We start from the raw sequence: 69,640 nt of genomic DNA, 5'->3' as shown, positions 1-69,640 counted from the left end.
AAATAATTCTATTCTTTTTATTAATAGATTTGTATTACAAGACATTGTATTCAATTAGTATTTACAGTACACATTTGTGGAAAATTTCCTTGCTATACAAAAACCTACATAATAGCCTCAATTTTGTCTCATAGTTTGTAAATCCTAAAATATTTGCTACATGGCATTTTATAGAAATTGTTTGTTGTCCTGGGTATTAGAGCCTACAAGTATATCCATCATCACATTTTAAATTCTCTGTACTATCATCATAGGTCTGAAATTCATGTCCTGGTTGAGTCCGGTTTTTGCTTTGCTGGTGTTGTTTACTTTTGTCTTGCTGTGTGTCTGGTCATTTTTGACTGAAAGCTATTCATCCTCTGAGAGAGAAGTGGACATGCCTTTTCTCTAGGCAGAGGAATCGAGAGGATCAAGTCAGGTTTTGTTGTTGCTATGGTTACCCTCAAGCTTCAGATCCTTCTAGCACTGTGTTTTGCTTAGAGTGAGGGTTGGAGAGTGTTTGCCTGTGTCTGCTCCACTCTCAGCTGTTGGTCTTCCAGTTAGGAAGAGGAAAAGATGGAGAGGATCCCTGGAGAGGATGTCTGTCCACGCTTTGCCTCTCTTCCCAGCTATTTCTTGTTCCTGGAAACCTGCTAACTTCTAGAGAGTGGAGAAGTTGGGGTTTTTTTTTTGTTGTTGTTGTTGTTCTGGTTCAAACTCACCCTTATGTAGGTGTAGGCTTTCAAGGTGGGGCTTTCTTGGTGGGTGACCTTCCCTCTCTCCCAGCACAGAGGATCTGTAATGGTCTGCTCCAGGACAGTTTCCTGGTCTTTCCCTAAGGGTTGAGGTTACTTTATGTTCTCTTCATTCAGCTATAATAAGCTTTGACCTGACCTTAAAGTGACAATTTTCTGCCCCAGCCTGTTGAGGGTTTCTTTTTTTGGGGGGTGGGGGAGGTGAGAAGGTGGAAAACAGAGTAGAGGGGTCCAGGCCAGACTTTCCCGAAGACTGCAGGCTAACAAAGGCTTTATTTGGTCTCTTGCTCTGCCTTGATCCTTTCTTATGGTCAGCTGAGGAAAGTTTGGGAGAAGGGCCTGCAGATTTGCTTTGAGTTTGCAGCTCCTGAAAGTTCTAGAGTCTTCCATTAGGCCCCTTTCACATGAGGAAGGTCAGCTGACTGCCACCATTGATGTCACCGAGGAAATGAAGACTCCAAGCACCATTGAGGGGCTTGGGTGTTTATTAATCAATGGAAGAAGTTTTTAAAAGAAAATTTTAGTTTAGTGTTTAGATTAAGTTTAGTTTTTGGATTAAGAGCTTCTGTAATTTTCCGGCAATGGTTTCAAGTTTATTTGAAAAATGAGGGGTGAAGGTGGAAGGGAAGAGTTAGCTCTCGACCAACTTGGGTAGGACAAAAAAAGGATAAAAGCAAAAATAAAAGGACACTTCTGTCCAGAAGACGCAGAGTGGGCTGCCGTGAGGAGTGACAATAGCAGGCTCCTCGTGGCATCTGGCCCTCTGTCACGCCATTCACTTCCACATCTCCTGGGAGTCCCTGAGAACACCTGAGAGTCATCTGCAGACCCTGGGATCTTGCAACTGACAGGTCCTGCCCTTTTCACAGCCAGCTTTGCCACACCCTACTTCCCATGTCAGCTGCACAACCTGAGTCTGCAGATTGAGGCACACTGTGCTTGTATAGCTTGTATTAAACTTGTTTCTCTCATAGGCGCTCATGGATACAACACACAGGAAGGTACATACGAAACACAGCTGCTTTTAATCTAACTTACTAGAAAGGGCAGTGAACTGTTTATTAGGAATGTCTCTGAAGTGCTTCCAGTCTTTAAAATAACAAAGCTTCTGAATAATTTCCCCAAACTAACTTTCTATTTTGGTATATAGCTGCACGAACACAGCACAGCTGAGCTGTCTTTTAACAATTTATTCCAACAACTACATTTCACCCTCAATAAGGATTAGAGTTATACACTCAGACAATTACCATAAACAAAGCACCTTTTAAGAAGTTTCCTTTTCACTGAACTAAACACTTTTCTCACTTGTGTGCCCATGGAAATTAATCTGAGCATTTGAGCTTGCATGCATACACTGGCACACATAGGTGTGCTCCTACAAGTTACATCTACCAGGAGGATAAAATCACACACTACCAGGACACCCTGAGGAGCAGAGGTCTCCCTTAGCAACCGTCCTCTCCCTGCAGGAAGGCAGGGATCATTGCTGGGAGAGGGGACATGGGGAGTGTTGTCCTCATCTGTAGACCTCACAGCACTGATTGTGTCAAAACTTATGCCTCGTAGAAAGCCCAAACAGTTTTTATGCCTCTACCCTTCCGAAAAACATACACTTTCATGCAAGTTCTCTTTCCTTCCTGACTACAGAACTACATAAAGAACTCTGCTTCAAGGGCCCAGTTGTGAAAGCCATTTGCATGCACAAGCAGCCCTGCTGTGATCATGTGCCACTTCTGGGGATACCCGCTAGCCCTCTTTATCTGCCACGGTTCGAATCACCTACTATAAGTCACTTACTCCATTTCCAGATGCCTCAAGGATCAGTGCAGTCCTGTCCAGGTGGGGTCTTCTGCAGCCTCCCTGGAGGCTGACCTCTTAGTGAGCCTTCCTCTGATGTGTTTCCAGATGTGCATTCAGGCTTTCTTTGATGTGAGGAAATAACATATCCTCATGAAAACAGTTGGAGCCAGGGTGCTCTTATGGGCAGCTCAGTCAGATAGAAATATTACAGGCAGTCAGACAGAGCTGGGTCCTTGAGGAGTCAGTACAGAAGCGAAGAACACATTACAGCTGCGACTGGAGGCGCATTTGATGAAGGCCAGGCCTTAAGATAACAATGGAACAGCCAGGCCTGCATACCTCCCTAAGGAACAGCCAATAAACTGTAATCTACAATTGATCTCACCTGGTCCAATAAGGTGCAACTAGGCATCAGTCACCGGAGAGGCAATCAGGACCTCCTGACTCATCTCCTCCTAAAGTGTTTCTGCTCTTCCCACATACACTTGCTATGGGACCGGCTTCTCCACTAGGCCAGTATGACCTAAACGGCTGTCCTTGTAATCTTATTGGTTGAACATCGCTTTGTCCGTGTTGTATCCACCTCATGATTTTGCTTTGTAAAACTTCCTTTGAGAAGTGGTTTTGCTGGCAAGCTGTTTTCAGGGTCCCATCCTGTCTTGTAGGAGAGGAACTACCTCTCCCAGTAAAGTCTCCTCCTCTCAACCTCCATTGTTCCTTAGAATTATTTGATTTTGGGGAGCACAAACTTGGGGTATCAGACATCTAGTGGGTTGGGAGTTGTAATATTTTCTTATATCATACCTCTGGTATCTAACATGATCACAGGAACTTCATTAGTTGTGGAAAACACCACCATCTGCCTACCAGATGCTACAACGTGAGTCTGTCCGCTGTAGAAAGCCTAGACGGTGGCAACAGCTTTTTCCCTGGGCTGTCTTGGGCTGACCAGAACCCCAAAACAATCTCCAAGCTGGTGACAGTGTGCAGCTCCAAGCACCTCCATGGACCCGTATGTGGAGAAGACCCTGGGTTCAGTTTGCTGGCTCAGGTAGGTAGGCGTGATTGTACATGGTGTGATTAAAAAATGTATGGTGGCTGTTAAAAAAAATTTAAAAATACAGTAAAAGGTACAATGCCATGGATTCCCTTCACCCCCACTTGCTTTAAGCACCCTCCTCCTACTGTTCTTGCTACTTCTTGGAGCAGCTCTGGATGTCCCCTTTCCTAAGGGTTTTCAGTTGTACTATTATGATGCTATAGGATCACCAAAGAATCCAAGCAGTATAAGGGAAATATGCCCATATAGTCGCTAAAATCACAGAATAAATTCTAGGAACAATAGAGGTTAAATATAGAAAATATTTATTAGGGAAAGAAAGCTAAAGACAGATGGGGTCCTGAGTGGGTTGCTGAAGACCCTACTTTTCAAGGGAGTTTTACAGAGTAAAACCATGAGGTGGGAAAAACTATAATCAACCAATAAGAATATGAATACAATAGCTTAAGTAGCAATGATCCAATGGGAAATCACAAGGTGAAGATGAGGTGGGACAAAACTACGGTGAACCAATAAGATTACAAGTATAAATGTTTAGGCAATATTGATTAAATGGGGATCAAATGGGGAAGCAAGTCACATAGCAAATGTGCATGTACCAAACAGGAACTTTTGAAAGGGAGATTTCAGTCCCCACCCAAGGTGATCTATACCTATTTTGAGTATTAATCGCAGCCGTACATCCCAAGGGGAAGTCATAGTCCTTCAGTCTTTTGTTTTGAGATCTGGCCTTTAATGACTACACCTCAATTTATCTGTACTGGCTTCTTTTGAGGGCTCAGCCCTGTCTGACTGCCTATAACATTTCTAACTAACTTAGCTGTCTATAACATTCTCCTCTCTGAGCAAGTACCCCTAACTGCCTTGAGGGGATGAGAGGTGATGATTAGTTTAACCACCTCAGGCTGAAAGAGGTCACAGTTGTGACTGGTAGTCCTCAGAGGGTCTACCTAGATGCCCTCCTTAGACACCAGGCATTCTCTTTGGGTAGGCCCACAGCTTTAAGTGTGGAGGAGACAAAGCCAAAGAAACAGTTACATAGGCAAATACAAAGATCAAATACAAAGATTAACAAGTCTATTATGAATACAGTCAACGAAGTCTCCACCAGGAAGACCTAGTAATAGCCTCCACAAAGAGGCGAAGGAGAAGATTCAGAAAAGTCAGAACCCAACATGACATTGACCTGTGGTTTAATGTCTTGAATAGCTGTTGAGACATTAGCACAAGGATCAAGAATGCATGCACAACATTCAGATTTTACAGTGGCACAGGTATCCCCTGTGCTGCTGTTAGAATGTTTAATGCCATTCTATTTTGGAGGACGGCTTGCTTCATTAATTTTACTTCTTCATTCAGGAGACAGAAAGACCGGTCATAGTGTCATTTAAAGTCTGCTGAGTATAGTTAATTAAGGGTTTGATGACCATATGACATCCACAAAGCCTAGGGAAGGCATCAAGATAGAAGCTAAATGATTATAACAGTTCTAGACCATCAGTGTCATAGATAAGTTCGCAGGTTTATCAATACTTCTCACTCCTGCCTTGTAACCACACATGTCCCAGCATGCATCTCCCTATCCATCCAGGGGGCAGCCAGGGCCACAGATTGGTTCCACAGGGCCCTTGAGTACCATTGGGAGCACCCCATCTAACTCTAGGGTGGTTAAATCAGTCTGTCCCAAACCTATCTTTGACCTGTAAAGTTATGGTGGATGTGCACTGCTCGGAGCATGGCCCCACCATGTGTTTAGCAGAGTTAGGCCAATGAGAATAGGAAGGATTTTTCTGTTGCCAACATGAGAGGTCCTATCTGCTCACTGAGCCATTCTGTGAAGATGTCTCTTTAGGGTCTCCTTGATTTTCTCTGCCTTTCTCAATGACTGTGGCCTCCATGCATGGCAAAGGTGATAGAGGATGCCCAGCACCTGAGACACCCTGTGTGACCGTTGCTTTAAAAGAAGGCCCATTATCACTCTGTAAGCTCTTGGAAAGTTGAAATCTGGGAATGATTTTTAAGGCCAAAACCTTTACTATCGCTTGTGCCTTTTGTGTTCTGCAAGGAGAATCCTCAGCAGACTAATAGGTGTTGGAGTCTCTTATTCTTTGTATATGAGTGCAATCGAGCTGCTAGTCTTCTCCAGGATCTTTACCACATCTGTGTACCTGGAGAGGCTACAGTCCAGGTAAGAGGACTGTTATTTTGGCAGGGCTCACACGTCCTAACTATCTCTTGTGCTGTCTGAGAAAGTCCCTTTTCCATGAATAACTCTGAGGCTGTCTGCTGGGTCTCATCTCTTCCCAAGTGAAAGGTGAGCTGTAAAGACTTAATAATTTTCTATTGGCTGGCACCATGAAGGGACAATTTATCATCATCTGACTGTGATCATCCTAACGGCAGGGACTGACCCCCTTGGGAGAGAGCCCAGTAGATTTCTGACTGAGAATATTTGGGTCGAGTATGATCAAGGGACCCTTCTAGATCACAGGGACCTAAAAGGAGGGGCTTCGGGAGGCTTCTGCTGCTGCATCAGCCAGTTGATTACCTTGAGATACGCCATCAACGCTTTTGTGTCCTTTACAGTGAATTACTGCCACCTAAGAGGGCGTAGAGACAGATAATAAAAGTCGCTTCTCTCTCTCTCTGATACTTTATCAGAGACCCATTAGCTGTCAAATAATTTCTTTCCATATGGCTGCAAGGGTGTGTAAGAATAGGAAAGCATACTTTATTTTTATTTATATATTTATATATATATATATATATATTTTGTTTTTTGAGACAGAACTCGCTATATAGTTCTGGCTAGCCTTGAGCTCTCTGTGTAGCCCAGGCTGGCCTCAAACTCATGGCGATCCTCTTGCCTCTGCCTCCTGAGGCATGGGCTACCACGCTCAGAAAGCACACTTTACATCTATGTAAATACTGCCTTTCTGTCCTTCAGTGAGTTGTAAAGCCCTGGTCAGAGCTACAAGTTCTGTTAGCTGGGCACTGGTCCCAGAGACAAGTGAGGACCTTGTAAGCATCTGACATTGAGTCACAGCTGCATAGATTGTCTTTCTTGTTCCCTCTGCCATGTAGAAGTCAGTCAGCGGGGTGTGTCTAACACGTCTTCCCTGGCTGCATCCATATGGAGAACTACCTGTCTGCCTTTCAGCCTCAGTTTCCTCCTTTCCTCATAGAAAGGTGGTGGGGTTCTAGGAGGAACATGCCTATCTGAATGATAGGTCCTTGTAGAAGTAGAGCCTGGCATTTAAGAATTTTTTTTTTTTTTTGTCTTTTTCATTTTTATCGGTACCGGGGATCGAACTCACGACCGCCTGCTTGCAAGGCAGGTGCTTATGCCGCTGAGCTAAACCCCCAGCCCCGGCATTTAAGAATTTAGTCATTTGATAGCCATAGGCTCCCTTTGGAAGAAAGAAGTCCTGCCACAATGTGAGGTGTATGTACACTGAGATCTTGGCCTAAAGCCAGGTTGGGTGCCTCCGGCACCAGGAGTGCCACTGTAGTTCAAAGGCATGCAAACCACCCCTTTGTTACAACATCTAGCTTATGACTTGGACACCCTACAGGTTGGTGAGCAGGTGCCTTATCCTGCACAAGCACTCCCAAAGCTATGTCCTGCTTTTCATCGACATAAGATGGAAAAGGTGCCTATGGGTATGCTCGGTGCCAAGCCATTTAGAATCGTTTGTTTAGCTTCTGGAGTGTGTTTGGGAATCAGGTTCCTGGGCTAAAATATTGGCACCTGTCCTTTGGGCTTCCTTTATCAGCTGGCAGACAGGTTGTATACTCTCTCTATAGCTAGGTATCCAAGGTCATTCTTAGGAGTCCCTGTTTTAGAGTCTTGGGCTGTGGGAAGGAAATAATTGGCTTAATTCTTTCTTCCCTCAGCTTTGGATTCCCTTGGATGATAAGGCCTAAATATTTTACCTCATGGTTGCAAAGTTGTGTCCTAGATCTAGAAACCTTATAGCTCCTTTCTGCTAGAAAATTCAACAGAGCAGAACACGGTTGCCTTGGTTCGGGAGCTCCGCTGATGGTACACACAGCAGCGCATCACCTACATATTGTAAGACTGTGACCTGGGAAGGTTCAAAACACAGCAAGCTGTGGAAAAGCACTTGTCCCAAAATGGGAAGGCTGTCTCTATGTCCTTGAGGAAACACAATCCAAGTCCATGGAGAGGCCTGGTCATTTAACCGTGAGCAAAGAGGAAGCTAGCCCAGGATTTTCAACGGCAAAAAGAAACTGGGGATCTGCATGGAAAGGAATACAAAAGAAGGCATTTTTTTCCATTTAACAATGAAAGCCAACTGGCAGCTTCTGGGCTCTGAGAGGGGAGACTGCACGGGTCCGGTACCACTGGGTGGATTGGCACTACCACTACATTTATCAGTGTGAGGGCCAGAGCCAACCTCCATTCCTCATTGGGTTTTTGAACTTCCAGGACTGGATATTGCATGGACTGTTACAGGGTTCAGGTAAACCTTGTGCCCTTAAGTTACCGATTATAGGCAATAATTTGCTCTTAACTTCAGGCTCCAGAGGGTAGTGTCTCTGGTAAGGAAAAATAGGAGGATCTTTGAGATGTATCAGCACCAGAGCACCTCTCGTTGCCCTACCCATTTTGCCTTTAGTTGCCTGTACTTTAGGATTTATTTCTGTCCCCACGAGAGGGAGAAGGCATACCAGATCTGGGTGCATATATTTCACAGAATTTAAATACAATAAGCTATCTCTCTCCAGGACAGGAATCAGCTTCCAGGCATCATTAAAAAGGAATGAGCGAAGAGGAAGCTAGCCTAGCTGTAGCCTAAGGGCTGTGAGAAATAACAAGTCACCTCTTTTCCAGTGGGGAGAAATGCCTTTTCCTGAGTTATGGCTGGAAGGAAGGCCAGGACTGAAAAAGAAAAACGAGACACACATGAGTGTCCAGCAACAGGTTGATTTCTTGTCCCTCTGTAGCCGCGACTACCTGCAGCTCCTCCATGGAAATGGCAGTCTGGCCAGAGGGAGAAGGCAGGGAGTGCCAGGGCCTTTCAGTCTTTCTGGGCCAGCTGGTAAGGTGGGTCTGATTCCTGGGGCCCTCCCCTAGGGGGCAGTCTAACTTCCAGCAGTCACCTTTGCAGTTAGAGCATTGCCCAGGGGGCTTCTCACTGCAGTCGTTTTTAAGGTGTCCTGGCTTTGGGCAGTGGGGACAGACGATTCAGTCATCGAGCTCTCCTTGGAGCTCTGAGATCAGACTTAGGGTCTATACCTTTTAAGGCAGTGGCTCTCTCTTGGTTTCTTTGTTTTCTCCCTGTGGCCTTCTGGTCTTGATTATAAAAGACTAAGAAGCCAGTTCTCACTAAAATTATCAAGAGAGCTAGCTGGAGCAAAAGCCACCTTTGTCTACTCTCTGAGGCTTCTGGGTAATAAACTTGTCTTGAAGAATGATCTGTCCTGTCAAACCAGGAGTGGGAGGAAGCAGTGCCTCCTGTAAATGATCTAAGGAGGCAAAACGATTCACATTTTCCTCCTGGTGATTGGTGGATACTTTAAGATAATTGAAGGGTTTAGTTCCTGTCCTCCTCAGACCTTCAAGAATATATGTCGGAAGATGCCTCCTACTCTAATTTCTGGCCTGGTTTTTAGGCTGGTGGGGGTCTTGTGTAGGGCTCCTTGGGCCTCTGGCTGCCTGTCTTCTGGTCTTTTAAAATTAGCAATATGCTATTCATTTCCAAATGCAATAGCAGCTGGCAATGCTGCTTGCCTCTATTAGAAGTCAACGTCTGATTGAAGAGGAACATTACATCTTTCCAGTCGAGTTCGTAGGTCTGAGTGAGTCCGCTCTGAGTGAGACTCTGTACTTACCTGGGTCATCTGAAAAATTTCCTGGCTCTGGCTTGATCCGAGTTAGATCACTGACAGAAAATACGATTAGTTCCAGATTCCCCATTTACTTCCTGGAAGGGATTCTGTTTTTGAGGGGCCTGGACAGAGTCAGCTGAGGATGGGTACAACTCCACAGGCTTCAATTACAGCTCCCCTGGAAGCTCCACCTTAGGACCTGAATGCCAAGGAAGGGAGCCTCACACTCAGTCCTAGTGCACCGGTGAGGCTTTGATTAAAGTTGTCCTGGAAACCCAGACTCAGCACAGCGGATGCCTTAAGGACTAGAGCTGTCCAATCTTCATAAGGCTTATATTTACATTTTGAATGCAAATAAGGTTTGTTCCTTAATGCAAAGAAAGTCTGAACATAAGCCAATTCCGAAGATTTTCCTGCTTTCTTACAGGACAAGTCTAGTTGTGAAATAGTGTCATAATCAGTACCGCCTGTGTATTACATTTGGCTCTAGGGGATAGGAAGCCCATCCCCCACCCCATGGAGAAAAATATTAAAGTATTCTTTTTCTATATGTGGGGACTGAACATCTTCCAGTGCTTAAGAATACATTCCAAAGGTGGAGAAGTTGTGACATTGAGCCCTTCATTCTGTAACGCAAAAACACAAGGATCAGCATCTCTCTAATTTCTATTTGACTTCTATACCCTCAAGGAATCCCCCAACTTGATTCCACCCCATGGCAGGTGGCTGCCATCTGGAGAGAGACGAGAAGATAAAATTGGGCCGGGGTATCCACCCTAACATGGACACATGGTCCTGTCTTTCCAAGGAACTTGTGCTTTCACTCCTGAAGATGTTTTCAAAAGCACAAGTTACACGTGATTTTGGCCATGACAATCAGTTTAAAGAAGCAAGCACTAGGAGGAAGCCAATAACCAAAAGATCTAAACCATGGCTTTCCATTCCTTGAAAGAATGAGGGCAGATTGGAAGTGACTGCAGCACCTCCAGGCCCGTGGGAGAGATCATCTCTAGAGCCACCCAGACAGTCTTTCCTAGCAGCAGGACAGGAATACATATTTCCAAGTCCATACTAAAATTTCTATGTCTCTGGGAGCTCATGGGTACAATTTATACCCATCACCTAGCAACCACAACTCACATGTTAGTAAAGATACATTTATCAGTCCTTCGTGTACATGAGAGAAAGGCTGACCAAAATCCCTGTCTCACTCTTAGTTCGTACACATCAGGAACAAATGTAAGTTGTCCCTGTGATAGCTGCTTTTCTCCTCAGGCCTCAGCCTGATTTCTGGAGGGCGGACTAGTCTACAAGGGGGTCTAAAATTAACTCTCAGCAAGTGAGAGAAAAACTGGGGTTTCTAACTTACTAGCAGAGAGAGAAGAGTCCAAACTTGAGCCCCTGTCTCAGGGGAGGCTTTGAGAAGGGTCTCTCGCAGTGCTCTCACTGGTCAGTCTGGGACAGAGGGTACCAGAAGGTTGCTGACGGTGCCCCGTCTCACCCCACTGAGGCAGGCAGGTAAGGACGACAGATAAGTGGAGATTGTTCTGCTGGTTACCTTATCCAGTTGGGCTGTTGGCACTCAGCTTTCATGGAGGAAACTTTGGGTATCTGCCAGAGAGAACCCTGCCGTGACGCCTCAGCATCCATTGGGCCAGGCAACCAGAGGTCGGTTTTGGGGAGCAATCCAGCTGCTGGGATGGTCCGCATTCCCCTGGCCACTGGCTTCAGTGGGGATTCACCAGGAGGTGCTGGAGAAACTTGTCCTCTGCTTTAAGAGTGGCAGCAGCTCTAAAAGTATTTAAGCAGCTGGTAGAATAACCACTGTTTGTCAAAGTTCTGTAAGAGATAGATAAGAGCCTGAACTAAATATAGATTAGGTTTCATAAAAAGGCCCATTTTACAGAATTTTATGTCAAGCGCCCCTAGAGGGTGGTCTAATATTACTTTTCCCTAGTGTTGTTGCCTGAGATAACAAACCGCAACAGTCAGGTCAAGGTATACTAGTAAATTCAGCAACTAAGTCTAAAACAGGAATAAAATATTCTATTAAAGAAACACGATAATCTTCCCACGTTCTCAACTTAAGTTTATCGTCATTTTAACACAACATATGAGACAAGGCATAAGCAATTATAAGCAATGGACAAAGACATAACAAAAATTTAAAGCATAAAAGAATTTGTTACTTAAATGAATCACAACTCAGAAGCTATGAGACAAAAGCAAACTCTTACCTGCATCCAATTAGCCCGATGGAAGACCGCCAAATGGTAGAGGATGATATACAGCTGCTAAATAATCCAAATAATATAAGGGAAATAGGTGCCAAGTTTGTGCTCTGAAAAGCAAAATGTGAATTCTAAGAACAACAGATGTTAAGAGTAGAAAATCTTTATTGGGGAAAGCAAGCTTCTGTCTGAAAGAACAGATGGGGTCCTGAGTGGGTTGCCAAAGACCCCGCTTCTCAAGGGAGTTTTATAGAGAAAAACCATGAGGTTGGGAAAACTATAAATCAGCTAATGAGATTATGAGTATGGTTGCTTAGATAGCAATCGTCCAATGGGAAATCACAGGGTGAAGATGAGGTGGGACAAAACTACGGTGAACCATAAGATTACGAGTATAAATCTTAGGCAGTATTGATTAAACGGGGATCAAATGGGGAAGCAAGTCACATAGCAAGTGGATATGGACCTAGCAGGGACTTCTGGAAAGGAGTTTCAGTCCCCACCCAAGGCGATACCTATTTAGAATATCAGCCGCTACTGTACATTTCCAGGGGAAGTAGGAAGGTGTAGTCATTCTGCCTTTTGTCTTGAGATCTGGCTTTAAGGGTAGTGGTGAGGTACCAGGGCCCTGCCCTGGCTGGCTGCCTATCATATTTCCAACTAACTTAGCTGTCTATAATAATAGCTGCCTGGATGTCCTGAATTGATCCAAGATGATGACATTTTGTCATCATCTTGTCTTTGGAAAAGCCAAGAATCACCTGGTGCTGTGTCTGAAGCTATGGGCAGCTATTTTGAGGACCACAAGAGGCATTATGGGAGTCATTATTGATTTCCTATTATCTTGTTTTGAAGTCCTATATCACTTACACTGTTCTGTTTTGATTGGCTTTATTCTGTTTTTCTTTTTCTTTTTTTTTTTTTTTTGGCTTGGTTTTATTCCCTTTAAAAAAAAAAAAGAAAGATCAGGGCAGGCCAGGACTCAGAGTAGGGCAAGGGCCCTGGCAGGTGAGCCTGAGGATCAGGGGTAGGTGTGTCTACAGAGGGTCCTTCCTGGCTTTGCAGTGGAGACTGACCAAGCCCATTGCATCTTCAAATGAGGAGCCGCAGAGTCCTGGGGTTCTCAGACTCCCCCAGCTCCTACTGGGTAGCAGGTTTGACCCTGCAAAGGGTCAAAAACCGGGCCTGACATGGTGCCAAGTGGAGAGGCTCTGCAGGGGTGGTCTCCTTGCTAGAAGAACCACTTTGGGAGAGATCACGGCCAGGAGAGTGTCTGGTGATGGAGGCGATGGCAGAGCTGGTGGCAAGGTAGGGCCAGCCACACTAAGCATTGTGTCCCTGCAATGGGAAAGTGGCCAGGACAGTCAGGCAGTGTCCCAAAGGTGCCAGATTCATCTTGGCCCATGCTTAGGAGGCCTGAAGGGCAGGGGGCACAGGGATGCTGTCCAGGCTGCTCTCTCCTCCAGCCAGTTCTGGCACAGTGTCAGGATGGGGGAGCGTGGTGCCCACCAAATAAACACGGGGTGGTGCTCCCCATCCAGAAGATCATCACCCACTTCGAGTCCTCAGCAGTGGCCATCATGGAGGATGACCTTGCTTCCCTCCAGCTCCTCTACCCTGTGAGTTTCACTCCTCCGTCCACCTCCTCTGTGTCCCTTGCCAGATCTTTCAGGTGAAAGGAGGACCAGGTGCTGGGTGACCAGAGGGAGCAAAACCAAGGAAGGCAGTAAGACATGGAGACCAGGGGTGAGCTTGGGGCACAGGGAAGCAGCTGCGTGCCTGGGGTGGGAGGGAGGCAGAAGGGAGAGAGCTGGACCGCCTGGCGGGTGGGCAGAGAGAAGAAGTTTGCAGCACTTGGGGTAATGGCTCCTGGCTGGCTGGGAAGACCCCAGAAACTATGGAGGAATTCATTGTGACAGTCATATTTGATGACAGTCATTTAGGAAAGTCACCTCTCCTAGGCGCTGGAGTTACTCAGCCCAGAGAAGTATAGCATCCAAGTCTCCTTTGGCAGATTTCTAGGCACTGTGCTGGGTTGCTTTGGGATATTTTTAGGTTCCCAGGAGATAACGAGGTACTACAGGGTTCCCTCTAGGTGGATTTATCCTCAGGGGTAAAGAGCTTTCTGCTAATCAACTGCTTCTCTCCAGAAGCGCCTGCCATGGTGGGTGGCAGATCTCTGATCTTAGACATATGGGCAGAGACAGAAGACGTCTGATGACCTCCTCTCATGGGAAGAGGCTGGATCTGGTACCAGATCCCAGAGACTGTCTGTATTAGTCATTTTCCTGTCACTGAGACAATATCCAGCACCCCAAATCTAAAGGAAGATAGGGTTATTCCTTTCAGTTTCCAGAGGGTTCAGTCCATGGTTAGCTGGCTCCGTGGTAGAAATGGCACAGTAAAAGGGCATGGGGGAGGACAGCTGGTCATAGTATGGCAGCTGGGAAGCAGAGAGAGAAGGGAGGAGCCAGGGACAAGGATATGCCCTTCCAGGTCCCCCTCCAAGTGGTCCACTTCCAAGAAGGCTTCACCTTCTGATAGAAGATTTAGCCATGAACTCATCAATGGATGGACCTGCTGATAGGTACGGTGCCCCATGATCCAATTGCCTTCTGCCCAAGACTTTGGGACAATTTAGCTATAATCCAGAGCGCTGTCCAAGAGCCTGTGGCCCTGCTCGAGATGTAAAGATGCTTTACTGACGTCCAGGAAGCCCTGGCACGATTCTTCCTGCTGCACAGAATGCCACATGGTTGGTGGTTGTTTCTTGAGCAGCCTTGCTGCTCCCTCTTCTGAACTATTCTTCCTTCTCCCATTGTGGTCTTGCCTTTTACCCCACTTTCTCTCATGTTGGGTTTGGGGTGCAGTCTCCTCCTGGGTCCAATGGGGACAATACTCACCATCTTGCCTTCGCTAGAGGGGTGCTGGGTGCTCAGGGGCTGCTCACTGCAGTGCACACTCACGCTCCTAGTCTTGTCCAGCATAAGGGCTGGGACCTGGGCTTCTACCACGAATGGCTGAGCACACGGTGGACCAGGCAGCTTCTTTGTATCTAGAGTCATTGCTCATTCCACACCTGTATCTGCTGCTGCCCCTGGCATCCTGGCGACCTTGCAGTCACCTGCTGCCTGCTCCCCCACCAGTGCCAAGTCTCCCCTTTAGGCCTCGCCTCTGACCCCCTTCACTTCCAGTGCCCTGTGTCCAAGCTCCACTTTGATTCATAAACCTTGGGAGCCCACAGTGCAGAAGAACAGGGCCTCAAAGGGTCCTGACCTCGAGTACAGGTCACCTGTTTCTGCCACCAGTGTGCACCTGCTGTGCTGTGTCTGAGGGGAAGCAGGAGGCCTGGCCAGAGAACAAGCAGCCTTCCAGGGGGAGCCTGGTGACACCTGGACATTGTAGAGAACATCTGTAAGTGAGGTAGCCTCAGTGATCAATTCTTCAGGTCATATAGACATTCAAACCTCTGTACCCCAGGTGTGATTTTTGCTGTGCTCACGGAGGTCACTCACATCTACTCGTCAGCCTTCACCATACCACTCAGAACTGGCCCCGAATACTCTGAGAAAGTGCCTGCCCTTGCTTTTAGAGCTGGGCAGACCCCTCCCTGCCTCCCTCAGCTCCAGGCCAACAACCCTGTTTCTCTGGCCTCTGATTCTTGGCATCTGTGCTGATGACAGGGTCTTTGAAGGCTGTGCTGACTTTTTACCCTCTTGTTTCCTATGTTAATTTTATACACTAAAGGTTGATTGCTCGAAGCTCGGTTTGCTTTTTCTTTTCTTTCTCCTTCTAAGACTGGGGATTGAACCCAGAGCTTTGCACTGAACTATATCCCCAGCACCAGCTTAAAAATATTTTTTTGTTGAACAAGGTCTCCTTAAATCCCTAAATTGCCCGGGGCTGGGCATGACTTAGCATTCTCCTGCCTCAACTTCCCAGAGTGCTGATTAGAGGCTTAGGCCACAGGGCTGACTGACTGGTTGTCCCTGTGCCTGCGTCAGTGCCATGAGACCAGGGCTGACAGGACAGCTCCACAGGAGAGGAAGCTTTTGAGAAAGGTCTGTGCCGATCAGAGCCAGGGATCTCCTGGGGGGCGGCAGGTGTCGGGGTCATCTCTGGCAGGACACAGGCAGGACACAGGGGCTGCCCGGGATGCTCCCCACAAATGAGGCTGGGGCTGGAGACCTCAGGGCTGGGAGCACAATCGCGCCCCGGGCTCCTCCCCTAGGGGGCGCAGCCGCCTCCGGGCAGAGCCCGCTTTCCGCCTCCAGCGAACCCCGGGGTGCACGGGCCGCCAGGAGGGGGCGACACTGGGGCCACACAGAGGCGACTCGAGGCCTGGAGGTGCCATGGCGTCCCGCGTCGCTGGCTGCCTGCGCCTGCTCGTCTGGCTGCTGCTTCTGCGGCCCCAGCTCAGTGCGCACCCCGGGAACGGGGACGGCACGACACCCCTCTCCCCTTGGAGGCCCCTTTCCCCCAAGTCCAGGAGGCCCACGCCCATGACTACTGGGAAACCACAAGTCCTTCCCGAAGGTGAGGTCCCTGTCCCTTTTTCTGTGGGAGCAGGGGTAGAGCAGGAGCTCAGGGAGGATGGGCCGTGGGGCGAGGCTGAGGTTGGGGTTGGGGTCTCGGGGTCACCGAGGCGCCCTGGACCTTTGAGGAGAGTGGACATGGCCTCAGCCCCTGAGCCTTGTCCCTTTACTGACCTGCCGCAGCCTGTGGCCAGAGGAGGATAGTCGGGGGACAGCCAGCAGCAGAGCGGAAGTGGCCCTGGCAGGTCAGCCTGCAGATCAAAGGCTCACATTTCTGCGGGGGCTCCCTCATAAGCAACCGCTGGGTTCTGACCGCAGCCCACTGCATATTGGGGTGAGTGTGTGAGAGACCTGGCTTGGACCCTACATCACAGGGGCTGGTCCCAGAGGTTCCTCTTCCTCATCTACTCAAGAGGGTGACAGTCCCAGCTGGGTTGAGCCTTGAGGGTTTGCATTTCTAAGGTGTTCCCAGGAAAACCACCAGCCACAGTGTGGGGGTCCAGGAGAGGAGGAGGCTGGGAAAGCAGGAAAGGTGGGCCCAGGCTGGTAGCACCTGCAGGGGTTGCAGGGGAGGTGTGTCGACCTCCACAGCCATCTAAACTACGTGGTGAAGCTTGGAGACACAAACCTGCAGCATGATGCCCCAAAGGTTGTCACGGTCCCTGTCCAAGACATTGTCATCCACCAAGAGTACTCAGCCACTACTACAGCCTTTGGGACAATCTCCAATGACATCGCCCTGGTGCTGCTGTCCTTCCCTGTGAATTACTCCACACACATCCAGCCTGTGTGTCTCCCTACCAAGTCCCTCAAGTTACGAATTGGTACACAGTGCTGGGTGACCGGATGGGGCAGAACAAATGACGGTGAGTAGGAAAGCCAGGAGATAGAGATCCCAGGGCTGGGAGGAGGCTTCCCAGAGGCCTGGGCGTGTGGCTTGAGTTAGGGGGAGGCAGGCTTTCTAGCAGGGTGTAGAGAACAACAGCAGAACTCTAGGTGAATTTGTGTTGGTGTCTCAGGCCTGGGGATCCGAGTCCCCAGCTTAGTGGGCCCTCTGAGGGTGATGAGCTGTCACCCAGTTGAAGCTGTGCCTCCCTGGAAGCACCTGCCTTGGTACACAGGGCACTTCCTGTTTGTCAGAAGAGGCCAGGCAGCTCCTAGTGGGACTCTAGGGGTCCCCTTTTCATTTGGTAGCTTCAGGGCACCAGGTGGCTATGGGTGTGTGACCCTGCTCTGGAAAGGAAAGATGCTACCCCGAATCTCAGGGCACCCTGTCACCTGTCCTTGCAGTACTTGGGTGACACGTGCTTGCTTGGTTATTGTTTCCCAGAAGGCAAACTTGCTTCCCTGCTCTGGGCTGCTCTCATTTCTGCTGTTGGTTTGGAGCTTATTACCCCCTACACTCAGGGACTCACTTCCTCCAGGGTCCGATGGGGACTGGAGACCATAGGGAGAGGACACCCCTGCGGGCAGACTCCATATTGAGACCTAGAGCAGGTGGCAGCTCCTCTCGCCCTGTGGAAGTCACACAGACCTGCTCATCCTTAAGTTCTCTTTCCATATCCCCAGCCAGGTAGCCTCTCGACTCGACTGCATGAGGCTGAGGTGAACATCGTTGGCCTTGAGAGCTGTAATAAGAACTTACAGGAAGTGCTGCACATGTTGACTGACCCAGTCAGCGAAGGGGGCCTCTGTGCTTATGGGGGAGAAAAGGATGCCTGCCAGGTGAGTCCAGGGGCCCCCTGGCTTAAGTGCACTGCAGTTGTCACCCTGCAGGTGCCCAGTCGGCAGGGCTGGCTTATCCTTTACCCCTTCACTTACCCATAGTCATGCGAAGGGACAAGGAAAAGTGGCCACATCTTGCACTGGCCCCGGGTGGTGCCTGCTGCACTGGTTCAACAGATTCCATGTGTGAGGGAGGCGGTGGGAGACAGTGGGGGAGTCGGGCTCCTGTTTAGCCCCCTGCTTCGGCATACAAGGTACACTTGGGTGAGCAGTTTGGTGCTTGCCTTCCCCTTATATTGGCTCTGCTACCCTGGTTTATGTTCAGTGCTTGGGACAACAGAACTTTTGAACAGGGAGACCATTTTGACTTGTTAACAAGGTTGCATTGGAACATCGCATCATAGTGACGGGACCCCACTTTGGCAGGAATCTGGGGATGCCCCAGTGTGCCCGATGCCATGCACTGGAGCAGGCCACTCAGGATGTTCTGCCACCAGTTCTGTTCCAAGCATTTGTTCTCTTCCCTTTTCGCAGGGAGACTCTGGGGGCCCTCTGGTCTGTGAATTTAAGGATACGTTTGTGCAGGTGGGCATTGTGAGCTGGGGCATTGGTTGTGGCCGCATAGGACTTCCTGGAGTCTACACTGATGTCAGTTTCTACAAGGACTGGATTGTGAGACATCTCAGTCGGTCCCCATGCTGGAATGCGGCAGGCCTCCTCATTCCACACCTGTGTCTGCTGCTGCACCTGGCATCCTGGTGACCTTGTGGTCACCCTCCCATCCCCCCACCCCCACACCAAGTTTCCACCTTGGCCTCTCCTCTGACCCCGTTTCTTTACAGGCACTATGTTCAAGTTCTGCTTTAACTCATCACCCCTGGGGAACCCAGTGTCACAGTGCAAGGAGACAGGGCCTGCTAAGGGTCCTGGCCTCGGGTACTGGTCACCTGCTTCTGCCACCAGTGTGTACCTGGCTGTGCTGTGCCTGAGGAAAGAGGGCCAGGCCCAGCCAGAGAGCCCAGGCCCAGTGTCCTTCCAGGGGGAGCTTGGTGGCACCTGAACATCTTGGAGAACATCTGGGAGTGGAGACATCCCCAGCCATGGAGCCAGCCCTAGACCTGGCCCTGGGGTCAGGCTGTGCCCCAGCCTGTGTGAGTTAAGCCAGCTGGATGACTGGTGAGAGTGGGAGGCTGGTATCACCAGGTCCCTATGCATATACCAGGCTGGGACTTGCATGCGGGACTCTATTTCTGGTCCCCTGTACCCTAACATGTGCCCTGTCCATCTGTCAGGACCTGTGGGCACACTAGCTCCCCCTTGCTCACGGTCCCTGTAGCTCCATTCGCGGGCACCCCGAGTTGTGCTGAGGTGGTGTTGGAGTGTGGAGATTCATAGTGAACTGAATAAATGTTTTAACAGTGCCCGTGTGTCTGCATCTCTACTTGCCCGGGTGTTGAGATGTGGAATGCATTCTCCCCAGGGCTGCTTTCCCAGTAAGCTAGGGAAGTTACTCATTGTGCATTAAACCCAGGGGAGACAGAGGAGGCAGCCATCTGTCCATTTTTAGGTTGGCTGTGTGTCTGCTCCTGTGATCTTGCTGTAGGCAGCAGCATGTGTAGCCTGCAGCTGCCTCACTGGTTAGCGGCCTCTGCAGTCAGAAGCAGGGGGCACAGGGACAGTGGCCAGGGTGAGAATGCACCGAGCCCTGTAGGCTGCTTTTGCTGCCTGGTTTGAGGGGTCCATGTGGCCTGGGGTTCCATAGTGAGCTACAAGCTGGGCACATGGAGAAGTTCAGGTAGAAGTGCTCACTGGTGTGTGTGTGTGTGTACACGTGTGGATCCCTTCTTCCCACTTTCAGACAAGAGTCTCGTGGCCCCCTGGTGTGGCTCCTGCATCCCGCAGCCCTTGTGTTCTGCGTGCCCCATTTTTGGGCCAGTACTGTATTTTCCACAAACCAGAGCACCTCCACTAGCTGCTGCCTGAGTCAGGCAGGGGCTGGGATGCTGCCTTCCAAGTGCCAGCTGCTCACAGCAAAACTCTGTGAGGCCTAGGGTACTTTGGGAAGCAGCTAGCTGAGCTCTGTCACGTTCCTGGTGCTGGGCATGGCTGGGTGGCATCTCATTTCCCGTTTTGTGCCTGGTGGGCAAAGTCCATACTTGGGGAGAGGCTGTCCTACTCCACAGGTTCCTCTGGTCCTGAAGTACTGCCCTAAAGGACTTTTCCAGTGTTGAGGAACAGGGTTCAGCCAAAGCAACTTAGTTACTGAAGAAAAGAAGTGTGTGGCCCCCGGATAGCAGTTCTGAAGGGCCAAGTCCATGTTAGCATTCTCCTCTTCCTGTTCAACACGGTGAGTGATCTGATAGGAATCAGGCAGTGGTGTGGAGCATGGAGGACCATCCTGAGGATCCTTGGGTGAGGGGCTAAATGACCGGGTAGAACAGTGGTCTGCACCAATAGTGTAAAGAAGACCCACAAATTGGGAAAAATTTCTAGGCAACTGTCCCTCAGATAAAGGACCTTCTATCTGGGACATATAAAAATTTTTAAAAAATCAGCTCCCCCCCCAATCAAAGATCCAATCCAAAAATGGGCATCTGATATGAACACACGCTTCTCAGATGAATAATACAAATGGCAAATAAATATATGAAAAAGTGATCAATATCATTGGTCCTTCAGGAAATGCGAATTAAGGGACTGGAGATTTAGCTCAGTGGCATAAGTGCCTGCCTTGCAAGTGTGCTGTCATAAGTTCCATGCCAGGTACCCATAAAGAAAAGTCAAGAAATGCAAATTAAAATCACACTAAGATTCCATCTTATTCCTGAAAGAATGGCTGTCATCAAGAAATCCAGCAATAACAAGTGCTGCAGGGGCTGTTGGGGAAAAAAGAGACTTCAGCACTGTTGGTGGGAATGTACGCTGGTACAGGTGATAAAGGGGAACCAAACTCCCCACCTATCATGTCCGCAAGTTCGAGTTCTCTAAAACCGAAGAATGAATTTTAGGAACAACGGAGGTGAAGAGTACAATATGTTTATTGAGAGAAAGAAGCTTCTGTCTGTGAGAGAGACAGAAGGGGTCCCAAGCGGGTTGCCAAGGACTCTGTCTTTTCCAGGGACTTTCAGAGAGTAAAACCATGGGCTCAAGGTGGGGGAAGATTGGGAACTCACAAGGCGGATGGGCATAAGGTGAGCCATAACTATAGTTTGCCAATAAGGTCAACAGTTCAGATAAAATTGATCACATTAGGGACAAATAGGAAAGGGAGTCACGTAGAAAGCAGGCATTGTTACAGAGCAGTGACTCTTCTTTAGGGGAATGGGAACTACCTAGGGAATCAATCCCAGGACATTGGTGCATTTGTATGGTCTTTTGTCTTGAGGCCTGGCCCAATGCAGGAGGCATCAGCTTCCCAGGCAGCTGCCAGGTGTTTGCACTGGCTCCATTGAGGACCTAGCCCTGTCTCACTGCCTATAAGATTTCTAACTAGCTCAGCTGTCTGCAACACAACCACTGCGGAAATCAGTGTGGAGAGTCCTCAAAAAGCCAGGATTTAGAGCTCCCATTCAATGCAGCTATTCCCCTTCTGGGTATCTTCTCAGGAGAATTAACAACATTATACACAGTGATATATGTGCATCCCTGTTTATAGCAACACAGTTTGTAATCACTAAATCTTGAAAACAACCCAAATGCCCATCGACCGAGGAATGGGTAAAAGAAGACATATATTTATACAATGCAGTACCACTCAGCTGTAAAGAAAGGTAAACTCGAGGTTTCTATAGGTAAATGGAGACCATACTTGTAAGTGAAATAAACCAGACTGGCATATAGAGACATCATATTATCGCCCTAGTATAAGAAACAAAAAGAGTAAATAAGATCCAAAAGGTACAATGGCTATTGTGAAAGAGAAAGCACTCGAACAGCAAGAACAATTGGGATGGGCAAAAGGAGAAAAGAAGAAGGGTGTATTACACACACACACACACACACACACACACACACACACTGTAGCTAACATAATTATACTAATTCTATTAGTTCATTGAAAGGTACATTAGTGCTTCTGTTTGATCAATCTTGCATGCCTGTATCTGGTGATCTGAGCAGCTATCTTGAAGAGAACAATATGCAATAGAATAATCATTGTTAATTTCCTATCGTGTTTTGGAAAATCTATAACATTTTTATTGTGTTTTTAAAAAATTCTCTTGAAAAGAACTGGGGTGCTACTCCAGGAGGAGGGGACCGAGTGACTGGCAGTGGATTCTGAGAACACCAGGCCTAGAGATTTAAGAAGAGGAAACAGAACATTGAACCAGCAAATTACCCCAACCTCAGCTAGTCCTGATGGGCTGGTGACACAGAGCAGGGTGCCCTCCACGCTCTTCAAATTCCACTGCCTTCCTAAGGAAACCCGGAGACATGACTCAGAAGTGTCCCGGTGAGGAGCAGAACTAGAAACAGGAGCCTGATGCTTCAGTCACCCAGACAGCCAGAGAGCTGCGGGAGACCAGTGACTTTCCATCCAGAGCACTCTGGAATCAGAGAAAGGGCGCCCTGTAGTGGCGGGAAGTAGGTTGTGACCTGCTAGAGGTCACGGGTGTGGAGGTCACACCTGTCTCCCAGCTGCAGGGCAGGGACAACTGGAGCTTTGGGGCGGGTCTCAGTGTGACAGATCCTGTGTCATCAGTGGGCAGAACCAGGTGCCCTCCTGCAGTCCTTACTCAAGGATGCGCCTTTTCCAATTGCACTGACTGGCTGACATTTTCCTTTTAACATTTAGTTTTGGTGTCCCGGGGATTGAACTCAGGGCTTTTGCACAGAGCCACATCCCTCCCTGGTTGTGTTTTATGTTAAATTTTGGCTGAGGGTGTTGCTGTGCGGCCCAGGCTGAGGTTCAGTGTGGGATCCTTGTGCCTCAGCCTCCACAATGCTGGGTTCAAAGGGTGTGTGCCACTGCACCCTGCTCTTAATAGTTTTTCAATGCCCAAGGTAGTTCATATAGTATTTTGGGGGTCATTGCCGAAGCACCCAGGGCTGTAGAAACGTGGGAGTTGCCAGTGCATTCCTGGCTTGTCATGGTCCAAGCATCTGGTGCTTGGCCTGCCTCCTTTAGCTCACCTATTGTCATCTGGTGTCCTTGCCACCTGGTTGCCATTACCAGCTTTGCAGTTTTTGTGTTTTGCCTGCAATCTGCAGTTTCAAAATGTCCTGAGAGTGTTGCTGAAATGCCTCCTCCTGTACCCAGGTGTAAGAAGACTGTGTGTGCCCCCAGGAGAAGGCAGGTGTGTCACAGCGGCTTCATGCAGGCATGAGTTTCCGTGCTGTTCCTGTAAGTTCAGCTAGCTGGCACTACAGGAGCACCAAGGTGTCTTTCCAGAGGCACACGTAAGATGTGGTGACGGGCTGGCTCGGTGGTGGGAACCTTCTGAACACAGCCCTGAAGAACCTGGCTGGTATTTCCGCGGGGAGCAGGGCTGCTCTGTGTGCTGATCGGTGCTGGTGAGGATTTCATCAGATGGAACTGCTGGGTATGACAGTTCAGCTGCGTCCTGCAGGTGTAGTCTCGGCTCCTTCCTGCTGGTCCATGCATGTGGCTCCCCTGTGAGGGTCTGATTGACCCAGATGGCCTTGCTCACCTGCTGATCGGGTTTCTAGGGCTCTAGGCAGAGGAGGTTTTTCCTTGCAGAGACCTCAGCTTCTGATAGGCTACAGCAGGTGGACTCACACTTTGCCAGCACCTCAACGCCAAGGTTCGGAAGTGGCCCAATTCCCTTCTGCCTCTTCTGTGTGTCCAGGCAGGGCCCAAGGGCAGCTCAGGTTCAGTGACATGAGAAATGAATTTCATCCCTTGAGGAGTGGAGATGCAAATCGTGGGTGTGTGTTTGTTAGTCTCCGCAGTCAGGTTGATACTGCAATTCCTGAGAACCTCGCCCATGTGTTAACAGGTAAACTGTTGATAAAAGTTTTCCAGCTCATGGCCGAAAGAGGGACAACATAGTGGATTGTGAGATCTTGGTTTGCAATGCACGGTCAGTCGATTGACCCTGGGCAGGTGAGGCCCAAAGGAAGCCATTTAGACCTTGCCTGTGCCTTGTTGACACCAGGCTGGAGCCTGAGCAGGGATGAGGGCTGTGAGTGACGACAGGTGGGACAACCTAGAGTGCCCCAGAGGGATGGCAAAGGGTGGAGGGGTCAAGCAGTCCTGCAGAAGCCAGGTCCGGGGTCCCTGGCATGGTGGCAGCTGTGGGGCTCCGTAAATTCGGCCATGGTCCAGGGCTCCTAAGGTGCTGCTTCGCCTCTGCTGGGGAATGCAGCACAGCCTGGGAAACCTGGAGCAGAGACCCTCTAGTCCCAGCCACCCCCACCTCCGCCCCACGTCTCACCCTACATCCCGTCCCAGTCATGCCCCACGTCCTGCTCTGTGTACCCTCGCCGCACCCAGCTGCCACGTGGGGGCGCCAGGTCACAACCCAGACACTGACAATGGCATTCCCAGGCTGCCTCCTGGGCCTCCCGGTCTGTGTCCTGCTCCTTCTGCCTGCACTCAGTGAGGCCTGGAGACCAGGGGAGGGATGGGGGCTCTTACTTGGGAAGGGGGAGAACTGAGGAGAAAGAGAGGAAAAAAGAGGAGAGGCAGAGTGGGCCTGGGAGGGCAGGGAGGAGGAGGGGAGCCAGGTTTCAAAGGGGAGGGTAACACCACCTCTTGCTTTCCCTGCTCTCCAGGTGCAAGTGACGCCACAAGGGCTGACAGGGGAGAGATCACGGCAAACCCAGAGACCCTGCGGTCCCCAGAGATTCCAGATTTGGCGGTGACCCCTGGGCCTCCAGCACTCAAAAGGCCCTCAGGACCTGAGGCTACTTTGATATCCAGGATGGAAGAAGACTTGAAGCCTAAGAAGGCCTCTTCCAAGAAAAAGAAAGAGCTGTTTCCTCGAGGTACATCTTTAGGCCCCGGATATGCTGCATGTCTGGGACCTTGGTGGGGTCAGGGACACAGGTGGGCATGCCAGGATCTCCCTGAGCATCACCTCCTCTGTCCTGGGGGGGCCTGGGGTGGGGCAGTGATCAGGTGGGAGGTCAGTGGGGCACTTATAGGCTCTGTTTTTCTGGAGCCCTGCAGCATGTGGCAACAGGAGCTCGAGGGTAGTGGGCGGAAAGCCAGCCCCCAAGAGGAAGTGGCCCTGGCATGTCAGCCTGCAGATGGGCTACATGCACGTGTGCGGGGGCTCCCTCATTAGCAGCCGCTGGGTGATGACTGCAGCCCACTGCATACGAGGGTGAAGTGTTGGGTGGCTCCAGGATGGACCCTGTGTTCAGGCTGTTCGATATTTCTTCCCCTTCTGCAGGAACGGGTGGCCCTTTCTATTTCTAGGACAGCCATTGGCTACACTGGTCTCAGAGTCCAGCCAGGCAGGCAGGAGGGACTGGTGGCTAGGGGTAAAGGTGGAGCCAACCTGGGCAACACCCAGGAGGTGTGGAAAGGGACAAGTGGAGACCTCAGGCTCTCCTACAGTCAACAGGAGTACACTGTGAATCTGGGAGACACGGATGTGTATCACCAGTCACACATGGCTGTCCAGGTCCCCGCCAGAGATATAGTGATCCACAAGGATTTCTCTGTGGCCTGCATGGTCTACCATGACATTGCCCTGGTGCTGCTCTCTTTCCCTGTGACTTTTAGTGAGTACATCCAGCTTGTGTGCCTCCCTCCAAAGTCTTTTCGGGTGGAGAATGGGACACTGTGCTGGGTGACTGGTTGGGGCCGAGTGTTGGTGGACGGTGAGCCTGTCCCCAGAATGACCTGATGGGGGCATCTGGTGACCCAGGGTGGTCCTGAGCTACAGAGGGCTGACCAGGGGAAATTGTGAGAGACAGGGGAGGGGACAGAGAGAAGAATGTGCTTCCACAAGGGCTACCAATATGTCAGGAATACAGGGGTGTAGGTGATACATCCAGTGAGTTGGACTTTAGCTCAGAGTGACGGCTGTTACCCCCTTTAAGGTGTCTCACACCAGAAGGCAGTGGAGGATGCTGAGCTGTTACTTGGTCTGGCAAGGTCTGTCCTCTCTCCTCTCTTTATTTCTTGTTCATTTTGCTGCCCCCAGTTTGGTGTCTGACCTGGCCCCTCTCCACATCGCTACAGGGCCTGGGTTTCCCTCTTTGTCCAGTGGTGACATCCATGCCCAGCCTCCTCAGGGGCTCCTGGTGAAAGTCTGCTCTCTGTGCCGGGCGTGGACACCATGGCCACCTTGGGGCGCCCTGGGTGCACACCCACTGATGCCTCCTCCTGCTCTCAGGGGTGTTGGTTCGGCCTGTCAACCTTCAGGAAGCAGAGCAGTCCATTTTCTCCCAGAAGGACTGTAATGAGAAGATTCGGAAAGAGCCCGCACCATCAGGAACTATGTACACGAAGGGATGATCTGTGGCTACCATGTGCAAGACCAGGGTCCTTGTCGGGTCAGTTCCTGGGTCCCTCCGAGTTTTTGCAACCCCAAGTGGTATTGCTGCCTAGTCAGTCTCCTCCTAAGGCGATCCTTAGCCTGCCTGTCTGGGGTGGCCTCACTGTCTGGGGCAGTCCCAGGGTGTTGGACTTTGGTAGGTGCTGTCATCCCTGTCACAATGGCCAAGCTGTCCTGTGTGGTGTGCACCACTCCCGTGCCAGCCCCAACCCTTATTAACTCTTTTTGCCGAGTCACAAGCCTGAGATCCAGACTCCTGCCTCCTGTCCAGATGTGGAAGGTAGCACTCAGTCACTCAGTCACAGTCCCCATGTGAGCACCTCAGGGACTTCTGGGCCTGTGCTCTGCCCTGTGCACCAAGCTGCACTCCAGAGGAGGGAGATTGGAGCCAGGTCTTCGTGCATGAGTACTTGGAAAGAGGAGAGTGTATAGGAGAGGGAACAGCATGGCCAGGGGCTCAGAGGTCAGGGCAGAGCATTTCTTCCTGTCATCTCAGAAATGCCACTGAGGCCCATACAGGGGCTAGGAGTGAGGGAGGTGGGGCTGGAGGAGAGGCTGGACTCAGGGAGGCCTTGGGTTTCTCTATGAGGTGCTGGAGTTTTGAAGGTATAGATGCTCACGAGTGGGAGAGTTGGATAGGAGGGTTTGGACAGGGAGGAAATTAGGATGCGCATTTCAGGGTTATGCATGCATTGAAAAAGCTTTCATATTTGTGGAGGACAGGCCTGACCTCCAGAATGAATGCTGGGCAGAAGCAGGAGTGGGGACAAGGGATTTAGGTTAGTGGCATAAGTGCCTGTCTGGCAAGTGCAATGTCCTGAGTTTGATTCCTGATACAAAAAAACAAGAAACAAAAAACACCCCAGAAGTAGGGGCGGGGTCAGGGCAACTGACTCGGCCAGGGCTACCCATTACTTGCAAGGTCCTGGCAGAGTCCCACGAAGCCTTAGAAGTGGCCACGAAGGGCCAGTTAGGGGGCTTCAGTGTAGCCTTTGACTGGTGCCTGAGTCTGTGATGCCCAGGGAAGGAGTGGCATTCCTCAGAGAATGTTCAAGTTTTCACCTCCACTTTTCATCTTGGACACCTCATATTCCCAGCAGCTGGCCCCAGGCAGGGCCTTGGAGAGGCTGGGGGAGCCCCACCTGTACCTCTGTCCCCGGTGCCATGCAGGGGCCCCAGCCTGCTGTGCGGTGGATCAGAGCTGTCTTGCTATTGGCTTTATGTCTCTCTTTCTGCAGGGAGACTCGGGGGGCTCTCTGGTGTGTGAAGTGAATGCAGTCTGGGTGCAGGTGGGCATTGTGAGCTGGGGTGTCAAGTGTGGCCAGGAGGCGTATCCTGCTGCTTACACAGATGTCATCCAGCACAAAAAATGGGTTGAGCATGTTGTAAGTCAGGTCCACTATGTGGACTTCATGGGAGTTTGTGTCCTGCTGCTCTGGCTCTGCAACTGGCATTCTGGTGAGCCTTCGGTCACCCTGTCTGTTCCCGCCTGGTTCCAAGTGTCTCCCTAGGCCTCTCCTCTGATCACTTCCTCTTCCAGTGCCCTGAGTTCAAGTTCTTTTTTGACTCATTGTCCTTGTGGACTCTGCAGTGGAACAGAGCAGGGAGACAGGGCCTACACAGAGTCCCAGCCCCTAGTACTGGTCACCTGCTTCTGCCATGTCATCACCAGTGCCTGAGGGAAGCAGGTGAGGCCCAGCCAGAGGCCCAGCTTCCTGCCAGGGGGAACCTGGTGACTCCTGGACAGCTTGGAGAACGTCCACAAGCAGAGAGGTCCCCAGCCGTGGATCAAACCCCAGTCCTGGCCCTGGACTCAGGCTGTGCCCCAAGCCTGTGAGAGGTCAGCTGGCTGGGTGACTGGTAAGAGTGACAAGTGGGCATCACCAGGTCCCTGCACAGGTGCCAGTCTGGGACTTCCACGTGGGGTGCAGTGTGTGGGCTGGCAGAAGTCCACCTGCACACTAGCATTGGTCCCTCTGTCACATGACAGTCTCGGGTACACTCAGAGTCCTGTGGCTGCACTCAGGGCACCCCAAGTTGTGTTGAGGCTGTTTTTCAACACGGAGATTTCAGAACAAAGTAATAAATATTTGGAGAGTGTCCCGTGTGTCCTGCTGGGTCCTGGCTGGGGGGTGGCGACTCTGGAAAGAACATTCCTGACTGTAAAGTTAGGAAAGCAGAGCGAGGCATGAAGTCTGCCTGGCTGCTAAGCTGGAGGCTGGCGGGTTCTGCTGCTGTGGCCCCCATAGGCTGCAAGGCTGCTGCCCAGAGCCCTGCAGCGGGTTTGCTCTCTTGGCACCCTGAAAACAGAAAGGCAGGGGCCAGCTCCCCTGCCTCTGGTGGGAAGCTGTGAGCACTGAGTTGCTTAGGTAAAGCTGCAGGAGTGCGTAGCGGGAAGGAAATGGTAACCAGAGCACTGGTTGGTCTGGACCTGCCTGGTCTCTGTCCTGTAAGGTCCCTGGTAGCTCTTTGCCACTATGTAAACCACTTCCTGCTCCTACCTCTTTCTTTTGTCTTGGATCTCTGAAGTCACCTTTGAGTGGAGGAGAGGATTAGGTGTGTTCTGAATCAAAAAAAAAGGCCTGAAGACCACCCCTCTGTAAAGATGTTGCAATCAGGACAGGGTTGCCCTGACATGAATGGGGAAAAATATAGAGAGATGGAACATGATCTGGAGCCCAGAAACAAATTGGCCTACAACTGTGGGTCTGACTGAGTGCAACGAAGTCAACGTCAGTCTGGAAGATGGAAATGGTGCTAAGGCTGGGGGGTAGCCCAGTGCTTGCCCCCTGATGGTCCTGGATTTGAGAAACTGAATGACTTAAAAGCAGAGGTGGTGATGGAAAAATGGGCCTTGATCCTCACTTCACTCACCCAGACCAATGTGTTCAGAATGTGTTTTGGAACTGAATGTCCTTGGTGATCAGTCCTTAGATTCGAATTGTTGGTGCATATAATGAAATGGTGGGACTTTGAGAAATCCGGACCTGGAATTTTGCTTCCAAAGAAGGGGTGCGTGAGCATGAGGTAGCAGGCATGCAGGACAGAGGAGGGTCACCACCTTGAGTCTCTAACACAAGAGGAGCAGCTGACCACTTACCCATGGGCTGACTTAGCGGGCAACTATGTATCCCAGTCGGCTTACCACGATGGCGCAAGGGAAGTCTGCAGGGAGAGCAAAGAGGCGGCCGAAGTGGAGGCCAGAAAACCCCAGGCCGGTGAGAAGCCATCTTTGGTTTGTAGCTATGTTCCCAGGGTGGGGCCTGGAGCTTAGCAGGCTGAGGAAGGACGTACAGTGTGAGATGCACACGCTCGTGTTTGGTGGAACAGACAGAATTTACTGTTTCTCCTAATTTCAAAGCTGAATCTATAAAACTTCTGGGAAAAAGCTATGGGAAACGCTTTTGAGACTTTTGGGTAAGCAAAGGAGTTTTACATTGGATGGAAGAAGTATGAACCATACAATGTGATAGGAAAACATCATACTGAATTTTATCCAAATGAAACTCTTCTACTCTTTAGACCAGTAGAAAGGAAATGGAAGGCACAACCTGGAGGAAAATGATACCTCATTTCCCTGAAAAGACTTAAGAATATTGAAGACATCTGAATCTGCAAAGCCCTAATGTCTCTCAGCAGTTGATTGATAAAGAATGGAATACTACTCAGTAATGAACACCAAGCTTTCATTCATCATTACAAAGAAGAAGATGAAAACGAAACTGCTGATATAGGCAATAACGGATTAAATCCCAAGATAATTTGAGTGTAAGTAGCCTTCCCAGTCAAGAGGTCACCTGACCTCTCCATCCTGGCTGTGGACTGTCCCTCACCTTGCACATGCTCTTCTGGACCTCTATATGCGGAGCTGCGCCTTTTCAATGCCTTAAAGGCTCCTTCCCCGGGCCAGCAGCGTGAGCTTGAAAGGCCAGCTTTAGCTTCTGGGCACCTTTACCTCTGTGCTGGTCCCCAAGGTGAAGCAGAATTTTAGCTGCTAACCTTTAAGCCTTATGTCTCAAGTAGCCAGCGGGTCCTTGGATAGGACTCAGGCTCCGCAGAGTCCTTGCATTCTTCCCTTCCCTGTGTGTGAAAGGGTCGCTTCCTTGAACAAAGCCACAGTCCCACAGCGAGGTGGATGGGAAGAGAAGGGAGTTGCCAAGCAGATTCTGGTTCCAGCTATGCGTCAAGACCGGGCTAACTGCAGTGGTTCAGTTAACACCTTAAACATTTGTATTGGTTTTTCTGCAAAGGGTTAACCTCAAGAGAACAGGTATTGGGTTGGGGATTTAGCTCAGCGGCATAAGCACCTGCCTTGCAAGTGCATGGTTGTGAGTTCACTCCCCAGTACAAAAAAAAAAAAAAAAAAAAAAAAAAAAAAAGTGCAGGTATTGTGGAAACCACCAGTAAATGAAAGCCAGCCTGGGAAAGGAAAATGCATGGCAATATCATTGCTGTCTGGCCTTGGATTGTGGCAAGTCCAACTATTGCAGAATTCTCGGAGGAGGCTGCTGAGATGGCAGGGTTCCTTCAAGTGCACCTGCATCCCCGGTAGACTAAAAGCTAAGTGTGACTGTCACTGATGCCCCTGGCACAGCGACCTTAACACAAACATAGAACAGCACCTCTTAGGTTGGCTGTGCTGTCCTGACTGTTGCTGCTGGTGTTAGTGAATTTGAAGCTGATATCTCCAGGAGCCGGCAGATCCATGAGCTTGCCCTTCTGACACATGCTGGGTGTGAAACAGCTCACTATTGGTGCTAACAAGGTGGTTTGGGCTGAGCTGCCCTATAGCCAGAAGAGATCCAAGGCAGTGGTAAAGGAAGCCAGCAGCTGTATTAAGGAAATTGGCCACAGCCCTGACACGGGAGCTTTTGTGCCAATTCCTGGTTGGAGAGGTGTCAGTGTGCTGGGGCCCAGTGCTGATTTGCCTCGGAGAGTGGAGGAGAGTGACTCCTGGAGATGGTAATGCTGTGGACCCATGTGGCTGGAAGCTTTGGATTGCGTCCCTCCCCGTACTCACTCAACTGACAAGCCTCTGTGTCTGCCCCTCCAGGATGTCTACAGAATTGGTGGCATTGGTGCTCTCCCTGTGGGCTGAGTGGAGATTGTGGTCTCAAACCTGGCACAGTGGTCACCTTCACTCAGTGTCACCAATGAGGTCAAGTCTGTTGAATGGCACAGTGAAGCTTTGAGAGAAACTTGCTGGGCACAACATGGGCTTCATTGTCAAGAACGTGTTTTTTCAAAGATGTTTATTGTGGCCTCCTTACTGGTGACGGCAAATACGACCCCCAGTGGAAGCGGTTGGTCTCATTGCTCAGGTGAGTAACCTGAAGCAGCCAGGCCACATGGATCGTGGCTGTGCCCTCGCTGACTGTCACACAGCCCACATTGCTTGCAAGTTTGCTGAGCTGAAACCAAAGATTGATTGCTGGTGTAGTCAGAAGCTGTAAGGGGGCCCCGAATTCTTGGTATCTGGTGATGCTGCTCTGGTTAACAGGGTTATGGGCAACCCATGTATGTCGAGAGCTTTCCCACCTCTCCGCCTTGGGTCGTCATGCTGTTCTCGATGAGAGACCGACAATGGCAGTGCATGAGGAGGCTGTTGGGGTGGCCCAGGTCACCAGGTCTGCCCAGAAGCTCCGGGCTGAACAAATGTGAACCCTAACACCTGCCGCCTCAGTCTTCTTAGTGGCTGGAGACCCATCTCAGAACTCTTTCTCCCACCTGGCCACTGAGGTTTCAGAGTGAAAGGCTGGTCCGTGATGAGAACGCCTCATAAAACCTTCAGAAGGAAGGCAGAATGCTTCCTGAAATTTCTCTCTCTCTCTCTCTTGCTGTCTCTCTGTTTCTCCCTCCTTTCTCTGTCTCCATCTTTCTCTGTCCTCTCTCTGTGTGTCTCTGTCTTATTCTCTGTCAGTTTTAAACTATTCGTTTTTAAAATGAACAGTTTTTAATGGAAAGTACCTTGATCAAAACTGTTATAGAATTTGAGACTCTCTCAACATTTATTTTCATTATTTCTTTTTTTAATTTATTTTTTAAGTCTACATTTGCAATACATGATAATTACATCTCTTGTGTGGCGTTGGCACGGATACATAACGCATCTGAATTGTTCCACCCCTCCCTCTGCATAGTGGTCTCCTGCAGTTGTGCAAAGGATCTGTGTCCCTATTTTCCATTTTCTGGGCTCTTGCTTTATACTGTGGGATTTTCTCATTGGAGAGAAGCTCTGTGATATTTAAGCCCCTGTGTCTATTTCAGGTCACCTTATGGTCTCCAGCTGCACCCATTTTTCTACAAATGACTCAAATGTATCCTGCTTTATGTCAGAGTACCACTGCTTTGTGGATAAAGGCCTAATTTTCTTTCCCATCCATCTGTTGATTGACATACAGTCACTTCCAAGGTTTAGGTATCATGAATTGTGTTACTACAAACATGAGTGCCTGTGGATCAGTGGAAAAGGGTGTCTTTAGGGCTGGAGAGTGAGCTTGGTAGCACAAGCATCTGCCTGGCCAGGGGGAGGGTATGGGTTGGTACAAAACAAACAAAGAACCCGAACAAAACAAAACAAAACCGGATGTCTTTCACTGTGTGAGGAAGATGCCTAGCAGGGAAAATCTCAGTGAATGGAATTTCTCTTTTTCATGTTTCAAGGATCTGCGTACTTATGCCCATAGTAGTTACCCTAGCTTGCATCAGGGTTAGGCATTCTTTTAAAGAAATAAGCAAAAAGAGATAATGTGGAAATTTCAAGACCTTAAGAGTAGTAGAAAGTAGTGTAAGCATTCTTCTGTTACAGAAAGCATTATTCTATTTAAAGAAAAAAGGCTCAAAATGACACGATTGTCACCAGCTCACATGGCTCCCGTCCTTTTTGGAAATAATGAAAATTAAAATTAAACAACATATTTGTATTAAAAAGCCTGAAGAGCAAGGAAAAAACAGGGCCATTTAGCTTGAGGAGCAGAGAAAAGTTAAGTTGGCTGTGAAAGGAGAGGAAAAAAGTAAAATAAAAGGATCCCAGCTTGAGGTGCCAGAGCAGGTGCAGCACAGTGTGGTGAGGGGGATCAGAGGGCCCACTGGGCAAAGGCTGGAGAGCAGTCTTGGGGTGTCATGGTGGGCGGGGTCCTGAGATCATGCTGTCAGTCCTGCCTGCACTGCTTGGCAGGAATCCCACAGATCGAGGCGCAGTTTCGGTGGTGGAGTTCCGGGCCATGGAGATCCTAGGCGGAGCTCAGTGTCCTTTAGGTCTTAGATCCTGGTGTCCTCGGTAAGGAACTGTGATGAGCCAGGCTGAGTAAATTTGGGCCAATAACTCTTGTTTTGCCAACCTTCTTACAGACAGATGTGGATCTGCACAGCTGGGCTGGGTTGCACCCGGAGTTTCACAAAAGAAAGTTGAGCTTTGTTCCCCATTACCTCTCAGACATTTATTTGTAGATGAAGCTGAGGGTTCACAAGCACCCCCTAATGAGGCTGGGGCTCCAGTACCCAGAGCTAGGAGAACAAACATGCACTGGGTCCCCTCTCCTCTCCTAGGGAGACCTGTGGCCTCCTAGCAGAGTCCGCTTTCTGCCTCTAGAGAACCCAGGCCGGTGCGACAGCCAGTAGGAGGCGACACTGGGAACACACAGGGGGCGACACACAGGAGGCCTGGAGGTGCCATGGCTTCCCGCGTCACCGGCTGCCTGCGCCTGCTCTGCCTGCTCCTCTGGCTGCTGCTTCTGCGGCCCCAGCTCAGCGCGGACCTCGGGAACCGCGCGGCGCCCCCCTATCCTCGGGGCCCCCTTTCCTCTAAGTCCGGGAGGCCCAGGCCCACCACAACCTCGATACCGGAGCGCCTTCCTAATGGTGAGGCCCCTGTCCCTGCTCCAGAGGGCGCTGGGGTAGAGCAGGAGCTCAGAGAGGATGGGCCGCGGGGCGGGGCTGTGTTCAGGGTTGGGTGGGGTCTTGGAGTCACCATGGAGCCTTGTGCCTTGGGGAAAAGGGGACGCATCCTCAGCCCCTGAGCCCTGACCCTTTCCTGACCTGCCGCAGCCTGTGGCCAGAGGAGGATAGTCGGGGGACTGCCAGCAGCAGAGCGGAAGTGGCCCTGGCAGGTCAGCCTGCAGACGGAGGGCTCACATGTGTGCGGAGGTTCCCTCATCAGCAACCGCTGGGTTCTGACCGCAGCCCACTGCATATTGAGGTGAGTGTGTGAGGGACCTGGCTTGGACCCTGCATCACAAGGGCTGGTCCCAGAGGTTCCTCTTCCTCATCTACTCAAGAGGGTGACAGTCCCAGCTGGGTTGAGCCTTGAGGGTTTGCATTTCTAAGGTGTTCCCAGGAGAACCACCAGCCACAGTGTGGGGGTCCAGGAGAGGAGGCGGTTGGGAGGACAGGATAGGTGGGGTGGCAGGAGAGGTGTGTGGACCTCAGGTTCCCTCCGCAGCCATCTGGACTACACAGTGAAGCTTGGAGACATAAATCTGAAGCATGACGCCCCAACGGCCATCTCAGTCCCTGTGGAGGACGTCATTATACATCCTGAATACCTACTCATTGGAGTTGTCTTTGATGACGTCGCCCTGGCACTGCTGTCCTTCCCTGTGAATTACTCCACACACATCCAGCCCGTGTGTCTCCCTACCAAGTCCTTCGAGTTAAGAGTTGGTACACAGTGCTGGGTGACCGGATGGGGCAGAACAAAGGAAGGTGAGCAGGGAAGCCAGGAGATAGAGATCCCAGGCCTGGGAGGAGACTCCCCAGTGGCCTGGGCGTGTGGCTTGAGCTAGGGGGAGGCAGGCTTTCTAGCAGGGTGTAGAGAACAACAGCAGAACTCTAGGTGAATTTGTGTTGGTGTCTCAGGCCTGGGGATCCGAGTCCCCAGCTTAGTGGGCCCTCTGAGGGTGATGAGCTGTCACCCAGTTGAAGCTGTGCCTCCCTGGAAGCACCTGCCTTGGTACACAGGGCACTTCCTGTTTGTCAAAGAAGTCAGGCAGCTCCCAGTGGCACTCCACGGGTCCCCTCTTCATTTGGTAGTTTGAGGCACCAGGTGGCTATGGGTGTGTGACCCTGCTCTGGAAAGGAAAGATGCTACCCTGAATCTGAGGACACCCTGTCACCTGTCCTTGCAGTACTTGGGTGACATGTGCTTGCTTGGTTATTGTTTCTCAGAAGGCAAACTTGCTTCCCTGCCCTGGGCTGCTCTCAGTTCTGTTGCCTTGATTTGGAGCTTACTACCCCCTACACTGAGGGACTCGCTTCCCCCAGGGTCTGATTGGTATCAGAGACAGTAGGGAGAGGACACGCATGTGGGGAGACTGTATTGAGACCCAGAGCAGGTCACAGCTCCTCTTGCCCTGTCGAAGTCACACAGATCTGCTCATCCCTAAATTCTCTTTATAGTCCATTGGGATTTACCAATTCAGTTGCAAGAGGTGGCAGTGAACATAGTTGACCGTGAGATGTGTAATGGCGTGTTTAAGAAACTACTGGACTTGTTTTTTACCGTGGTTGGTAAAGGGAGCCTCTGTGCTTATGGTGAAGGAAAGGACGCCTGCCAGGTAAGTCCAGGGGCCCCTTGCTGAGGTGCACTGCGGTTGTCCCCTCAAAGTCCAGGTGCCCAGTCAGCAGGGCTGACATCCTTTATCCCTCCACTTACCCATACTCAAGCGAAGGGGACACGAGGACAAATGGCCACTTTTGTACTTTTCTTGCATTGGTCTCAGATGGTACCCTCTGCACTGGTCCAGCAGACACTGTGTTTGGGAGAGGTGATGGGTAGCAGTGGGGGAGCTCAGGCTCCTGTTTAGCACCCTGCTCCAGCACAGGAGGTGTGAGCAGTTTAGTGCTTATCTTCTGCTTATCTGTTCAGTACTTTGGACAACAGAACTTTTGAATAGTCATTAAAAATCAGTTTCGATTTATTAATAAGGTTGCATTGGGACATCTCATGATAGCGATAGGACCCCATGATGGCAGGTGTCTGGGAAGCCCCATGTATGTCCAATGCCACGCCCCGTGGGACACCAACCTGCTCTGACACCAATTCCATTTGTGTTGTCGGCTTCTTTTCTTTCCCCAGGGAGACTCGGGAGGCCCTCTTGTCTGTGAAGTTAATGAAACATGGGTGCAGGTGGGCATTGTGAGCTGGGGCATTGGCTGTGGCCGCAGAGGAATTCCAGGGATCTATTCAGATGTCACTTTCTACAGGGACTGGATTGTGACACATATTAGTCGGTCTCCACAGAGAGACAGAAAAGGCCTCCTCATCTCATGCCTGTGTCTGCTGCTGCACCTGGCATTCTGGTGACTGTGGTTGGTCACCCTGCCTGCTCCTCACCCCGGTGCTGAGTCTCCCCCCAGGCCTCTCCTCTGACCCTGTTTCTTTCCAGTGCTCTGTCTCAAGTTTCAGTTTGACTCAGTACCCCTGGGAACCACAGTGGAATAAAGTGGGGAGACTGGGCCTCAACATTTTCCTGGTCCTGTGTACTGGTCACCTGCTTCTGCCATGTCTTCACCCATGACTGAGGGAAGCAGATAAGGCCCAGCCAGAGGCCCAGCTTCCTGCCAGGGGGAGCCTGGTGATGTCTGGACAGCTTGGAGTATGTCCACAAGCAGAGAGGTCCCCAGCCGTGGATCAAACCCCAGACCTGGCCCTGGACTCAGGCTGTGCCCCAAGCCTGTGAGAGGTCAGCTGGCTGGATGACTGGTGAGAGTGACAAGTGGGCATCACCAGGTCCCTACATAGGTGCCAGGCTGGGACTTCCACGTGGGGTGCAGTGTGTGGGCTGACAGAAATCCACCTGTACCCCAGTATGGGTCTCTCTGTCACATGACAGTCTCGGGCACGTTCACAGTCCTGTGGCTGCATTCAGGGCTTTGAGGCCATTTTTCAGTACAGAGATTTCAGACCGGAGTAATAAATGTTTGGAGAGTGTCCAGTGCGTCCTGCCTGGGTTCTGGCTAGGGTGTGGCGACCCTGGAAAGAACTTTCCTGACTGTAAACTTAGGAAAGCAGAGTGAGGCATGATGTCTGCCTGGCTGAGTTAGCTGGAGGCTGGCGAGTTCTGCTGCTGCAGCCCCCATAGCCTGCAGGGCTGCTGCCCAGAGCCCTGCAGCAGGTTTGCTCTCTTGGAACCCTGGAAACAGCAAGGCAGGGTTCATGAAAGCTTTTGTTTGCAAACATTTTGTTCATAAGTGGAAGAGTTTGGCAAAATTTTGTTTTTGTTTGCAAACTGCAGCAGGAAACAAACTCAACCTCAGCTATGTTCCCTGCACAATCTCAACTGTAGCGATTCTTTCCCCTGTGGCTCTGGTGGAAAAAGAAAGTAAGTCTTTTTTAAAATTAGAGATATAATTTGATTAAATTCAGAAAGGAGCAGGACTGCAGAGATTAGGAAAGATGTTGCCTGGCCCTGGCTGCAGGGCCAGAACTCCGGTGTTAGATGAGATGCTGTGAGGGTGTTTCTCCTTCAGGCAGGGAAGGCAGCACGGCTTCACACAGAGCACCTCTAACTCTGAGTAACCACTATTTAATTTTTGATTTCTAAAATTCTGTCATTTCAAAATATTATGTAATGAATGCTTCAGCATGCAACCTTTTGGAACTGGCAGTTTTCATTTGGCATGATTCACTAGAAATCTATCCACGCTGCTACATGCACGGATAGCTCAGGTTTTCCTCATTGCTGAGTAGTATTGTATGATAAGAGTGTACTGATATAGGGTAAGATAAATAAAGATGGGCATAAAAGAGACAAGGAAAACCATAATTTTAAAATTGTACTTTTAAACCGGAAGTGGTGGCCCACACCTGTAATCCCAGTGCTTGGGACACTGAGGCAAGAAGATTGCTGTAAATTCTAGGCCATCCTGGACTATGTAAGGAGTTTAAGGCCTGCCTGAATTACATAGTGACACTCTGTCTCTAAACACTAACAGAAACAAAAGCGAAAACAAAAACAACAAAATCACACTTTTAAGAAGACTGCAGTTTTGGCACGCAAACCCATTTAAAAAATTCTTAAGGTTCTCAAAAACATAATAAGACTTGACCATTCCCTTTTACCTGCAAATGGGCCTTTCAGCTGTACATAGCTGGCCATCTATTTTGCCTGTAAAATGGACTTTTCCCTGTAGATGAGGTACCACTCTGTCACCTGTGGTGGCTGTCACCAGCAAAAGGCCAATGTCCTTCTTCTGTTTGAATACTGATATCCCCATATACACCCTTTTTTGTGGAGTCAGAGATCAAACCAGGGGCCATGTGCATGCAAGGCAGGAGGAGGTCTGCCACTGAGCCACGTCCCTGGCCCTATACGAGCATTTATAATGGAAGGGAAAAGTCAGTAGACATTTTTCCACGAGTTGTGCCCCTTAGTCACCTTCTCCTGTGCACCAGTTATGAAGCCCATGAAATCCGTTTACCACTGAAAACCCTCCTGATCAAGGGGGGTCGTTCAGGCTCCTGATTAGAAAGACTTGCAGAGACACGATGAACTCAGAGACTGGCAGGCCCTTAACTTCCTCATTCTTTCTAACAACACCTTACCAACCCTTACTTTGTAAGAGAGAGCTGCTGTGGCACTTTGGTGCCAACAATCCCTCTCGGGGCTTTATGTTAAATAAAGCCTGTCCGTACTTCAAGTTTTCTGTTTCTCTTCTTTTATTTCTTACAGTAATACATCTCATCCTCTTACGTACTGTTCTTTCTTAATTTTTTTCTATGTACCTTACACACTAGTCCTAGAAATTCCTCTTCAGTGATGGGGGTTGGCAGACTCATTCTGCAGGTAGAGTGGGCCTAGATTTCCCACCTCCACTCTGGAACCGCCACAGCCCTGTCTGGTGACAGAGTGCTGTTTAACGATTCACCCACTGAAGGGTGTCTGGTTCACTTCCTATTACAACGGTAGCAATTTACCACAGATCCGGTGCCTTAAAACGACCCTAACATAGTCCCTTCCAGTTTTGCATGCCAGCAGCACTAACACCAGCTTGGCCTGTGGTGTCCTTCCTGAAGGAGAATTTGTTTCCTTGCTGGTCTGGTTTCTAGAGGCTGCCCACATCCCTGGGATTGTGGCTCCCTCCCTCTTCTACTTTCAAAGTCAGCAGTGCCACGCCTTCCAATCTCTTTGTGTGTCTGTCTCTGCTCCACTGCTTCTGGCATCTCTTGCTCTGACTTTAATCTCTTGTGTCCCTCACAGAAGAAAACTTGCACCTCCACAGCCTGCGCCTGGATAACTCAGGCAATCTTATTATCTCGCTAGCCTTAACTGAATCCCATCTGGCTGACTCCGTGAGGACAGTCACAGGCAGGCATTCAAATGCACACCTTTTTGGACATGAGGTTGTCTTCTAGAGAGTGGTTTCGGAGGATGACTTACTGCAATCACTCTTTTTGGATGGCTCATACATTTTTGTGTGTGAATGTGCATCCTTGTTCTTTTGGGGTAAACACTCAGGAGTAGAACTAATGGTGCTGTGTGATGATAAAGTCATTATTTCATTTCATGAGAAAGTGCCAAGCTGGTCTCCGAGTGGCTGTAGTATTTTGCATTCCACCACAATATATGAGTGGCCCCTTCTCACTGCACCTCTGTCAGTGTTTGATACGACTGCTATTTTTCCTTTTGCCATCTGAGAGTTGTGTGGTGAGATCTCATTCCATGACTCTGGGGGCCCCGAAAGTGTTTTGTATTTGTTTGCCCTCCATCAAGAGTACAAGAAAAGTTCAGGAAAGTGAACTTATTCACAATTTGGTCAGTTTGGGAAGGCAGCAAGTCCACATGCTGCAAAGCCACAGAGATGCTCCAATTTCTAGAAGGGATAGAACAAAAACTGGGAAATGGGCACACATATGTTTAGCCAGGCTTCAGCCTACCAGAGGGCTGGAATGTTAAAAACCTGATTTTGCTGACATTTCCTTGGTGCCAAGGTAGTTTCAATTCAGCATGAGAAAACTGGGGACACAGCTTAACTTGTGTGTGTGTGTGTGTGTGTGTGTGTGTGTGTGTGTGTGTGTGCGTGTGTGTGTGTGTGGTATTGGGGAGCAAGAGATGCCAGGACCTTGTGTATGCAAAGCAAGAACTCTGCCACTGGGCCACATCCTCGGTGTAACTTTGATAATCCTAGTTTTTAAAGCCCTAGTTCAACCTCGCTATTTCAATTTGCATTTTGCTGATGGATAATGATCCTGAACATTAAGGAATCACCCTTCTCTCTGTATTCCTTGTGTCTCTCAGTCTTTTTCTTTTTCTTTTTTTTTTCAGTACTACAGATTGATCCCAGAGCCTTCTCACTGAGCTACATCCTCAGTTCTGTTTTTATTTTTATTTTTAATTTTAAAACAGGGTCTCACTAAGTCCTAAGTTGCCCAACTGAGTCTGAATTTGTGATCTTCCGGCCTTTACAACCCACCATTTTCCTGTTGTCAACAAGCAGGGTTACTGGCAGGCAGACTCACCTTGGAGCACGAAGAAGGCTTGGTCTCCTAGCTAGGAGACAGTCCTGGGCTGACTCAAAGAGGAAAAGGTGTGTGCTCAGCTTTGACAGAAATGGAGGAGATTCAGTGTCCGGGCGGGCATCAGAGTGCGAGGAGGTAGCGCTCTACTTGAACCCACCCGCTTCTACTTGAACCCACCCGCTTCTCCCTCAAGCTCTTTCTCACTCAAGTCTCATTTCTACTTTAAGCCTCTGTACCCCGAGCATGATTTTTGCTGTGCTCACGGAGGTCACTCACATCTACTCGTCAGCCTTCACCATACCACTCAGAACTGGCCCCGAATCCTCTGAGAAAGTGCCTGCCTTGCTTTTAGAGCTGGGCAGACCCCTTCTTGCCTCCCTTGGCTCCAGGCCAACAACCCTGTTTCTCTGGCCTCTGATTTCTTGGCATCTTTGCTGATGACAGGGTCTTTGAAGGCTGTGCTGACTTTTTACCCTCTTGTTTCCTATGTTAATTTTATACACTAAAGGTTGATTACTTGAAGCTTGGTTTGCTTTTCCTTTTCTTTTGCCTTCTAAGACTGGGGATTGAACCTAGAGCCTTTGCACTGAACTAAGCCCCAGCTTAAAAATATTTTTTTGTTGAACAAGGTCTCCTTAAATCCCTAAATTGCCCGGGGCTGGGCATGACTTAGCATTCTCCTGCCTCAGCCTCCCAGAGTGCTGATTAGAGGCTTAGGCCACAGGGCTGACTGACTGGTTGTCCCTATGCATGCGTCAGTGCCATGAGACCAGGGCTGACAGGACAGCTCCACAGGAGAGGAAGCTTTTGAGAAAGGTCTGTGCCGATCAGAGCCAGGGATCTCCTGGGGGGCGGCAGGTGTCGGGGTCATCTCTGGCAGGACACAGGCAGGACACAGGGGCTGCCCGGGATGCTCCCCACAAATGAGGCTGGGGCTGGAGACCTCAGGGCTGGGAGCACAATCGCGCCCCGGGCTCCTCCCCTAGGGGGCGCAGCCGCCTCCGGGCAGAGCCCGCTTTCCGCCTCCAGCGAACCCCGGGGTGCACGGGCCGCCAGGAGGGGGCGACACTGGGGCCACACAGAGGCGACTCGAGGCCTGGAGGTGCCATGGCGTCCCGCGTCGCTGGCTGCCTGCGCCTGCTCGTCTGGCTGCTGCTTCTGCGGCCCCAGCTCAACGCAGACCCCGGGGACGGCGTGATGACCCCCTCCCCAAGTGGGCCGGGGACGACCGTAGGGGCGGAGAAACAGAAAGTAGACCCCCTTCCCAAAGGTGAGGTCCCTGTCCCTGTTTCTGAGGGAGCAGGGGTAGAGCAGGAGCTCAGGGAGGATGGGCGGCGGGGCGGGGCTGAGGTCGGGGGTGGGGTGGGGTCTTGGGGTCATTGAGGTGCCCTGAGCCTTTGAGGAGAGGGGACGCGGCCTTGAGCCCTGTCCCTTTACTGACCTGCCGCAGCCTGTGGCCAGAGGAGGATTGTCGGGGGACAGCCAGCAGCAGAGCGGAAGTGGCCCTGGCAGGTCGGCCTGCTGGCTTCGGGCAAATTCGTCTGCGGGGGCTCCCTCATCAGCAGCCGCTGGGTTCTGACTGCAGCCCACTGTATCTTCGAGTGAGTGTTTGGGGCGGGACCTGGCTTGGAACTCTTGTGTGACCTGGGACCAGTCCTATCCCTTTCCCAGAGTTGTTTTTCCCCGTCTGCTTAAGGTGTGTTCCCAGGAGAACCACCAGCCACAGTGTGGTGGTCCAGGAGAGGAGGAGGCTGGGAGGGCAGAGGAAGGTGGAGCCAGACTGGTGGCGCCAAGAGGCGTGGTAGGAGACGCGTGTAGCCCTTGGACTCCCTCTGCAGCTTTGCAGAGTACACCGTGAGGCTTGGAGACATAGACCTGAAAAGTAAAGCCCCAACAGTCGTGGAAGTTCCAGCCAAAGACATTGTTATGCACCAAACTTACACTCGCGTTGGAGGAGTCTTTGACGACGTCGCCCTGGTGCTGCTGTCCATCCCTGTGAATTACTCCACACACATCCAGCCCGTGTGTCTTCCCATCAGGACCTTCCAGTTACAAGTTGGTACAGAGTGCTGGGTGACCGGATGGGGCAAAAGATCTGAAAATGGTAAGCCAGGAAGCCAGGAGGTAGAGATCCCAGGGCTGGGAGGGGGCTTCCCAGTGGCCTGGGCGTGTGGCTTGAGTTAGGGGGAGGCAGGCTTTCTAGCAGGGTGTACAGAACAACAGCAGAACTCTAGGTGAATTTGTGTTGGTGTCTCAGGCCTGGGGATCCGAGTCCCCAGCTTGGTGGGCCCTCTGAGGGTGATGAGCTGTCACCCAGTTGAAGCTGTGCCTCCCTAGAAGCACCTGCCTTGGTACACAGGGCACTTCCTGTTTGTCAGAAGAGGCCAGGCAGCTCCTAGTGGGACTCTAGGGGTCCCCTTTTCATTTGGTAGCTTCAGGGCACCAGGTGGCTATGGGTGTGTGACCCTGCTCTGGAAAGGAAAGATGCTACCCCGAATCTCAGGGCACCCTGTCACCTGTCCTTGCAGTACTTGGGTGACAAGTGCTTGCTTGGTTATTGTTTCCCAGAAGGCAAACTTGCTTCCCTGCCCTGGGCTGCTCTCAGTTCTGCTGCCTTGGTTTGGAGCTTACTACCCTCTATACACAGGGACTCGCTTCCTTCAGGGTCCAATGGGGACTGGAGACATTAGGGAGAGGACACTCATGTGTGGAGACTGTATTGATACCCAGAGCAGGTGGCAGCTCCTCTCGCCCTGTCACACAGATGCATTTATTCTTGAATTCTCTTTCCACAGAACCAAAAGCAAATGCCACGCATTTGCTTCAGGAGGTAAATGTGAACATAGTTGAACATAACAAATGTAACGAGTTACTCAAGAAAGGGACCAAGTCGTCCAGCAATGCAATCAACGAAGGGGGCCTCTGTGCTTATGGCGAAGGAAAGGACTCCTGCCAGGTGAGTTCAGGGGCCCCTTGCTGAAGTGCACTGTGGTTGTCCCCTCAAAATCTATTTTCCTAAGCAATAGGGCCTGACCCATCTCCAGCCACCACATTTACCCTTATTCAGATGAAGGGGATGCAAGGACAAGTCTCTCCTGGGTAGCCTGGTGCCATGGTCCCGGGGTTATACCCATTGCATGCCATGTGTGAGGGAGGCGGTGGGTAGCAGAGGGGGAGCTCCGGCTCCTGTTTACCGCCCTGCTCCGGCACACGTGGTGTGCTTGGGTGAGCAGTTCAGTGCTTGTCTTCCTCTTATCTTGGGTCCATTTGTTCAGTACTTTGGACAACAGAACTTTTGGTTAGTTATCAAAAATCAGTTTTGATTTGTTAATAAGGTGGCATTGGGACATCTCATCATAGCGACAGGACCCCATGGTGGCACGAGTCTGGGGAAGCCCCATGTGTGCCCGATGCCACACCCCATGGGGCACCAATATGCTCTGACACCAATTTGTGTTGTTTCTTTGCTTTTGCCAGGGAGACTCTGGGGGCCCTCTTGTCTGTGAATTCAACAATATATGGATGCAGTTCGGTGTTGTGAGCTGGGGCATTGGCTGTGGCAGAAAAACTCCAGGAGTCTATTCAGATGTCCGTTTCTATAGGGACTGGATTCTGAGACAGCTCAGTCGGTCCCCATGCAGAGACACAGCAGGCCTCCTCATTCCATGCCTGTGTCTGCTGCTGCACCTGGCATTCTGGTGACTCTTGTCACCCTGCCTGCTCCCCCCTGGTTCTGTGTCTCTCCCAGCTCTCTCCTCTGACCTCCTTTTCTTCTGCTGTCCTGTGTTCAAGTTCTGCTTTGATTTACTGCCTCTGGAGAACCCACAATGGACCAAAGCAGGGAGTTGGGGCCTGCTAAAGGTCCTGGCCCCATGTGCTGGTCACCTGCTTCTGCCATTTGTACTGCAGGCTGAGCTGTGCCTAAGGGAAGGGGGTGAGGCCTGGCCAAAGGCCCAGCATCTTTCCAGGAGGAGCCTGATGACACCCAGACATCTTGGAGAACATCTGTAAGCAGAGACGTCCCCAGCCGTGGAGCCAGCCCTAGCCCTGGCCTAGTGTCAGGCTGTGCCCTGAGCCTGTGTGAGGCCGGCAAGCTGGGTGACTGATGAATGTCACCAAGTCCTTGCACAAGTGCCAGACTGGGACTTCAACATGGTGTCCAGGCTAGCAGAAGTCCCCTGTACCCTTGTGTGGGTCCTTCTATTGGTGGACAGCCTCATGCACACTTCTGATTTTTGTGGTTGCAACCAGTGACACCCCAGGTTGTGTGGAGGCTGTTCTGGAGTGTGGAGATTTCAGAGTGCACTGAATAAATGTTTGTATAATGTTCTGTGTGATCACCTTTCTGCTCCCCTTCGTGGTGATGGTACAGAATGTACTCTGTGCAGGACTCTTTTTCCCCCGTAGATAAGGAAACTACACTGACTGTACTTATTCACCCCCAGAAAACGTGGGGAGGTTGCATCCCCTCAGACAGGAATCCAGGGCTTGGATAAGTGTTCTTGCTCCTTGTGTGCCTGGCTTAGTTAGCAATACTCATGCAGGAACTCTGTATTTAACACCTGCTTCTAACCTCTCCTAGCAGATTAAGAGAGGAGCTTGGTGCAGGCGTGAAGCTGGAGTGTATGAAATATTATTCTCCTTTCCGTGCAGCCCACTGTGCTTCTCAAGTTCTGGTTACACAGGGAGGGGGATGACAGCCATTCCCTAGACTGTATGCGGGTGTCCTCCCTCCTGCAGGCCACAGATCTGCAATGGTCCATGTGATCCACCCCTCCGATTCTCCTGCCTGCAATGCCTTGGGGGTCAGCACTTCACCCCAGCATCAGTGGGCTTCCACGTGTCAGTTTGATCAATCTGCCAAGAGTGGCTCTCATACCGGATCTTTTACTATAGCACCCACTGCTTTGGGAAAGTGCTGGCTCTCCGTGGCAAAACCCATTTAAACTTCTTTTGCTTGGAATCTATTTGCTAGAACTTCTTCCTGGAACATCTAAGTGCTACAGCAGTTGGGGCCCTTGGTTCGCAGGTTGCTTTTCTTGGTCGTATGGGCCATTCTTAGCATTGCAGTTCAGGCTTTTCACTCTTTCACTTAAGAACACAGGTTCTACCTTCGAAGTTTCCATCTTATAGGTGGGGGTGGGCCTAGGAAGGTGACTTTTTAAACAAGTTCTCTGGTGCTGGCCCAGAGACCTTAACTTCAGAACTAATGCCTTGCATTCCCAGGAATAGAAAGGACTGTTTCTCTTGACTGCAGTAGCCGATTGGCACGTCGGTGCGTGGGTCGCTTAGGTTGGGAAGGGTCCTCATAGTTCTGTACTATGTGGGGGAAACAGGCACCTTGATCCTCTTCCCATCCCTGTCATGTCCTGAAGATTCAAACGGACACCCGACACAACCACCACGGAAGGGGACAAATGCCTCTCCCATCTCAGGTCACCCCCAGGATGCCTTGGTTAGTTTTAGGCTCTGCTCAAGGAGGTATCTCTCATGTTTTGACCCAGGTTCTGGGGTTACCTCACACACGGGTATAGGGGTGCACCTCGAGGTGCTTTTGCGCGGCCTGTGACACGGAACAACCACAGAGCCAGAGATCCAGGGTTACTGAGGTACAAGACATGGCCGGATGCGTGGCGTTGCCTGTGCGCAGGCGCGCAGCCTCGAATGCGGTAGTGCCCCAGCGTGCGTCATGTGCTCTGCGTGCGTCACGTGCCAGGCATGCGTGCGTCACGTGCCCAGTGTGCGTGCGTCGCATGCTGGGCGCTGAGAGGCTGCGAGGCGCTGAGGAGCTCCGGGGTGGGTGAGCCACATGGCGCCTTCACCACGCGGTCCAGGCGCAGAGCCCTCGGGGCCTTGGGTCCTGAGTTGTCGCCTGCTGCTGCTCCTGGCGTGGTTGCCGCTGAGCTCACCAAGCTCGGGTGAGGTGGCCAGCTTGCCCCTTCCTTGCGCCCCCCTGCCCAGCCCCGGCCTGTCCAGCGCTGGCCTCACTTGCTGCCATCCCCACGCCACCGTTGCTGTCCTCGGTTCCCTTCCTGGGGCCCCTGCACTGAGGAGCACCCAGTCCTTTCCCTGCCGCGTTCCCGCAGCGCCCCCTGTGGGGCGGCGTTCAGCGCCGCGTGCCCCGCACCTCAGGAATAACTGGCCAGAGCCTACCTGCCTCTAGCATAGGCTCGCAGGGGCTGGGTCCTTCCAGAAGGACCAGAGTGGCATGGTCACCTCCTGCGCAGGCTGGACCTGCAGTCGCACTCTGAATGCTACACCCCTCCCCACCTCCTCCCCCATTTTTGTCTTCTGTGACCTTATATGCTACAGGGGAACCCCCTTTTCTGCTCCATCCAGGCCATTCATTGTGCTGTAGCTGACACACACACACGTTTTCTGAGCTGCTGGTTGGACCCTGCTCCTTCCCTGTTCACTGCTCTCTGGAGGAACGCATTGCCCTGAGCATTGGGGTGCCACTTGTGTGGGTACTTCAGAACATAGCAGGCCTGGATGTGCAGGCTCCTGCAAGATGTCCCTACTTCAGACCTCATCTTCCTACAAAACAACTTCTTTCACTCTGTTCTCCAACTCCATGGATGGCAGCTACTCTTCTCCATACCCAGAAACTAGTGTCACCCTGGCCTGCTTGTGTCCCTACATCTCATACGCATCTCACCTCTGTCTTGAACTATTTCCTTATTCAGACCTCACTTCTTACCTGGATTCTGGGGTGCCTCTGGTGGACCTCTTGTCACCATTCTGTCTGTTTTCTGTGGCCTGACCCTGTCTCACCTCTGTCGGCTTTCCAGAAGATCAAGATTTCCCCAGCTTCTTGGACTGGCTAATGAGGCCCTTCATGGTTGTCGCCTCATTCCCCTCCCTGCTATTGTCTGTCACTACCATAGGCCTTGCTTTTATCCCTTGAAGTCTCCAGCAGACCCCACAATTATTTCTTCTGCAAGGAGTATCTTCTTCTTGTCATCTCCCTCCCCTACTCTTCTTTTCTTTTCTTTTTTTTTTTAGTACTGGAAGTTAAACTCAGCACCTTCACATAGAGCTACATCCTTAACCCCCTTTTTAATTCTTTATTTTGAAACAGCATCTCACTAAATTGCCCAGGCTGAGCTTAAATTTGTTGTCCTCCTGTATCAGCCTCCCTGAGTGCTGGGATGGTGCGCACCACCTTGTCCAGATCCCATTTTTCATTTACGTTTTACTTTCTTATCTTTAAGACCTGGGCCTGTAACTTCCTCTCCTACGTCTCTTCTGTCCATCCCCTTTTTGGGCTTACCTGTCACTGGTAGCCCTGTTGCTGCGTGTACCTTGCCCAGGTGACTGTGTATTTATGTCTGTTACCCCTCCCTGGGCCGTGTATCTTCCTAGCTTCTAGCTCCAGTCTGGGGTCGTGGTGGGAGATGAGGAAATATTTGGTGAATGAATGAATACGATGAAAAATGCACTCTTTGCTGCCTTCCTGTCACAAGTTCTTGCTTTTACACTGTCTCCATTTTGTCCTCCAGGTTTCAAAGAGAACAAAACCATGCCAGGTAGGTTCATGGGCCCTACTAGGCTTGTGAGAGAGTGACGGCATTCTTGGTGGGTCGGTCCCAGCAGGCCTGGCTTCTGAAGAACAGCCTGTAGCCTCCAGGGATGAGAGGCAGGTGAAGCCAGTCTCTGGTGAAGTCTTACAGTCCCTGGCCAAATTCAGCCCAGGCCAAAGCCTAGGAGGGGAGTGTCTGGGAGCCCGAAGCAGACCCTTCCTTTCATCCTTCTGTGTTCTAAGTGTTGTGTTGCAGATGGAGCCCTGAGTTCTGGGGCTCCATCTGCATAACCCGGCTCTTAGGTTTCTTGTCTTTTTCCTTCAGGCTCAAAGTCAGAGGTTGGGCTGCTCCTGCCCTTGATTCTTGGGCTTCCATCATCCTGGGCTCCATCCTGCTAGGCTCCACCCTGATTCAGTTCTGATTGTTTAGTTTTACCTTTGTGGTTTGTGTTTTAAGAGTCCTTAAGGAGTTTTGTTTAAGAAGTCCTTTCCCATGTGTGTCACACTGGTCTGCTAACTTTATAGTTTTACCTTTCCATTTAGATCTTCAAGTACTGTTAGCGAGGGATCCAGTTTTGCTTTCCTTAAGTTTTCTTCTAGTGAGCCAGTTTCCCAACACTGCTCAACAGATCTTTACTCAGTGATTTGGGGGACTCTCTTATTTACATCAAGGTCCTGTATTACATGGATCCATCAAGCCCTTTGACCTTGTGTCGGTTTGTGCTGTTTTGATGATTTCGGCCTTCATGTATGTATGAATGTCTGCACCACACAAGGGGCCCTTCTTTGCTGTGCTTTCTCAAAGACAGCACCAGGTATGGTGTCGTACTCCTGTATTCCTAGCACTTGGGATGCTGAGGCAGGATGATCTTTGTGAGTTCAAGGCTGGCCTGGGCTACAAAGTGAGCTCAAGGCCAGTCTTGACTATATAGTAAGACCCTATCTCAAAAAGAGAAAAAAAAACCAATTCAATCAAAGACTGAGCTCCTCATGCACTTTGCTTTGCTATGTCAATTTTTGGGCAAGTTTATCAAGACTTAAAACTTCTAACATTGTTTCCCTCTCTAATATAGAAAGGATAAAAATACACGTTAAGATTCATGCATGTGTAGAACCTATAAGCAGCTTATGAGAACTGATCTTACAAAACACAATAAAATGAACAAATACTTTGAAGTAAAAAAGACACTACAGTAATTAGTGCTGATCCCGGAGTGTCATGAGGTGAAATACAGCAATACTATTATTCTTTGTCCAGAGTGATTTTAGTCTGCTTTGGTTTGTTTAATCTCAACATAAATGAAGATATAGATAACTGCATATATGTTTAAGGGTATAAGATTGATAACCATATTACTAAATTTTTGTTAGGTAGTTGAACTATTTGCAATATCGCTGTTTGAATTTCCACTCATATGTTCCACTTTTGTATCTTGAACAATTATTTATAAGAGGACAACATGTAAACATCAACTAGTGATTTATTACTTTTTTTTTACTTTTTCTTTGAAAGTATGTATTGTATCTACCTGTTTACTATTTTGTTTAGTTTTTCTTTAAATTAAAAAAAAGTCTCAAAAAAAACTAACATTGAAAAATGAGTTTAGGGGCTGGGGATTTAGCTCAGCGGCATAAGCACCTGCCTTGCAAGCAGGCAGCCATCAGTTCGATCCCCGGTACCGGTAAAAAGGAAAAAGACCAAAAAAAAAAAAAAAAAAGGAGTTTATAGATGAATTCTAGGAAGAAAATTGCATTGAATCATTTTATTTTATTTTATTTTATTTTGGTACTAGGGATTGAACTCATGACCTCATGCTTGCCAGGCAGGCACTTAGGCCAGTGAGCTAAATCCCCAACCCCTTGAGTCATTTTATTTAAGAGTAAGGACTGTCTCTCCATCTGGGTTATTTCCTGTGTTTTTCATTGGAGTTTTAAATTAGTTATGTTTAGTGTTAATTTCTGTGTACTTTACAATTTTTTTGCTTCTGAAAGTATAACCTGAGTATATTTTCTAGTTGGTTGTGATGAGTTAGAGAAATACTAGTGATTTTAAAAGTAAATTGTTTCATCAGGCCTGGTGGTGCACCCCTGTAATCCTGGCACTTGGGAGGCTGAGGCAGGAGAATTGTGAGTTAAAGATCTACCTGAGCTATAAACTGAGCTCAAGCAGCCTAAACTGCATAATGAGACCCTGTCTCAAAAAAAAAAAAATTTCATTGAATTATGTTATTTTACACAGTGTACAAACTATAAGTGTCTAGCTCCCCGGAACTGTCACACAGTAGACAAACTTGTGTTCCACACAGATTAGTGCAGTATTCTTTTTTTTTTTTTTTAATCGGTACCGGGGATCGAACTCACGACTGCCTGCTTGCAAGGCAGGCGCTTATGCCACTGAGCTAAATCCCCAGCCCTAGTGCAGTATTCTTATCCTGGTGTCTGACATTGAGATTATTTTTGTTCTTTAATGTCACATAATATTTGCTGTAGGCATATAATGCGTAACTATTTTAAAATTAAGCGTTTCTTTTTCAGTCTGGTAAGTAAAGTTGTAAATATGTGTTAACTTTTTCAGATGCCTTATTCTGTGTCTGTTGAGCAGAGGACATGGTTTTTGTCCCTCTCAGTTGCTAGAACTGTTGGGGAAATGCCTGGGAGCTCTCACTGTGGGCCACCCTTGCATTCCAGGAAGGTCCCACATGAGTTTGGATTGTTGTTTTTCAGAGTATGATATTGGCTAATATTTCATCTGGAATTTCTGTATCTGTGTTAATTCATAAATTCATGCAGATGTCCAGCTTGACTAATAGACAATGTGCAAGCCAAGAGTTGTGACCTGTGAGCTCATGTGTCCAGGGGTCTCGTGGACCCTGGTGCTACAGGCTCCAGATGCTCACTGCAATGACTTCTAGAATAGAAGTCAGGAGCTCTTCTGGACTCTGAGCAGTGGGTGGCATTCACAGGAAAGAGACATAGCAAGCGTTATAGCTTTTCAGGGGCAAGGTGCATGTTCTGCAAGGTGACGTAGGATGTGCATGTTCTGAGCTTGGGACTTCTCTGTTTCTCCCTTGTTAGCGTCCTGGCTGGATGCTCTCTGTGAATCTCAGCATCTCTCTCATCTTGATGCTTTATCTCTGTCATTGTCACTTTCTGCCTGTAACCACTGCCCTTTCAGAGCACTCTTAGTCTGCCCCATCTCTGAAATGAGACAAGCCCCTGCTTTTATATCTCTGTGTGACTTGGCCCCGGAGGGCACCCTGGTCCCAATTATTCTCATCCCTCTCTGTGGTCCCTCTGTCCCTCTGGCATGCTTGTTCACAAAGACTGTAGTGAGCCCTGGTGGTCATCAGAACTGGACAAGATTCGCCGCCACTGGCCCTGGGAGGCCAGTGTCCGGACAGACAATGTGCACGTGTGTGGAGGGGCCCTCATTGCCTCCATCTGGGTGGTGACTGCTGCCCACTGCATCCAAAGGTGAGTATGGCCATGCACCCAAAGCCAGCAGACCCAGAGCTGTGATGGGCCAGGCCAGGCTCTCTCATTTCTCTCTGAACCTGGGAGGTCTGGTGGGGAAGAATGGGAGGTAGAGTCATGCTCTCACTCTCACAGCGGGCAGGGACTGAGCCCGGGCAGGAGTTCTGAGCAGCAAAGCTAGGGCAACAGAAAAACCAGAGCATCTGCCCGCCCTCCCCAGAGCATCTGTGTACATCAAGACCCACATACGTGCGACAGCAGACATGCAAGGCCTCTTTGAATCTGCCTGGAGGAGACAGCGCTTAGACTTTGAGGGTCCCCAGGGGGGATGAGGGAAGTTGTCGAGCAGACTGGGTACACCTTCTGATAAGGGAGGCCAGATCCTTGGGCAAGGCAAGTGCGTGCTTGTGTGGGAAGCTAGTGTGTACCAGTGGGGCTCTGTGTTTCCTGCAGCAACAAAGAGTACTCAGTGGTGCTCGGCACCTCCCAGCTGCAGCCCTCAAGCCCCAGCAGGATCTTCTCGGTCCCTGTGAAGGACATCATTATACATCCCAAGTACTGGGGCCGAACCTTCATAGTGGGCGACATTGCTCTTCTTCGTCTTCCTACTCCCATCATCTTCAGCAAGTACGTGCAGCCCGTCTGCCTCCCGGGACCCACCTTTGACCTGAAAGTGGGGACACAGTGCTGGGTGACTGGCTGGGGCCAGGCCAAGCAGCGCTTCTCAGGTGAGTGGGGCAGGATGGGGGCCACTTCTTTCCTGCAACATCTTTCCTACTGGCTTCCTCATGGCACCACTCAGGAAGGCCGTGGCTGTCACCATGCTGTGAATGCCTTATGACTATTCATGTGGTGATCATTGCCATTGTCGTGCAGACAACAAGCTTGGCACAATCACCTGCTTCTTAAAGTAACTCAGAGCCAGGAGTTCCTAAGTTTACTTTGAGCATCTGCCACATTCTGAGCCCTTGACACTGGAAAACTTGGTGTTCCAGGAAGGAAGTTGCGATGAGGGAAGGGATGGGATGCAGACTAAGAAGGAAAGCACAGAGAACTCAGATCTTAGCATGGAGCTGCGGTGGAGCTGGGCTGAGCTCCGGGCAGAGTAACAGCCTGAACTGGCAGAGGGAGGTGCGAGTGCTAACTGGGGGGCAGAGGGAAGGGCCACCGTATACCAAGGTCACCCCGGAGAGAAACAGCACGTGGCAGACCTGGGTCCTCCCTTGGCTGCTCTGGAGCTTCATGCTGGTCTGCTTGGTTCAACAGCAAAAGCTTTCCGGAGAAGGGGACCCCAAGCTAAAGTCTTACAGGGAGAGGAACTTAGACCAGTTCTACCCTGCTGGGGCAGGAGGGACCAGGTAAAGGAGGGCCCAGACATGTGACACAGTTTGATGCGGCTACATTTTGAAGTGACAGGACCCTAAGCAAAGATAGGGGTGTTATTGCTTACCCTGCTGAGCTCTTCCACAGCCAACTCCACACTGAGCTCAGACCTGCAGGAGGCTGAGGTGTTCATCATGGACAACCATCGGTGTGACAAGATTTACCGCAAGCAGTCCCTCTTACCCTATGTTGCCCACCTCGTCCTGGGAAGCATGGTTTGTGCTACCAGTTATGGAGAAAATTTGTGCAATGTAAGTTGTAGATGTTCTGGCAGCTCTTCTGCTGGGAACAACTCTGGCGTGGCGGCCAGTTCTGGAGCAGGCTTTCTGTGACTTACCTCTCTGTTACCATCACTAGACTCTGCTCTTGTCCTCCTTCCTTGGTGAGTTTGACCTTGGCTCTTACTCTGGGCAGAGTCCCCAGTGAGGAACCAAAGAAAGCCCAACTAAGGGAGACCCTTGAGCAGTGTCTTGTAAGCAGCACTCCAGGTGGGGATCTGGGTTCCCAGGGGCCCAGCAGAGCCCCCTCCTCACTCTTCTTTCTTTGTCTAGGGGGACTCTGGGGGACCACTGGTTTGTGAAGTCGAGGGCAAATGGATTCTGGCAGGGGTGTTGTCCTGGGAGAAGGCTTGCGCCAAAGCAAAAAATCCAAGCGTTTTCGCCCGCATCACCAAATACACCCAGTGGATCAAGAAGCAGATGAACAATGATGTGCTCTCAGTTCCCAGCTCTGCCTCCTCCTGGCTCCTGTCCCCATTCTGGCTGTTTCTCCCCACCTTACCCTTGGTGTTTTGCCTATGCTGAATGGCACAGAAAGATATGTAAATACATGGATGGAGGAGAGAAAAAAAATTATACTTTTTAAAAATAAACATGAAAAAACATTTTTCAGTCCAAAAATTAAAACAGCAGTGATACAGTTCCATTACTGGATGATCAAAAATTTAAAAGATCAGTGATACTATTTTTGGAGGTTTAACCCAGGTCATGTGTTCACTCTTAGCAAGGGTCAGGCTGGGGAAGGGAGTGGCCCCAGGGGACTGAGTCGTACTTTGGCATCCCAGCAAGGATAGGTGTGGTGGATGGCTAGGCCTTGGATGACCAGAAGAAAGGGAGAATGGGTCAGAGGGCTCCAGAATCTGGGACTAGGATAGCAGAGATTAAATTTGTGTAAATAGGAGCTGACTGGGGTTTTTTTTTTTGTATTCCCTGGAGTGACCCTCAGGTATGTGGGTGAGGGGAGGGCAGGACCTCGTGGAATTAATTCTGCCAGGAGGCTCTGCAGGGTCAGGGGTGTGATATTATTTGCTTTTTCTCTAGTGCTAGGGCATGAGAAAGGGGCCTGGGTTTAAGTGGAGGTCCTGTATGGGGACAGTCAAAAAATGTTCTGCAGGAGGACAATACGATCAGCCCACAGAGAGCGTTCCCAATGCAGTTTGCTTGCTTGCTCATTCTGTTGCTCACTGTTTTAAGTTTATTATAAAACACTGCATGTTCACCGTAAAAAACTAGAAAGCATTAAAACCTAAAGAAAAGAAATACCCATGGGGTATTGGAGGTACCCACTCTTCATTTCAGTGAATTTCCTTCTGCAGTTTTATTCTTAAAAAATAAAACAGTGTATGTAATATCTCAATACATTCTTGTTGTGATTTACTTAAATTACCAAAAAAGTATATATATATACCCCCCCATCTGCCTCCACCACCAATCTTGCTACCCTCCCGGAAGTAGTTTATAATTAACATCCTTAAAAATGTATAATTTTAAAAATAAATGACACCTTTTACATGTGTTATTAATAATCCACATTTTGAAAAAGCATGTGACTTGAAAACCTTTCTCATGTGGCATTATTCTGTGTATTGCGTATGGTTTAGCCAGCAGCAGTTCTGGGTGGCTCCGACTTGGGACCTTGCAGCAGCATTCCAGGAATACACTCCTTGTGTGTGCAGAGCGCTTCTCAGTGCTGCATGGACTCCGTCACATCCACCTCTCCCCTCCCTGGAACTAGCTGATCACTCTGTATGTGACAGGAAATGTTTCTCTTTTTGCTAAAAATAATATTACTAATCTTTTAAACTTTTGTTCATCTAATAATGGAATTGTATCATTGATGTTTTAGTTTTATGATCAAAAAATGTCTTTTCATATGTTTATTTTTAAAAAGTGTACTTTTTTCTCTAGTTACTCCTCTGTCTATATATCTTTTTTTTTTTTTTTTTTTTTTTTTTTTTTTGGTCTTTTTGAGACAGGGTCTCACTATGCAGTTCAGGCTGGTCTTTAGCTCACTTTGTAGCCCAGGCTGGTCTCGAACTCGCAAGGATCCTCCTGCCTCAGCCTCCTGAGTGCTGGGATTACAGGCATGAGCCACCACGCCCAGCTTGTCCATATATCTTTTCCTTGTGGAACACCATTATTTTTTCTGAATATTAAGGTTTTGTATATTTTCTTGCAAATATTTTTCCAGTGAGCCACTTTAAAAATGCATACAAAAGTAGGTAATGTTATCATAAAGGCTTTTAAAACTATTTTTTTTGTCATTTTCCTTTTTATTGGTACTGGGGATCAAACTCACGACTGCCTGCTTGCAAGGCAGACCCTTATGCTGCTGAGCTAAAACTATTGTTAAATCATGGGTCTTTTGTCCATGGGTCTTTTACCTTGTTAGGATAGTTTTCTCCAGATTTTTCAGGTTGTAAAAGCTATTTTCTCATATTTCTTTTACATTTGAATAATTTTACATTTAAGTCTAATCCAGTTTTTATATATGGTGTGAAGTGGGAATTAACTATTAACAACCAGAGAACCAATTTTGTTGACATAGTTTCTTACAAAGTCTATCCTATTCAAGTGTGAATTTGATCTTAGACACTTAGAATAATTATCCCTCCATGTATTCTTGAGTGTATGAATTTAAAATCCCTATTATTTTTCCATTGATCTGATTGTATGTCCTGGTTTAGTGCTGAACTCTTTCACCTTTTTTATATTTTCTTAAATGATAGCAAACACTTTTCTCTTTTTGGACAAAATATTTTCTATATAAATTTTGGAATCACTTCATCAAATCATTAAAAATGCTATTGGCATCTGACTGGAATTAAATAGCCAGATTAATCCGGGAAGAATTGATTCTTCTATAGTGTTGAAGTCCTGACAGGATGTGCAATGTTTCCTTTTAAGGTCAGAAATTCTGTCTTTTCAGTGGTTTTTCAGTCTTGTCCATGGTTGTCTGGGAAAATATTAAGCTTATTTCTAAGTAATTTGCAAATTTTGGTTATATTGTGAATGGTATCTTTTCTCATTATATTTTTGCTAATCATAAATCTGATGTCGTAAAGATGTTTGATAGATTTTTCTTTTCTAAAATCATAATGGTGTTCAATCCCTGGCACCAAAAGAAAACAATTAATTAAAAAGATAAAATCATTGTGGTTTTGATTCTTGGCTGTCTTCCCAAGCACCTTCATTTGGTTGTCATGGTCCACGTTGTTGTGCTGGTGACCAAACTTGGGTCTCACACGTGCTAAGTAGATGCTGTACCCATGAGCTATGCTCTCAGTCCCTGAGACTATCTTTTTAGTTCAAAAAGTTTTTGGTCAATTCTCTTGGCTTTGAACACTTAAAAGTCTCTAAAATGGTGACAGCTTCAACTTGTGCTTTCCAATCACGAAGCCATTTACTTCTGTTACGTCATTGGCTGAGACCTTCAGCAAAAATACAAGACAGGAGTGATGATGGTGGGGACATATGGTGGTTTTGGTGTCTTTCATCCCTCCATCCCACAGGAATTACTTAAATCTTTGTGTCAGAGACTTTGGGGCCATGGTGATGAAATAATATCTGAATGATTTTTTGATGGTTACTTAATTTATTCACATACTGAATTACACTAGTAGAATAGTAGTATTTACAGGTCAGTTCTGTAATACACCGTGCATCCAATTGCTGGCATTTTACTGAGACTTTGTACCCCACTGTTGGAGCTGACCTGCTGTTCTGCTTCTTGTTCTCTCTCTGTTCAGGTGTGGGGTCATTGCTATCCTAGCTGCTCAAAACATGTGGAGAAGCTTTCTAGCATTTCTCTGTGCCCTAGAGTACTTTACATGACACAGCTTTCTTGTTCCTTAGGTTTGGCAGTTGTGCATACAAAACTTCTGGGTCTAAATGACATTTTTAAGGGACAGATCTTCAAGCCTTGTCTGGTTTCCTACCTTGTTTTTAGCTAGTGTAGGTCTGTTTTCTTAGAAAATTTTCCTTTTTTTGATACCAGGGATCAAACTCAGGACTTCGCACTTGCCAGGCAGGTGCTTATGCTGCTGAACTACATCCTTGGCCTGAAAAACTGCTTAATTTAGCCTAGATTTATACATTTCAAACCGATACACAAATCTTGAACCTATGTTCCCTTATTTCTAATATTTGTATGTGTATTCTCCCCTTTTATTAATTATTAAAGATTACAATTGCCAAAATTTTGTCTGCTTTGTATTTTTAAAAACTAAAAATTTGGAGAAGGGCCCCACTGCAGACCAGGCCAGCCTTGAACTTGGAATCTTCCTGCCCCAGTCTTCTGAGTAATTAGAATTACAGGCATGTGCCAATGTGCCTTGTTTTTTTTGGTTGTGGCGATACTGGAAATTGAACCTAGGGACTCATTCATGCTGGGGCAACCCTGTACCACTTATGAATTCCTGTTCCTTTTCAAAATTTTTGAGACAGGGTCTTGCTGAGTTTCTCAGGCTAACCTTGCAATCAGAATCCACTGCCTCTGCCTCCCAAATAGCTAGGTTTATGTGGGGAGACTGTGGCCAAAGGAGTATTTGAAGTGGATGTCGAAAAGGAAGCCTCTGGACAGAAATTCAGGACTTCTGGATCACATGGTCAGAGTGTAGAGCACAACTTGCAGGACAACATTCAGCAGAATTAAAAGCAGTTTGTTCTCAGAGATGTTTGCTTTGGTCATCATGTCCCATCTGCCCCATAATATTGCTTAAACTAGCTTGGTATATATCGTGTAAAAAACCCATCCCATTCCGGCCCTGTCCCCTGACCAAAGCTCCTGCACAGTGTGATGTAAATGCTTTTCTTCTACATCTTTGTGTTCATGTCACTGAGTTCCAGATGAATGACTGCAGAAGTCTCAGCTCACTGCTGCTTTCTTGGGACTTTGAATTCAGCCTCTCTGGATCCTCTTAGTAACTAAACTGAAGTCTCATCACTGGCAATTTTTTTCATCCTTTATACAGCCATACGTGCACACTGCATCAGGTTTACAGGTACATACCTTCATGCCTGACTGTTTACACATTTTTTAAAAAAGAAAAAAACGTGTAACCAGGTGTAGTGGCACGTGTGTATAATTCCAGCACCCAGGAAGTTAAGGCCGGAGGATCAAATTTTGGGCTCAGCCTGGCCAACTTAGTAATTCAGTAAGGCCATGTCAGAGAATTTTTAAAAAGGCTAGGAGTGTAGCTCAGAGCAGAGGTTCCAAGTTTAACCCCCAGTACTACACCACCAAACAAACCCAGAAAGCAATGATAAAACTAAAACATGTGGTACTCTTGTTACTGGCCTGCACCCCCCCCCCTTTCCCTCACTGGACCCTACCTTCTGGTCAGAGTCACTTTCTGCCATGCTGCCCATGTTTTTTGTGGAGGTGCTGCCATGCTCCTAGGTCCCAGTGGCTTGATTGATGCAGCGTATTCCACACCCCCCTCAGCCAGACACTGACCTGGGCCAGCCAGTGGGCTAAGTGTGGTTGTGCTCTGCATACAGATGAGGCCACAGGTGGACACCTGCTGTTGACAGCCAGTTTTCAAGGAGGGGACCAACTTAGAGCAGAATCGCATGACTGGAGGTGAGAGATGGAAATTGTAAATCAAAGTACAACTCGTAAATGCTGCAGCTAACTGTGCTTTGTTGGTCCAGTCTGCTGCTTCGTATTTATTTCATGAAAGCTCTCTCAACTTTAGTATCCCATCCTTCTATTTTGGGGAGATTTATTTTGTTCTTTTTTTACCTTCTTGAGTAATATGCTTCTTTATTTTAAATGTCTTTGGCTTCTAATATTTTCACTTACATAAATTTTCCTGAGTCTTACTTTGGCCATATGTCACAGGGTTTGTTAGGTACAGGCCTCACTGTCATTTATTATATAGAAAGTCTGTAATTTCTGATGGGTAGATTGGGGGAGGAGAGGGCACTTCTTTTTCTCTATCACTGTGTGGATTTATTTATTTCTGTATTATGAAAGTTATGGAGACTTTTTGTGGCTTAGTATTTGGTCAGCCTTAGTGACTGCTTCGTGTCCATTAGGAATGAAAGTGTGTGTTCTGGAGCAAAGTTTAAGTAGAATGGATTGAGTCTGGCTTGTTGAGTCTGTTTCTCCAACTCTCAATACCTCTAGGGTTTGTGAATGCTCAATCTGTTGCTTTCTAAGAGATTGCTCAAAGGAAGTCAGCTTTGTCCATTTCTTCTTGCAGTACTTACATTCTTCACAGCATTCAAAGCTGGGTTGCTAGTGGGCAGCACATTATCTGCATAGATATGCTCATCCTACCAAGTAGAACTTGGTTTGTCAAAGGTCCAGGTGCTTCTTCACTCTTCTTTGTTCTAATTGATTAAAATATTTTCTATTTTGTGCTTGTTTTCTGCAGGTTTACAATGAGTTTATTTTTTGATCTGAATAATTTTAATTTGTTTTCTTCTTTGATAGTCAATAATAAATGCCTTTAAAGTAGGAAATTTACCTTAGACACAACCAGCAAGTTCGTTTAAAAAGTGTATTTCTATAATTAGCATTTTCTAAAAGTTTATAGCATTTTTTTCTTTTCTCAAAATAACAGAACACAGCTTAAGCATCTACTTCTTTGTACCAGGTGTTGAACATGGGGTCTTGGGCATGCTAAGCACATGCTCTGTGGCTGAGCTACGCTCTCAGGCCCCAACAGAGTGACCTGAGTTCAAACCCGGAGCCTCACGCACTGTGAGAAGTGCTGTGCTGCTGCACTAAAGCCCCAGTTCTACTTTAGGTTTTCAAACGGTTTGGTTCATCTCATTGACTCTTTCGTTACTAAATCCTTGTTTCCTTGTATTGTGGTAAAAGATGTGGTCTAGCCCCATTAGCACTAGGAGTTGTGGTTTTCTTTGTAGTCGGACACGTAGCTGATATTCAAAGCTGGTCCATGCTCAAAGGCAGAATTGGAGGGGATTCTTCCTCTGCAGGTGAGGCTCTTCAGACTGACCAGGCACTGCTGACTGACTGTGCGTGATGCCCTGCATGTCGCATTGATGGGCAGAACTTTATGAGACTACACATTCGTTGTAATATATTTTTAATATAAAGCAATTTTTTTTTCTGTTTAAAGCTTCTGTCCTGAGTATTTTAGAGATTAACATTGCTGTTTCTATTCTTACTTACATATACTTTATATATATATAGTTTTTTATGGTTTGTACTATTGGAGATTGAACCAGGAGTTTTCGCACTGAGCTCCATTCCCAGCTCATTTTAACTTTCATTCTGATACCATGTCTCATGTATCAGTAAACTGCTAACTTGCCTAGGCTGTGCCCTAACTTGTGAGTCTTCTGCCCTGGACCCCGGTGGGCAGCAATTACAGGTGTGAACTGTCACGTCCAGCTAAGGATCCTTGCCTTTTAAAAGTCGAATTTTATGTATTCACACTGATTGGAATAACAAGTGTACTTGATTTTTATTTGGTTAATTTATTATTGGTGATTCTCCCCACAGTATTATTTTCCTCAAAGGTGGAAGAGTAAATGGGATTTCTCTTCTGAGGATAGCTGCATCCTTGATTTTATCACACAGCTCTAAAAAAGAGCTGGTTTCACCTGTTTTTGAGCTTGATGCAGTGGGTACCTTCTGTGCCTGGCCTTCATGCAGTGTTGGTGAGGTGTCCCAGCAGCTCTGGGCAGCAGTCAGCCCTCGTCTCCACACTGGGGTGAGCTGTGCATCTGTCCCCCTCAGGTACAGGTGGGCAGCATCCAGCAAGGCTTCCACACAGCCTGCTGCCAGTGGTCTGTGCCTCCTGGAGTGTGTGCTGCTGCCGAGGCCCAGGCTGTGAGTACAGCCGGGGACCTATGCCGGTGCAGTTCCTCCTCTCCTCAGCAACTCTGGGTTCTCTCTGTGGCCCCTGCTGGGTCAGGTCCTTGGCAGCATGGGAACAACCCAGCCACATCCTCAGCAGCACTGGCTACAAGGTGCAGAGGTGAGCTGCTCTGAGGGGCAGTGTGCAGAGCGTGGGGTCCTCGGGAAAAGTCTGTGAAATGAGGACGCGTCCCGAGGTGTCATTTACTCTGCTGATGCATGCAGAGAGGTCTGCAAGTTGCTTCCCCTCAAGAAGACACTGTCCCTTCCAGAATCCCCTTCCCAAGCCAGACACACTTGCCTCTTACTTGGAGCTGTTCTTGTGAAAACACGAATCCAAGGGAAAGAGAAACCGCTGTCTGCATGTGAGTTGCGTGCCGTGGGAGGTAGCCGTCTCTCACTTAGTGTCTGGCCTGTACACCTCCAGGTCTCACTGGGGGCTTCCCAGGCCTAGCACCTGGTGCTGCTGTGAGCCAGACATGTTCCGTTGTCCCAGGCTCAGAGCTAGGCATCAGGAACACAGTCCTGGGCTAGGCATCACCTCTGGCCCTGGCAGCATCTCACCATGTCACAGCTGGGCAGAGAATGAGCTGGCCTGGAGTTCTAGAATCCTGGCACAATGGGAGTGCCCTGCCAGCCCCGCCTGTGTTGCCCACACTGCATCCTTGTCCCACAGACAGACATCCACTCACCATGGTGTGTGGATCTGGGGACCTGCAGGCCTGCACACCCCTGCTGCCTTTTGCCAGGATTGAGAATCAGTCCTACGGGAACGGTAGGTCCTCGGGGTGTGGGCAGAGGTAGGAGATGCCAGGGGCCTGTGTCAGTGGTCCTCATACCTGAGGGTTGCACCGTCCCTTCCTGATGGAGGGATGGGTTGGCCAGGGACCTTACAGCAACCTGAGTAACCTTTACAACCCACATGATGTTGGGGTAGTTCTGGTTTTCAGGCTGACCATGAACACATGAGTGAACAGACTGAACAGTGGAAATAGATGGGTGGGTTTGGGAGGACCCACGCCTGTGACATTGTTGGTATGAACACTGAGGGGTCAGCAAGGCACTGGTCACCCAGGGTGGGGACACCATTGTACAGTGGGAAACCCCCATTCCCGGAGCTTAGTGGCTCATAAGAGGAGGAATTAGGTGTCAGTGCCAGCTGTTGGTAGCCCTTGGGAAAGAAAAATTTAGGACCACACGGAGCAGGACCTCTGGGCTCCTGCTGGATCCGCACCTGTCACTGGAGCTTCTATGGTGGCACTCTGCCTCAGGTGACCTGCCAGCTGCCGATTCCTTGGTTGACAGAGAACTAGCTGGGTGGTCAGTGTGAGTGGGGATTTTGTCATTTTCTGTCACTATGTGGCAGCTCTTCCTGGGTGAATGAGTGAATGAACAAAAGAGTAAATGGGCAGGGGCTGGCTCTGAGCTGGGTGGGTCCAGCTCAGACAAGGGACGTGCTTGGTGGGAAGGGCTATGGGGTTCCCTGCGGCTGATTCCTGGGCCTCTGCTGGTGTGGGTGTTGGTGTGGGATGCCATCTATGGGGACTCCATCCCAAGGCCAGTATGTGTCTCCTGGTGGCCACATGGGAGTGTAGGAAAGTCCTGCTTGTAAGTAGCAGTGCCCTGACCTGGGACACTAAGAAAGGGTGGAGATCAAGGTCTGTAGTGGAACCCATTCGAGCGGCTGAGGGTCTGCCATGTAGGGAATGGCATCAAGCCTGAGACAAGGTTGATCCATGACATCTTGCATACCCCAAATAAGCAGTTGTGACTTCCCCCAAGTTCACCTTCTGTTCTTGGTGTAGAAGTATCTACAAATCCTGCAAATCCTGTGTAAGGTTTTGGGGAAGATTGTGTCACTGCTATCCTGGACTCAAGTTCTGAGGAGCCCACTGTGTGAGCTCCTTCTGTAGAGCTGGCTGAGCGGCCTTCAGCTTCATGAGACTGAAAAAGGCATGCTCCGGGGAGCCCGTTCCTTGCTCCTGAAGACAGAACCATCTTGACTGGGCCAGGCTACTATCAGAAGTGGAAAAGTATCTGTATCCCTCCACACTGCATGGAAAGGGGCTGGGCAAGAGGCACTTGGGGAGCACTAAGGCAAGACAGCATTCTATGGAGTGAGGGCAGGTGCCCTGGGAGCCATGGTGTGTTGCCTTAGTGCTCCCCGAGTGCACTAGTAGCACAAGTCAGTCACTGGACACACGATGTGAAGGAGCCCAGATACCCACAGAACACGCTCATCAGCCTGTGTTACTGCATGGACATACCGAGCCAACTGCTTAGGAAGTCGAGGTGTATTTAGTCAGCTTGGGGAGCTCAGCATGCTGGGTCTGCTGGGATGGCGAGGGCAGACCATGGCAGTGCAGGAGTGTGTCTCAGAGGTCGGTCCCTGCATCTCAAGGGTGAGGGGGCCCGACTCGAAGCATAGCAGTTGTGATTCCCTGAAGGACTTCATGGAGGCAGGGCCTGGTATGTCCAGATCCTCCTAGATAGTGGCCTGTCTGCTTACTGTCCCTCCCACCACCCCCACGCTGTGGGGTCCCTCAGGAAGGGGCAGCTTGTAACCATGCATCATGTGTCTGGCTTCACTTCGGCAGGAGGTCTCCAAACCCATGGACAGGTGGTTAGCAGGCCTGGACTTGGGAGCAGGCTGTGGATAAGAAAACCACTCAGTTTTCTTTACCCTTCACTTGGCCTCCAGCCCTTGCTTGTAGACTCTCTTCCTCCCTTCTCCTTGATAATGTGTGGTCATTAAGTGCCGGTCCACACTGGTCCTGTCTGACATCTCCTGTTTGCTTCTGTGCAGTCGTCTCTCCTCCAACTCCTGCCCTGGGGACTGGGAGAAGTGAGAGGGAAATGAGCCAGCATCCCGTTCCTGTGTCATATGGTTCCTGAGACTGCACCCCAGGGAATGGTCCATGTCAGGGCAGCTGCAGTCACAGTGGACGACAGCCCTGCTTGTCGTGCCCACCCTTTACCCCCAGCTGACAGCCAACTCTTCTCATGATGCAGTCTTCTTCAACTCCCCATGAGCAGAGTTGCATCCTGGGGTGATGGCTTATAGCAAGCCCAGGGAGTGTCACCTGTGCCCTCCAGTCACCCTGTTTTTGGACTTTAGGTCCTCCAGTTTGGGGTGTGATGGTCTCTCCCTGATGTGTGCAGGTGGCAGCAGCTGCATGTGGCACTCCCTTGTTGCTCCCTCCACCTTTCCTCAGACTCCTGGTTCTGGGCATGTGGTCATACCAATGTGTCCCACGAGGTGAAGCAGGGGAAGCTGGTAGAGGTGGGCAGGTGGCCCTGGCAGGTGAGCATCCTCTTCCTGAGCTTGCACCTCTGCAGCGGCTCGTTCATCCACCAACAATGGATCCTCACAGCAGCACACTGCATACTGAGGTCAGTCAGGCTGGGCACAGGGGGGAAGGGAGAGGGGGTTGGTGAACCCGGGATCCAGAGTTGGGTGGCCCTAGGCTTGGCTCTGTCTCTCCAGCCACAAGTGGCTTAACTGCTGGCCCTCTACCTCCTCCTGGCCTTGCAGCACCAGCCGCCCTAGAGAGTACACCATGAATGTGAGAGCCCCACACCTCCCAGATGATGGCATCGAGCTCCCGATCTCTCATATCGTGATTCCTGAGAATGTCACTGATTTCACGTTCCAGAACATTGCCCTCTTGAAGCTCAAGAAGCCCGTCTCCTTGTCCCTCCTCCAGCCCATCTGCCTCCCCCCTCCCTATTACAAACCAACTGTTGGATCCCTGTGCTGGTTGGTTGGGCAGGGAAGGTCAGCAGATGAAGGTGAATGCGGATGGGCAGAGGTCCTGAGATGCCATCCCTTCAGGACATAGCCCCACCATGGGCTCCTTCTTTAATGTCTTTATCTATTCAGTCACACTGCAAACACTTCCCATGTACCTAGCTACGTGTCATACTGTTCTGACCCCTGCATACAAAGATATTCATGTAGTCTAGCATAAAAGAAGACAGTGGCCTGTATGCATCTTGGGTCTCAGAGTGAGGTTCGGTTCCATGTCAAGTCTTCCCCTTGAACATGGCAAGAGAGTCACACTCAGCTATTAAGGGGGCTCCATGCCTGCAGGAGGTCTGAGGGCCGTGATCTCAGGACGGCCTGAGGCACTGAGGGGGCTTTTCCAGCTTTCACACACGCTGGTTACCTCGAGGCACCTATCATTCCCTGAGCTCTGGTTCCGGTTGGTGCTACCCGGGGCCCTAGCATCTGGGAGCCTTCATGGGGTGGGGGGTACACCTCTGGGTTCTGGGGTGTTGCTGCCTTGCCTGGTAACCCTCACAGATCCTGAATTACTGGGGAAATCTCTCCTCATCCTCATTTCGTATCTGCCTGTCACACCAAGCCTAGACCTTTTCAAAAGTAAGGCTTTGAGCTGAGGCCTTCAAACATTCCCATCCCAGGAAATACATCAGCGCACTCTGACAACTCCGAGCAACAAATAGGCGCTGACAAGACAAGGTCTTTCCCTCCACAGGGGAACCAAAGAGGAACAGCACTCTTCAGGAGCTGGCCACCAGGATCATAGACAACCGTGTCTGCAGTCAGCAGCACCAGTTCCGCTTGAAGGGCCCGAAGAAGTCATTTGGGGATGACACGCTGTGTTCCAGCACAGACTCAATCGTGGACAACTGCCAGGTGTGGATATGTTGAGGACCAGGAGGAGGACCTAGAGCCACGCTGGCCTTTTCACATGGCGTAAAATCTTCCATGGGGCTTCAGCTTGCCAGTCTGTACAACAGGGGTGCAGTACCTTTGCCGGGGTTCACAATGATGGCCGTAAGGGCAATGTCTCTCAGTCACATGTCCACACCTGGGCTGGGTCCTGGCAGAACCAGTTTTGGCATAAATAGCATCATTCTACTAGCAGATTGCCGCATTTACATCTCCTCCTCTGTAATGTTTCGAGTTGTACCCATACAGCTGTAAACTGTTGGCAGTGCTATGGTATTTTCTTCGGCATCTGTGTCACAGTTTACCCACTCTCTTGTTTAAAGTGATTGAAAGAGTCTCCAAATCTTTCCTATCACAAACTGTACAGCTCCTGGATATTCTCATGTCTTCTTGTTACGCATCAGAAGTGTTTCACCAGGATCCTTCATAGAATGAGTTCTGGGTTGTGTTCACCGTCATCTTTAAGGCTCATTGCCAAATTGTTTTCCAAAGTGCTTCTACTATCCTCTGTATCCTTGCAGCCAGTTTTGGCTTTGGGTGTTGCCAGACTGTGAAATGTTTTCCACAGTGAGAAACAGCACCCTGGGGAGCTGTGGCGTGGATGTCCCGTCCCCGGTACTCATGTTCATCATCTAGTCTGTTTATACACCATTCGAAGCTCCTCTCCTGTCAGCACTGCTTACGCGGATGCCTTGCACACTTCCTGTTTGTCTTTATTTCCTTTTTCATATTCTAGATACCAATTCTCTGTTCATGATATACATTGCAAATATCTTCTCTCCAGAGTTTCATAAACCTTTTTTGATGCTACCCTTTGCTGAAGAGCAATTTGGATTTATTTTATTCAGATGTATCATGTTTCCTTCCTGGTTTATGCTTTTGTGTTTTAAGAATTTCTTCCTTTCCCTGAGGTACATAAAGACATTTTGTGCTTTGTTTCTAAAGATTTGGAAATATTCACATTCTGAATAATTCTGTGAGAGGTGACAGACAGGGATCTATTTTCATTTGTTTCCTCTTGCAGACCACCAGTTATCCCACTGCTAGTCACCAGGAATGAATGTTCTGCATTTACCACTCTGCCTGTCCTGTATACTGCTCTGTCCACACAGGGCTAACTTCTGAAGTGAGATACCTACCTGATGGCCGCATTGTCCCTTTCTAACACGAATGCTTGAGGCCATGAGTTCCTGCTAAATGTTGTTTTAGCTTCATACTACAATTTTTTTTTTTTTTTTTTTTTGGTACCGGGGATTGAACTCAGGACGCTTTTGCCACTGAGCTAAATCCCTGGCCCAATGCTACAGTTTTTGATATGTAGCACTGTTACTGATACTCAGCTCTAAATGTTTGTATAATTTTCACCTGGTTTGGTTCTGACTGATGCATATTGCTTGCTGTTAATGATTTCCAGTGTTTCCCAGCAGTCATAAAAATAGCTGCATAACGGTATCAGCTGTGTGAGACACGCTGAAACTTCGTTGGCTGCCTCCTGTGTGGTTATATTCTTTAATGTTTATTTCATTATTTTCAGTTTCTAGTGATTTGATGTCCTTGGGCTTTGTTTGGTTTTCTTTTGATGTCTTCTTAAGCAGAAAAGTTTATTCTAGTTCTGTGTTTAAAAGTTAAGGGTTCATGTAACTACCCTTGTCTTGAACTTTTATTCATCTCTTAAATTTTGTACTATTGTGATTCTGCAATCACTATTTTGAAATATGTGTTGTGATTTGGAAGAAAATATACTCATTTTGTTTAAGAATAATGCAGAAATTAGAAAAAGGCTTCCCCATAATAAAGCTACCTAGCAAATTTTTTTATAGTGCTCATTTTATGTCCCTAACATTTCCCTTTATATACAAAAAATGTAATTAAATTTTTGGGGTTTTTTTTCTCTCTGGTTTTGATTTTTTTTTAAGGTAAAGTTTCACTATGCTATCTAGGCTGACCTTGAACAAAAGTTTCACTTTGTAGCCCAGGCTGGCCTCAAACTCACAGTGATCCTCCTGCCTCAGCCTCCTGAGTGCTGGGATTCAAGGCATGTGCCATCATACCAGGCCTTGAGTTTGATTTTCAACAAAAGTATATTAAAGGGGGTTTAGCTCAGCTGTGTAAGTGCCTGCTTGGCAGATGCTGAGTCATGAGTTTGATCCCCCATACCAAAAAAAATAAAAGTGTATTATATAGTTTTATTACTCAACTTTTGAATTTTCTCTTAAAACAAATCTTGAATTCCTTTCATGTTATACATTTAAATAGATTTCATTGTCCCTGTCTACTGAATAATAGTATTTTCATATGCTATATCACAAACTATTTAACCATTGTCTGACTGATAGACATTTGAGCATATTTCAGTATTGTCTTTTACCATGTCATAGTAAAAATCTCTTTTCTTGCTGGGTGTGGTGGCTCATGCCTGTAATCCCAGCACTCTGGAGGCCAAGGCAGGAAGATCGTTGCGAGTTCGAGACTAGCCTGGGCTACAAAGTGAGCTCAAGGCCAGCCTGAATTGCATAGTGAGACCCTGTCTCAAAAGACAAAAAAAAAAAAAAAAAAAAATCAATCTTTCTTTCCTTTCTTTTTCTTCTTTCTTTCTTCCTTTTGGCAATACTGGAGATTAAAACCAGAGCCTTCACACTGAGTTGTATCCCCCACCCTTTAGCTTTGATTTTGATGCAGGTTCTTGTTAAATTTCCCAGTATGGGCTTAAATTTGAGAACCTCCTGCCTTAGCCTTCCAGTACTGGGATTACAAATGTATCACTATACCTGGCTCAGACTAAATGTCTTTATTCGTGGATCTTTTCACATTTGTTCAAGTATTTCTCTAGAATAAATTTTAGAAGTGTAATTGCAAGATCAGTTGTATATAACTTTTCGTGGATTTCAATACAGTAGCCTCTACAAATCTATTTCCCTAATCCAGTGGTAGATGAGTGCCATTTTCCAAAATCAACACTGGCATTAAGCATTATCTTTATTTTAACTTTGTCAGGCATGGTGGTACACGATTGTAATTCCAGCACTCAGAAGGCTGAGGCAGGAGGATCCTTGTGAGTTTAAGACCAGTCTGGGCTACATAGAGAGCTCAAGGCCAGCCTGAATGGCATAGCAAGATACTGTTTCAAAAGGACAAAAATAAATAAGTTAATTAATTATTTTTCCCACCTAGCAACACTTTTAATAGCTATCTTTTAACATTTGTTATTTTGATAGGCTAAAATTTGTATCTTATTTTTATTTCATGAAATTGATCAGTTTTGTTAATTGTCCATGTCATAGGCTAATAAATGGGAAATTTAAACCACGGCATCAAAAATGCTCTGTATCAGAATTCAGAGAGTTGTGTAACTGATATTTTATGCAGTGTGTGGACCAGAGGGTGGTGTAGGAAGTGATTTTGTGAGGAGGATTTCTTGGAGAGAGTTTCTCCTATGATCTAGGTCAGGGGCTGTCCAGGAAGGGTTTGACTGAATGTTCAAGGAGTGTGGTGTGCCCTGGGGCCGGGGAGTTGTCAGCTGTCACCCGTCCCCTTCAGGCCAGGGTACCCGTATGTACTTGGGGAGCTGAGACAA

General features: G+C 48.9%; 3 protein-coding genes across 3 annotated transcripts; all 3 read left to right on the top strand.

Moving 5' to 3' along the window:
• Positions 1–41,930: 41,930 nt before the first annotated feature.
• Positions 41,931–45,206, top strand: LOC100722103 (serine protease 44-like). The gene is made up of 5 exons (XM_013160109.2): positions 41,931–42,146; positions 42,327–42,477; positions 42,715–42,980; positions 43,672–43,832; positions 44,354–45,206. Exons 1-5 carry the CDS (start codon positions 41,984–41,986, stop codon positions 44,576–44,578), a joined length of 966 nt encoding a protein of 321 aa, XP_013015563.1. The 5' UTR covers positions 41,931–41,983; the 3' UTR covers positions 44,579–45,206.
• Positions 45,207–46,626: 1,420 nt separating this feature from the next.
• LOC134478617 (putative serine protease 45) lies at positions 46,627–54,089 on the top strand. The gene is made up of 6 exons (XM_063260506.1): positions 46,627–46,794; positions 48,379–48,405; positions 51,722–51,872; positions 52,326–52,600; positions 53,343–53,506; positions 53,807–54,089. Exons 1-6 carry the CDS (start codon positions 46,686–46,688, stop codon positions 54,056–54,058), a joined length of 978 nt encoding a protein of 325 aa, XP_063116576.1. The 5' UTR covers positions 46,627–46,685; the 3' UTR covers positions 54,059–54,089.
• Positions 54,090–62,003: 7,914 nt separating this feature from the next.
• On the top strand, positions 62,004–68,534 carry LOC134478616 (putative serine protease 46). Its single transcript, XM_063260505.1, has 4 exons — positions 62,004–62,145; positions 64,586–64,763; positions 64,906–65,162; positions 65,870–68,534. The coding sequence occupies exons 1-4, from the start codon at positions 62,064–62,066 to the stop codon at positions 66,043–66,045; spliced, it is 693 nt and encodes a 230-aa protein (XP_063116575.1). The 5' UTR covers positions 62,004–62,063; the 3' UTR covers positions 66,046–68,534.
• Positions 68,535–69,640: the final 1,106 nt, after the last annotated feature.

Source organism: Cavia porcellus, unplaced genomic scaffold, assembly GCF_034190915.1.
Source record: "Cavia porcellus strain 051 isolate PalLab524CR breed Dunkin Hartley unplaced genomic scaffold, mCavPor4.1 scaffold_14, whole genome shotgun sequence".
NCBI lineage: Eukaryota > Metazoa > Chordata > Mammalia > Rodentia > Caviidae > Cavia > Cavia porcellus.
Note: the sequence above shows the minus strand (reverse complement) of the source record. Positions and strands in the feature narration are given on the sequence as shown.

Coding starts and splice junctions, on each gene's coding strand:
- LOC134478616 (XM_063260505.1), top strand. CDS start 62,064: ATGGTGTGTGGATCTGGGGACCTGCAGGCCTGCACACCCCTGCTGCCT. Junction 62,146..64,585: donor GAATCAGTCCTACGGGAACG/GTAGGTCCTCGG, acceptor ACCTTTCCTCAG/ACTCCTGGTTCTGGGCATGT. Junction 65,163..65,869: donor GGGAAGGTCAGCAGATGAAG/GTGAATGCGGAT, acceptor TTCCCTCCACAG/GGGAACCAAAGAGGAACAGC.
- LOC134478617 (XM_063260506.1), top strand. CDS start 46,686: ATGGCGCCTTCACCACGCGGTCCAGGCGCAGAGCCCTCGGGGCCTTGG. Junction 46,795..48,378: donor GCTGAGCTCACCAAGCTCGG/GTGAGGTGGCCA, acceptor TTTGTCCTCCAG/GTTTCAAAGAGAACAAAACC. Junction 52,601..53,342: donor GGCCAAGCAGCGCTTCTCAG/GTGAGTGGGGCA, acceptor GCTCTTCCACAG/CCAACTCCACACTGAGCTCA.
- LOC100722103 (XM_013160109.2), top strand. CDS start 41,984: ATGGCGTCCCGCGTCGCTGGCTGCCTGCGCCTGCTCGTCTGGCTGCTG. Junction 42,478..42,714: donor GCAGCCCACTGTATCTTCGA/GTGAGTGTTTGG, acceptor CTCCCTCTGCAG/CTTTGCAGAGTACACCGTGA. Junction 42,981..43,671: donor GGGCAAAAGATCTGAAAATG/GTAAGCCAGGAA, acceptor CTCTTTCCACAG/AACCAAAAGCAAATGCCACG.